The sequence below is a fragment of the Magallana gigas genome, chromosome 1 (assembly GCF_963853765.1).
Source record: "Magallana gigas chromosome 1, xbMagGiga1.1, whole genome shotgun sequence".
In the NCBI taxonomy this organism is placed as follows: domain Eukaryota; kingdom Metazoa; phylum Mollusca; class Bivalvia; order Ostreida; family Ostreidae; genus Magallana; species Magallana gigas.
Genome location: NC_088853.1, coordinates 13,863,376 through 13,935,464, shown reverse-complemented (window position 1 = coordinate 13,935,464; position 72,089 = coordinate 13,863,376). Strand labels below are relative to the sequence as shown.

General features: G+C 30.7%; 1 protein-coding gene, 2 long non-coding RNA genes and 1 other non-coding gene across 4 annotated transcripts; all 4 read right to left on the bottom strand.

Annotated features, from left to right (window-relative positions):
* Positions 1-6,682: 6,682 nt before the first annotated feature.
* LOC105335388 (uncharacterized protein DDB_G0280315-like) lies at positions 6,683-8,799 on the bottom strand. Its single transcript, XM_034465680.2, has 4 exons — positions 8,753-8,799; positions 8,056-8,295; positions 7,130-7,474; positions 6,683-6,795 (listed from the first exon to the last, which is right to left on the bottom strand). Exons 2-3 carry the CDS (start codon positions 8,288-8,290, stop codon positions 7,134-7,136), a joined length of 576 nt encoding a protein of 191 aa, XP_034321571.2. The 5' UTR covers positions 8,291-8,295; positions 8,753-8,799; the 3' UTR covers positions 6,683-6,795; positions 7,130-7,133.
* Positions 8,800-19,214: 10,415 nt separating this feature from the next.
* LOC105323069 (uncharacterized) lies at positions 19,215-20,907 on the bottom strand. Its single transcript, XR_010711357.1, has 3 exons — positions 20,785-20,907; positions 20,396-20,563; positions 19,215-19,351 (listed from the first exon to the last, which is right to left on the bottom strand). It is a non-coding gene; the product is annotated as an uncharacterized protein (transcript).
* A 17,956-nt stretch (positions 20,908-38,863) lies between these two features.
* On the bottom strand, positions 38,864-40,548 carry LOC105323071 (uncharacterized). Its single transcript, XR_004600828.2, has 4 exons — positions 40,485-40,548; positions 39,996-40,311; positions 39,161-39,277; positions 38,864-38,950 (listed from the first exon to the last, which is right to left on the bottom strand). It is a non-coding gene; the product is annotated as an uncharacterized lncRNA (long non-coding RNA).
* A 5,302-nt stretch (positions 40,549-45,850) lies between these two features.
* On the bottom strand, positions 45,851-48,260 carry LOC105323072 (uncharacterized). Its single transcript, XR_899239.4, has 4 exons — positions 48,159-48,260; positions 46,886-46,974; positions 46,300-46,472; positions 45,851-45,938 (listed from the first exon to the last, which is right to left on the bottom strand). It is a non-coding gene; the product is annotated as an uncharacterized lncRNA (long non-coding RNA).
* Positions 48,261-72,089: the final 23,829 nt, after the last annotated feature.

Below are 72,089 nucleotides of genomic sequence, written 5' to 3'. Positions count from 1 at the left end.
ACAACAATGTATTATTTGATAAATGTGGTATATTTTTAGATATTGATCACCCCTATTTAGCAGCTTCTCCTGATTTATTGGTATCATGTTGTGGTGATTGAGTTAGTAGAATTTAAATGTTCTCTCATTCCAAAATGTTCTACATGTTTTTCATTTTGCAAATATAATTTGCCAAGTTGTTTACAAAACACGGAACCACTTGCATTGAAAAAGGGGCATATTATGGTCAAATTCAGGGCCAGATTGAACTTACAAAGCGAAAATGGTGTATACTGTACATATATACATGCAAAAGACCATTTTATATAAAAAAAAAATGTTTTTAAGGGCATTTTTATTCAGAAAAGTCATCTAACCGTTAAATTTTTCAGTTATTCATTTGTTCTACCAGAGATCTGTTCTACGTCTTTACAATACCTGTTGATCCAAGAAAGTATAAATGTTCATACAAGGGAGCCAATGGAAATTGACAACAAGGTACATGTAGAAGGTGAGACATATTTTTGTCCTGAATGCTATATGGTTATTATGAATGAGGTGACCAAGCTTCAAGAGCGTAGCATATATTGTGATGTGTGCAAACTTTGGTATCATTTTCAATGTGTTGGAATAACTGACAAATAAGTCAAATATTTGACATCATTGCATTGTAAAAATGCATTCTATCTTCTTCTTGAGCTTCTTTCAATAAATGATCTGAAGCAAACATTTAGAAACTGTTGTAAAATGGTATATTTATGTACATGTACATTTTTTTGCATATCATATAGATTCTAATTGTTACCATTGATGTTCATACTATTGTATGTCCTATTTTTCATTACATGAACATGCATGACTTGGAAAATAATTAATAGTTTACATTTTATTTTCATTTTATTTCATATAATTTAATTTACATTCTCTTCGAATATTAAATGCATTTCATAACATGATATAACAACATGTCTAAAGGAAATATACAGAAGATTCATAAATACCAGACAATATATGCTTTGGATAGACTACTCGGGCTAAAGCTATTGTAAGTTTTCTCAGTACTTTGGAAGAGGTGGATACATGTTACACACCCAAGTAACTAATTTTACAATATCATCAAGGTGTTGGCACAATGTAAGAGGAATTTCAAAGTTCTATATGCGAAAGTTCTTCATTCGTCTAATAGCCTGCTCTTCATTAACCCTTCTATTAGCAATTTTTTTTGTTTTCCTAACAGCATTCTCTATAAAAATTCATAAACCCTGAGTGAAGTGTGATATTCTTATCACTGGTTCTCCCACCCCAGCATTCTGAAACAAAGTTTACTATACCTGATGGGTTAATGCTCAATAAAAATTTTGCAGTGTGATGATGTTTGTCATCGCTTCAACACTGGTTTTGGTACACTAAATTTTGGGGTCATTCTATAAATACCTCCGTACAGTCAATAATGTGCCTTTTTGGGAGAATTTGGTATTTCTAAAAGAAGAGGTAGGTTATGCCTGACTACATCTTTTTGAGCATTGAAGACTAAACAGTTCAGATTGCAGTGGAATGATAGGATGGACCCTTCCAATACCTAACATTTTTAAGAGATGGTTGTATTGCATTGTAGACTGCATTAAAGGCAGACTTAGTAGGGATTCTTGTATATAATTTTATTTTCCTATCATTAACGAACAAAATCATCATGTAACGCGATTTGAGCTGATGTTGAACAGTAACTGAATTTTTCTTTTTAAGATCATTTAACTCTAAAGTGAGACACCTTATTTGATCCTAATACTTCTCTATCTCTTCTTCCTTGTACAAACATGTATCACAATATTCCAAATAATCATGGTCAATCAAATGACTTTTAACATTGTTTGTCACATTAGAATCACTGTGACAATCATTTCCTTTTCTTAGTAGAAATTTCTAAACATCTGTCCTTCGGTGGTTGCCTCCCAACAACTATGTCCTTGTGTCCCATATGCAGAGTTGGGTAAGTATTTTTAAGGGTAGGTCCAAGATTCACAAAATGATTAGAAAATATTCCAGAATCATTATTTTGAACCCAAAGTTCTCGACTTAGACTTTGGCAGTTTTTGTTTCTAATCATGATACTTCGGGCATATCTTCCTCGGGATTATGTGGGAAATGTTAATAATTCGAAGGGAGGATCACATGTACATCTCCCAGTTCCAAAAATACAGGAATGTATTACGCATAATTGCGATTTCCATATTTTTTTAACTTGTTGTAACCATTGTAGCAAACATTGACGCAACAATGTCTTCCCGGCATATTTGTCAACAAATTTTCACAGACAACAAATTGTTCACACACAAAAAAAAGAACAGAAAACTGAAAACTGTTATAATTGGTTTCTTGCCACCATATATAAGCTCTAATATTCTGCAAATAAATGAGAATCAGTAATAACGGTCTAAATTCTTACCTTGATTAATATATTTTTAAGAACTGGGGTAATCTCTGATATTTTTTGTTAATCATGCCCCCTCCTTTTCACAGAAAAGATAGACTGACATTTATGATTGTAATCATAATTTAAATTGGTATAGTTTTTTTTTATATTATATATATATTAAAAGATACATTGGCAAGTTAATCAAATATAAACTCGTTTCATGTGAAACTCAATTATATTTTGTTATGATCGTAATCCGCATACTTAAAACATACCAATGCAATATTTTCAAACATAAAAGTATGCCGTTGGCATTGATTTATTGAGTATTTCTGATCATACTTCTCAATAAGCCTAGCGTATTTTCCACTGTTTACTACAGCGGGAAACTCGGATGTTAAATTTATCCCCCACTGACCTTTGACACAACGTGACGTCAGTGAGTGCAATAAGACTATTTTGAGCGATGCCCTAGGTCATGCAAACACATGTACATACACATACTTTCACTACATTCACCATACCTTATTTACAAGTCTCTTAAGATTTGATGCAAAATAATGGCGTGGTCGTTCGTAACGATGAGCATTCTGTAAAAATACAACTGGTAACATCTCTATAGTCACGGTGGCTATCAACTGATTTACACACTTTTACAGCATCTAGAATACAGAAAACATTTTCTTTAGCTCCAGTGACTTTATAGCATCCATTTCTAAAGGTTTTTGATATTATTTATTGAAAATGAAATTTGTCACACACTCTTAAAATCATCAATTTTTTATATATTTTTTTTTATTTGATAATAATTTTCAAAGCATTTTTTTATCCTTAGACTGCATACAATCATTTTTTCTATTCAAAATGTGACATGAAATACTGGAAACTTGCACCTTCATGCAGATAGTTGAAAATTTATTCTTCTCATTTCTGGCAGACATCATCACGGGGAGTGTTGAATCGTATGTGGGGCATACACTTCAGCCAGACATCGTAAAAAGAGATCTTCAGAGCCTGTATATGTGATTCAGCTCATGACTGTAGGTATATCTGGTGAATTTCCCTTTTTGTTTCTGATGCTGGAAAATATATTAGTGGAAATCCATCACTCCCTCATGAAGCATCGGAACGGGAAATGTCGAATTCTCTGTGTATTTGTACTAATGAAGTTTGAAGCATTTTCTATTTCTCTAAATTGCAATGTATGTGCTGGATTTTTCCCTTAGAATAGCACCATTCTATTCAATATATTTAAAAAAATATCAAGAAAATCAACACAATAAGCATGCCACTCAATGCATTGGTAGATTAAACGTTGTACCACATGTATTGCGAACAGTGCAATGTTTTCTATGTTATATGCCAAGTCTCAAAATTTAACACGCATCTAATGATAAGTCAATGGTAGTAATTAAAAATAGAAATTAACGCCCATACTTTAACGGTTAAGAGTAAATTTCACAAAACAAATTTATACTTTCCTATTTTTAATGTAAATACAATAGCTAAGCCACCCAAACATTTTAATATTCACTAAACCGTAAAGCCAGGTAAAGGGTACACTGTTATTGTACCTTAATCATAATATTGTTAAAAACATCGGCAATAATTGCTTTATATTATCATACTTTTACACATCAAAACAGACCTACTTAATTAAGTGATTTCAAGCAAGAAAAAGTCCATAACCTGTATTGAGTTTAGTATGTAAAGTTATTGCCAAAGAAAGGAAGCAACCAAAATAAAAAAAACAAAAACAAAAAAAAAACAAAAACAAAAACAAAACAAAACATAAAAAAAAATAAAAAATAAATAAAAAAAATCAGAAAGCCAAAAAGTAAATCAACCATATAAGAAGGAATTAAAATGATACAGTATTTAACAATTGTACAAACAAGCCTTGTGGAGAAACTTTTTTAGATACTCTTTTCCTTAGCGGGTAACTAATTGTAACGGCTTTGATTCGTAAACACAAGATGACGTTAATTTCACTTTTTGAACATTTTATATGTCGTGAAGTTTAAAAGATATATATGTTAGGATATCAAATAAAAATAAATAAATCAGATGTAAGCAGAATGCGATCGTTATCGTTTTTATTCTAGTATGTAAGAAACTTCATCTCTGGTTTTTAGGTGAAATTTTTCTTATTCGTATAATGGGTTATCTATGTTCTATTTATATCTACTATGATTTTTAATCACTATAATAGGAAAACTAATTATAAGGAAAACAAAAACTACGCAAAAACCCACACAAAAATGTTTGCCACAACCCCAGTAATTTCAGTGTATATTATTTTAGGTCAATCATGAAAAAATGTATGTATTGAGAAATTGTAACGATGCACAAATCCTAGATTTAGAGAATTCTGTGAAAGAGTTTAATGCAAATTAACGAGAAAAAAAAGTATGCGACCCTCTTTTCTCGAGTTTTAAGATGAACAACCAACGAAGTGTTTGTATTTATATAAAATAACAACTACTTCTCCAAATAACAAACCATAGAACTTAAATAGCCAGTACTAAAGTCAGATACTTGTCTTCTGGTTGCACCTTTTCGCAGCTGAACGCCTGTATTTGGCCATCCTGAAAAAAAAACAACATCAGTTATTCTAGGTCTTCTTTTATCATCAATGGTAAAAGAAAAATGCTTAGTTAAATTCACTCTTCACACAAATTTCATGACAACCAAAGTCTTACTTCTTTCACCAAGTATTGACCCTTTTGTAAAAAAAAAAAATATTAAAAAACCCCCAGAAACAAAACAAAACAAATATTTTCACCTTCTTTTATAACAAAAAATCCCTGCCTTTTCTACAACCTTCACCGATATTTGACAGCATTGGGCAAATACGATCGTCATGTAGATAAATGTGTCTTGTTTAAAGATGATATATAATGACTTTTTTCTAGATACATATACCTGTCTTCATTTCTTTTATTCAGACTGATGGATTTATTTATTCAACTATTTCTTTAGACTGCCAGATAAAATATAAGATCGTATGACATTTATATAAAAAAAAATCTTTAATTATTTGTTTATCAAGATATTTATTTTACCCTGATATAACCACAAGATAACATATATTCCTACTTTTAATTACCTTTTTAAACATACAATAATGTAACTTCTGCTATTTGGGATTGTAAAATTTAGAAAATTACCCATGATAATGAACTTGCACAAGCTTGCGAGAAAATATGCGAGGTTTGCAACAACTTGTTGTTAAATTGTTTTTATATTCTTGACAAATATTGTCTTATGATTTAAATTTCTGGAAGATTTTCAATATACTTTTCGTTTAATCCAGAAATAAAGGCAATAGCTGTCTATGTTTTTTTTCTTCTTGTTTGCTCTCCTTTTCCCCATTATTTTACGATATACTGCAGCAAAGCAATTTAAAATTAATTGAAGGTAACCGATTTCATGACTTCTTGTTAGAGTAGCAATTATCAATTCATAACGTTGCATGTTTTCCTTTAAAAAAAGTATTAAATTTCGCAGTTCACAGCGCAAAAACCACCTGCTTTGACAATTTTCAGTATTCGTCAACTGACAATTCATCGCTGAATGCAAATGAGATTATTAACGTGAGTGATAAATGTAGGCTAATTTGATCAGGGTTCGTTAAGCTTTTGATAAAGATACAATTAACGAATCGTAAAGTGTTACGATCTTTTGTGTGTGGCTCCTTGTTTCATCATAATAACTCATCTCCCTTTCAATTTACATCTTCAGACGCAGTTATCTCTCTTTGACTGAGTCTCTCTCTCTCTCTCTCTCTCTCTCTCTTTCTCTCTCTCTCTCTCTCTCTCTCTCTCGCTTTCTCTCAGTATGCTTTCAGATACGTCAAATAATTGTGAATGTTTTGCCTTAATATAAATTCTTTTAAAAGTTTGTTAATCAAAAATAACCTTGCTGAAATTTTCATGTTTTCATGCAAATTATAATTTCCGTATCGCGCACACATTTCACATGAAATATTTTTTCGCGCACACATTTCACATGAAATATTATTGGTGGTGTAAAGATGTTGGTACCAAAGACCTTAAATTGATTTTTTTTAAATTTTATATTATACTAAGGGAGAGTAAACGGGAAATAAAACAGAGTAACAACATTAAAATGTGTTTTTGATGCGAGTTCCCGACAAATCTAAGATTTTTTTTATCCGTGTGCGTTTCTCATTTTCGTTGAATTAATACAGTTTCATTCATTTATGACGCGTTAGTGATAGCTCTTGTTTTTTTTTTTGTTTTTGGAAGCAATGTATTAACATTGAAAAACAGGATAACAAATTATATTTCATGCCGTTTTATTAATATAATGCAAGACTATATACTTGTACATCTATTTTTTTTTTGGTTTTTCAACTTTGTATGTTCCACAAGCCATGTCTGTTTCAAAGAAAAAGCACAAAACATGAATTTATAAGCATAGATAGCATACTTGGCAAATTAAATTCAGGTTTGTTATTTTTTCATCGCAGACCAATAAAAGGTAAACGCAATATTAATACAAGTAATATTGATTTTAAAATAAATACACTGTGGTTTTTATTTCCAATTTTGCTGAATAAGAGTATTGAAATGAAAGACTTTGTTTTTTGAGTATTTGACAATTTAATCTTTTAAGAGGCATTCCTTTCTCCAAAAACTCTAATCACAGAGGATTTATGAAAATCAACACCTACTGACAATCACTAAGTTGTAACACCAATTCAATACGCACCTGTTTAAAAGACCGAAGAGGTTTGGGAGCCGAACACTGGGTAGCCACCAGACATGGAGTCATAACGCCTGTTGTAATCATTGTAATCGTTGTAATTGTTGTAATTGTTGTAGCGGCTATTATAGCGGCCGTTGTAACGGTTGTTGTATCGCCCATTGTATCGACTGTTGTAATCGTTATAGTTGTTGTACATGCTGCCGCCTCTGTACATTCTGTCGTTGTCGTACATGCTACCGCGGCTTCCCATGTAGTTATATCTGTTGTTGTCGTAAGGATCGTATCGATTGTTGTAATCAAAGCCCGATCTCGAATATGGATACATACTATCTTGGTATCCTAAGCTTGCTGAAGTAAAAAACAAACTTTTCCTAATTTATATTTTCTTCATAATGTTTGTCTTTTTTTGTAATATCAAACAGAACCATAAAGTGTTAAAAAAATTTATAGGCATCTTGTGACATTCGTATTAATGTACACCACAAAAAGGCGGGTGAAAAGTAACAATAAAGTATTTTATAACTTAAGTTTCCTAGTTCTTTTTTTTGCGGTTTTATAAAAAATAATCTAAATTTGTTAAACATGTTCATAGACACCCTTTTACATTCCTTTCTAAGGTACACCGTGAATTGATTTGTGAAATGTAACGATACATGTTTAGTCTAGTATGATTTAATTTAGTTATCAGTGTTCCATCTAAAGTTAATTGTGATCCCTATTTTTTTTAGATTAAAAAAAAGATTGAGGCAAAACTACGTATATTTCTGTTTTACATACACCCAAGTCCTAGCCGATCATTTAATTCTAGTTTGATTTAATTTTGTTTTTAGCGTTACATATAGAGTTGCTTGTGATCACTACACTTTTTTGATATAACGAAAAAAAAGTTTGAGCGAAGCTACGTATATTTCTAAATTACGTTTACTTACATCCAAGTCCTAGCCGATCATTGTAGTCGTCGTACATACCACCTTGGTTGTTGTAACGTCCAACGGAAGGATAACGGTTCTGGTACCTATTCTTGTAGTAGTTGCTTCCGCCTAGATATTTCCCACTGGTAGAACCACCCAAGTATTTGTTGGAAGAATGGTACTTGTTGTAGGTGTTGGTATCTCCAAGGATAGAAGCAATGCAAACAGCGGCAAACAGAACCAAAGTTCTCATTTTGTCTGTAAGAAAAAAAGGCTATTTTTAAACATCGCGTTGTTTTCATGGCCAAAACCACAGTGTTAAAGTTCAGAATTTAGAAAATATTATATACAGACATAACTACTTGTGATTAATGTCGTCATGAGGAACACTTGGGTTTTTTATTTTGTTAAGAAATCTTTATTCTTAAAATATCATACTAATTTGGACGTATTTTAAGTTATCTTGTTCAATCATTATCAACAGCGAGTACAATCATCTTTGCACTTTTTAGATTCGTTAAAGACAGAAAACCCCGTCATCATTTTAGTAATCTTTCCTTAAATTCAAATAAACAAACTGTTATGCAAAAGCTTGCTTTTTTAAAAGAAAATTTACAGCTGCATCCAAAAGCATATAAATTAATCAGGCAAATCATTGGTTGAATCTTTATTTTTGAATTTCAATGTTTATTTTTTGCAATTCATTTTTTCTTACCTTTTAACGACTGTTAAACGGGATCGGAAAGGTGACAAAAGTTTGTGAGGATATCTTTCTAACAACCCCCTTATATAGCAAACCTTTGACCAATACTTCATCGCAAAGAGGCCTTGTTTTTCTAATCCGTCTTCATCTTTTTTACTTTCACTCACATTTTGCTCTTTCATCGAGTTGCTAATTTGCATAATATTTAATAGATAACGATTTATACGCAATTAAATGATCTAAGATGCGTAAAAGAGTTGTTTTAAAGAAAAAAAAGATAATTAACCTTGAGGAAGCTTAGACCCTATTATAAACCAGTGTTTGCTGGTTTGCTCACAGCTATCTGTTTAAACCAGCATCATCATTGCAAAAACACCGGAACAACTTTTTTAATCTATATAATAATCAACATTAGTAAGATTAATTGTGTTATTGTCAAATTAAAGTTTATTTGTCCGCTTTTTTATCGAGTTTTGAGTACAAAATTACACCATATATGAAGGCATGTAGGAGCTACTCACACTGCATGTATATGTTACGTTGCATAACGCTTAAAAAATGTTACTGTATCAGTTTTACCTAGCGATATTAAAAAGATGTTAAAGTGTTGATTGGGTTTTGTTTGTTACATGTATAACCGTAAATCGTACTAGTCAATGATTTCTTTTTAAGAAAAGAGGAACGAACTTTTTTACGCTGTTACATGTTGCGTTAGCGTGGATTTGTTTTTTTTGTTGATATGACTCACTGTAGTGTATGCAGAACGTGACTAGTCTTATTTTTCTTTAAAACAGGAATCTACACTACATAGGTTTAAAAAATAACGCAAGGTTCAATATAAATTTCATGTTTTTATTCTAGATAAAAAGTTTCTGCAACAAAGTACACATATCTACCCTTTTCTATCATCCATGCAATTTAAATTTAAAAGATTAATATTTATAAAATTTACATTGTTATATAAATGTGGACTTAAATGGCTAATCGTCTAACATATATAATTTTTTCTCTCTCTAAAAAAAATTGTAAAATAAAGAAATAAAAACCTATGTATACCAAATCATCATGAAATTTTGTTTTAATTATAACGGATTATAGACCACTCAATACTGAGGTCATTATGCTAATGTTTTCATGCTTCATTATCCTACTTTACAGCATTAATCAAAGTGTCAACAACAACAAACAAACAAGACATTCTTTAGAAATCGCTGACTGTCTTAGTTCTTTCCAAAGTTATATAAACGGCAAATAGCTGTTTAACTTTGTGAACTGAATGCAAAATGGGAGATAAAACAATATGACCTTGCAGCAACTATTCTAATTCAGGAAATTGTTTAAGGATTTTCTAAAAGACAATAAAAGACACATAATAATAATTGTGCATATAATCCTGGTTTTTATTTTAAAAAAAACCAAAACAATCGTTTATGTGCAGGTCTTACATGGTATCATATTCAATGCATACAATAACAAAGTCTATAAATGCAAAAACAATGTTTCTTCCGTATAAGTCATATTTTTAATATATAATTATTTTCTATTTACCCAACTGCTAGTGATTTTTTTTTTAGATTTGAATTTTATCGTCTTTACAAATAATGTATTGTCATATGTACAGGCAATGGGAACTGTTTACTGCTAAACTTAGCATAACTATTTATTGTTTTTCTTTTGTTATCTCCGAACCAATTTTCAGACACACTGTTAGAGAAAGGATTGTCATTATTGTGCTCAATCTTAGATTCAATAAATGTAAATGATGATAACGTATTTTAGATTGTGTCTTTTTTATATATATAAAATCGTTATTTTTACAGCTTTTATATGGTTTAAACATCGGATTGAACAGGTGGATCGGATAATATGAACATAGTTTGAAAAAAGATCAACTTATTGCCTTAACCGCAACTTGTCTACATGTCTCAGAATTCTTTCCATGAAATTTATAAGCTAATATCATGACAGAACTTCCTCTTCCCGGGTGGGTTTGAACGTCTTACCCAATTCCCCATCTGCTTACATTATTTTCATATCGTTATGATATGATTATGTTTCTTTTAAATAGGACTTTTTGGGCAGATATGGGGTATTTAATATCAATTTATTTTATGTATTTTGTTAAATAATGAAATTTAAAGAAAAAATCGATATCTATGCTTACTCACTTACTCCCTTTTTTTATGGAAAATGATCATGTGTTCAGTAAACGTAAAACAGGACAAGTTAGATACTTTGAGGAAAATTATAATTCTTAGAACCCAATATAATATGTATCATGCGATTGTTTTCTTTGACGTTTGAAAACTACTTAGGCATATTAATTTGCAATATTTTTTCATATCTTTATCCTTTAAAATGGGATGAAATTATACTATTAATCGAATTTTGTGGACTCGTAGTTCTCTAATCTACTCGATCAGTGTTGATTTTTTTGTTTTAAATTCTTTCTGTTTTTTAATGTAGGTTTATTTTATGTTTTTTATATTTATATGTATTTTTTAGAACACAAGTTTGTTGTTTTAAAAAAAGTTAGGCAGTAACTCCGTTTTCTAGATTCTATCAAAGATTCTAATTGGCACGCTTAGTAAAATGTTAATCTTATATGTTAACTCTTTTAAGTAATGAATTCTTTGTGACAAACACGTTTGTAACTGACGTTATTAATCATTTTCACTCCATCATGAAGGCAATACCGAAACAGGCTAATTGGGGTCATAAAAACGGTTCTTAAACTGATAACCTGTTTGACACTTATTTGTTTTTTAATCAGGCTAACATTAAAATAGCATTTCACATAATACACCTGATTAGGTAAAATATGCAAAAACCATTGGTGCTACTTTGCTTTCATCAGTATAAGTTGAATACCGATTTTCTTACATTTCTTTTTAAGTTTATCCATGAAAGTAAATGTTTATTGAAGTGCAATTGAAGTGCAATTTCAACTAACATTTTTTATTGATAGAGTCATTGGCCACAAATTTACGTATCCTTGAAACTGTGTTTTGCACTTTAAACACGAAAACTAATATCCTTAAATATTAATGAAACCACAGTATTAATAAAAAAAAGCCAAGTCTTCAAATAGTGTAGCATGTTTAAAGATGTCCAATAAATCGTTCATTAAAAAAAGTATGTTGAAATAACATCTTATCATCGGACTACACTAGATAGAAACATATGACTAATGATTATACTATCCATAAAATGAGATCAAAGTAATAAAGCAATAACACATTTTATTTATTGTTTACATACTTATTTTCAATTGTTATTTATGTTTTTAAAAATAAAACAATATTGGCTTATATTTAAGCAATTCGAAAGGCTAAATTTAACAATAAGTATGAAAAATGTCATTCAATCTGAGACCGAGTGTAAAGTAGTTTTTGATTACAAGGTCGTTGCATCGACCATAGGTATTACATTGTACAATAAGATGACCTTAATTGAAGCTTTGAAAGAGAGAAAGTATGAGATGCAATACGTTTACAAGTACATTTGGAAAATTATGAGTTTTGACATTTTGTTTATGTCAATGGTAAAAATACTGCTTCTAATTACAAATCATCGTTTCAGTAGTAGTAATTGTTATAACTTCTGAAATATGATCCTCGATAGTACTATCTCGTATAACCTTATATAAAGCTTCTGTAATATGGACCTGTTAAAGAGTTGTATCCACTCATGCATAAAACAAGATCAGTTTTAACTATGTAGTATTTATAATGATGAGTCGTTAAAAGACACGCTTACGACACTATTATTTTAAAGAATAGATAAGAATACCAAGACCATACTTTCATGTTTTCAGTTTCAACATACAATTTAAATAAAGTTAAACATTGGTATAACGTGATCCTAGTGACCAGTTTATGATTTTTGCTCTATCTGCATTTGTAAATTCGTCCAGAATTTGTTTCATAAATACAGATAATTAGCTCTGTTCATTTACCTGCATTTAATTTTTTTGGAAGTTATACAGATATAGATAACAGTATGCTTTACATCTCTCGAATTTGTATACGTTATATTTGATTCAAAACCAATTTATAGCTATACATTATTTTTGGTTCATCTTTATTTTATAAATAATATTTTCAAGTATATATTTGCATCTCATATAATAGCGGTCGTCATGTTGTTCATGTTTCAAAAGTGGCGAGGATAATAAGTGCCACTACAATAGTTTTTCAGGAAGCACAACACAACAAACAAAATAATCGACTCTTTTGATAATATCAGTCGTTAGGGTGCTAATTAATATAAGAATCATAATTTAAAGACCTCAACATCAACAACTGTCATTCAGAAAGTTTCAGCTATAATTTGATATATTTCTATAAGTTTTGAATGAATTTGAGAACATTTAAGATATGTCTGAACCTATATATAACACTGTAATAGATTTACATAGCTTTATGTCTTGATAGCTAAACATGATTTAAATGGATAATATATACAGGGAAATGTTTGCCCCATCTATTTTTTGTCTCATTTGCTCTCAATGTCAGCGAGAGCAAGTTGAAGTTTTAGTGAATTCCTTTGTCTAAAACTAACTAACTTTATTTAAACTATGTATGAGCATAGTCAAGAATAAAAAAAAAACTATTTGCAAGTGTGGAAGTACGACAATTACACGGCCAAGAAGATAACTCTGTATGGAGAATATACAATCGATATTTAACAGTTCTTACCAAGATGCTTAAATTATCTGGTACTTTGGTTTGATAAACAAGGAAAGCAGTTAACATAGTTTGATGAAACAGTTTTCTTAATACACTTTAAAACATACTAATTAATCAAGGGAATATCTTATTTAATTCATTTTTTAACTTCTTATCGTTAACTAACATCGTAATTTGAATGACATTTAATTGATATAAATGTGTTCCTTTTTGTTACGTGGTTTTATGCGCATACTTCTTTTTAATGAAGTTCCATCAAATAAACGAACTCAATTTCAATAATTGGTTTAATTTGTTGTATTTATTATCCTTACCGTTTTAAGATCAGAAAATATGGAGTTTAAATTCTCACTGTATTTATTCATTAATTCCTACTAATAAAAACTCTACGATTATTTTTTTTGACCACAGTTGCTATATTTAAGGTCTTCCGTTGGAAACGGAAGACCTTCTTGTTATTGCTTTGTTTCTTTTTCACTATTATTTTTATTCTTTTTTTTTTCTGTCACGTTTTCTCAAAAATGCTTCAGCCAATTTTCGTGAAATTTTCAGATCTTATTTATGACAAAATTTGTAAGAAAAGTACACGGACTTTTTTTGGTCGTCACTTCCGGTACCAAGATATTAAAGATTTTACGTTTTTGCTTTTTCACGATTTTTCTCAAAAAGTATTTACGATAGAACCTTCAAATTTTCAGAGAAGGTAGAGAGTGAACAGCCGCAGTGCCCTTCGCATATCCGAACGTCCGCCGTCACTTCCGGTCGTCACCGGAAGGAAATGAAAAACCTTAATTTTTCAAATTTTTAGATTTGAATTTTATTTATGTTTTTATTCGTTAGAGACGTTTAAAACACTTCAGAATATGAAATTCGTGTTAAAATCGATCCAGGCATTCCCGAGATTTTGAGTTCAAAAGTTCTGAAGCGAGAGTCCGCGTAGCTCAGTCGTTAGAGTGTTGGACTTGTGCCCAGGCGACCCGGGTTCCATCCCCGAGTGCCGATTACTTTTTCTTCCCTAATTTTGTTTTCTTTAACGATTTTACCTTTAAGATGATTTCCGTTTTATTTTTATCATAAATAAAAATAATAACAGCTTTTTTAGTACAAATATAGAGCTCGTTTTTGTCAGCAGTTCGCATCGCCGCCATCAAAGACATGCCGCCGAAGCGCCCCTGCAGTACGACCGTATTAGAGTTCACTGGGTCGCTTTGCCGGCATCAAAGAAATGCCGCCATCTCAATGCTGTATGCACACAACTTTAGCAATGCACCAACGTTATTCTACATGGCTTTAAAAGGAGGACTTATTAGTATTGCTTCACATATATAGATACACGCTTGCATGTATGCATGCCTTTATTGACATACGTTGCTGATATACTGATTCCCTAAACACTAAAAAAAACTAGAAAATCTCTCTCTCTCTCTCTCTCTCTCTCTCTCTCTCTCTCTCTCTCTCTCAAGTACATAAGAACTAAGTACAGGTAACATGCAGTAAATTGGATAGAGGCTAAATGTACATTGGCGTCCAAAAATTATACCTGTATTTATTTCAGGTTACGGGATAATGTCTATGGATTCAAATAATTTGAAATTCATTGTTTAATGATTGTCTTCTTACTGATTGGAAGTCAACGCTAAAAAGTCATTTTTATTAAAGATGGTGTACTTTTTCCTTTTTTGTACATGTCTATATACTGATTCAATATTCTACGTTTAATATAGAAGTCACCGACCGACCCCCCCCCCCCTCCAAATTCATAAAATCATTTAGTTTTTAGGGCCTGATTTTACTTGATCTTTGATCTTCGACCTTTAATTTCAACTAATTACCATTCTAGATTACTGTACTAATTACCAGACCAATCCGTTCATTATTAACAGAGTTATGAGTCTTTTTGCATTTGAGTTTTAGTTGTTGTGTTTGACATGTACTGTAAAAAAAATTCTAACTCCCGAGCCCCTCACTCAATCCTAATGAAATTTTATGTAAATGTACCTCGGACCCCATTCTTATTGTCTGCCAAATATGCAGCGGATTGAACAATTAAGAAGAAATACCTGAGATCAAACGGCGAGTATAGCCTGTACGGGGACTTAAAATTTACAGAGTACAAGGGATGTAAGCAGCCGCGTAATATTTATGTTGTATGTATATTTCTTGTTTTCCGTTTAGTCTGTATCTACGATAGTGTGTGAACTCTTTATGAATGTTAGAACTGTGGAAATTACTGTCTTCAAATTTTTACGTGTTACTGATTTCGTTATTTCTACATTTATAAAGATTTTATTAATCCTGCTAAATTAAAACAGTCAAACATAAAAGTAAACGACACGAAAAAAAATCATCAACACTGAAATACATGGGTAAAATGCATCAGTCATTGTTTTAGGACTACCCCAAATTGTTGTTGACCGAATCCGAGATCCACACCTCAAAATTCTAGTTTCGATTTATTTATGACGAAAATCAAGCTCCGGTCTTTTCACCCCCCCCCCCCCAAGACACAAACACGCATCAATATTTCAAATGACCTCACACTGTTACCAAACCTAAATAGTCAGACATCTTACACTTTGTTTTCCATCTCATACAAAAACTCAGCTCTTCTCCCGGGCGGAAACGCCCCAAATTCAAACACAAATTCGGGAATTATTTTGCGTCAGCCATGTTTTGAGACACCTGCAAAGGTTGTGTGTTCTAATCTCGCCGGAGCCAAGATTTGTTCTTTCTCTCTATTTCTTTCTCTCCTTTTTATTGAATTTTCTAACTAAAATAATCAACATAAAAGGGTTGTTGGACTGTAGTACAAGTTGAAAAACACTCTTCAATTAAGATTTAGAAAAAAACAGTCTTTTATTATTAGGGTCTTCCGTCTTCAGCGGAAGACCCTTCTATTCTTATTGTTATTAGGGTCTTCCGTTTACAAAGGAAGACCCTCTTTTTTTTCTTCGGTTTCTTTTTATTACAGGTTATTAGAGCTGTTATTAAGTCAAAAGACCTCTTATTTAATATGAAATAAAATGGGACTGGTCCTTAAAATTAAGGATCCTACAGGGTGGATAATCCTTCATCCATCGCTCTTTTAGATCACATCTGCATTTCCTGATATGTTTCGTTGATGAAGATAAAAGGCAAGGTCATTTCCTCTTCTAAAAATCGGACGGAAGACCTCCTCGTTGCTCGCAACGAGATCGTGTCTAGTTATATTAATGTTTTGTTAGGAAATGTTTGTCCTGGTAAACAGCTTGTTCAAGTAAATTAAATTTAAAAAAATTACCTTTAAAATACTATTGATAATGTTTTGATGTAAAAAAGAAGCAAACCATTTTATCTCCACAAATGACAAGTGCAAAAGTAAAAAGATATGTATTACACAAAAAGCTATAAAGATAAACACAGAACTTTTTTTACTTTAATAACTCGTACTAAAATTAAAATTTAAGTAAGTTTTCTGTTATTTTAAATACTCGCTAATTTGGTTTAATCTCAAAAAGTAAAACAAAAGAAGTTATTTTTTCAATACTTAATGGTATCATATTCTGTATTTACTTTATATTTAACAAACACAAAAAAGAGATAATTTTTTATTGTTTTCAAAGATAAGAATTTTCATTTTTGCGAATTCATTTTCTACGTTTGAATTGGGTTTATCTTTCACGAGTTCTCGTTCCTTGTCTACTCTCACTCATTCTTAAAAAGGTCTTAACAAACAAAAAGTTTACATGTATCATGAACATGAAAAAAAGTTTTTAAAAATATGATATGAAACAGAAATGTGACTGAAATATGATTTTTTCCCCCTGATAGCTCTGCCATTCAGATACATTTCTGTACTATGCAGTTGCCTGTAACATTCAGTTGATTGAATGACAAAACTTGATCCTGTGTCACAAATTTGACTTATTCAAAAAGTAAAATGGTAATGTTCGAATTCGCTACGATAGGTCATTAATAAAAAGGACAGTGACATGTAAATTAAATTTCTTTATGATACAACTGTGAAAAATACATGTTACTAGAAGCTATGAATTTATTGAAGAACAAAAGTAAGCGGTTTTATCTGTGAAAACGATTTCATAAGAAGATTGTTTTCATTGAATGGACGAGTTGCATAAATTGTACATCTTTTTATGACGATATTGTTCATAATCTGAATTCCTGTCAATTGCTAAAAAATGCAACACCGAACAAAATAGCAATTGAAATAGTTAGAACTTCAAATAACTGCAACCTCGGTTAATACATGTTTTGCATGCCTCTCGCAATTTGATAACATATACTTTATAAACAATAGCCGAAGGTAATTTGGTTTTGTTCAATTGTTTCTTATTTGCATAAACAATTGATTTTTATCAGTATTCGGAGAAAACGATAAAAACGACAAAAATGTTGTCAATGCAATGAATGAAAATCAAAGTGAATAGAAATAGTCGATTTGATAAGTTAAAGACTATCGGAATTAATTAATCTTACAATGGTCAATTTATTGTCAGAGTGATTATTGTAATTGCCAATCCGGGAAAGATAATTATTTTGTAATAACCAGTGATCACTCGAACGTAGCAGCGCTTATTTTTGCAACCGTTTCTCGTTGTGCTTTGGACAGTTATTGCTGTGTTTTCTTATAAGTACAAACTTTATATATATTGACATGTTGTGTATTTGTTTTTGACCTTAACAGTTTCTGATGAAAGATTGTGTAGAGACAAAATTTAGAAAATAATAGTACCTTTCGTTATTCCTAAATAATATTAATTCCCAGTAGGCCTTTCCAAGTAATGTGAAATAGTTATTCCATTTAGAGAAGAGGGGTAGACATTATCAAACAAATTCAAGACAGTTGCAATGTGTAAACTCCTCCCCTTAGTTTATATGAATGGTAACAGAAATGTAATAAATGGGTGTCTTTATGACATTATTTTGCATTTTCGTCCCAATTTAAAATTATTCAGCTAACTGTTTTTGACTGAACGGCAGTATTTTTATAAGGAATAAGGAATCATTCTTTGAGTATTATAAGGTGATAATTTTGGTCGGTTCATGATCAAATCCAATAAAGCCCGAAGGGCTTTATGATATATTTGATCATGCCCCGATCGAAATTATCACCTCAAAATATTCACAGAATGATTCCTTATTACTTATATTTATATACCTTTAAGCCATCGTACGATTAAATATTTTTAAATATAAATAAGCAAACCCCGCTGGCGCCTCAGTTTGGCGTCATTTGTATTATGAGTTATATAGTGCAAAATCGATACTTTGTGTTATCACAGGCAAAGACACTGGAAAATGTAAATATAGTGCGATATTTTACATTACATTATGTACATCGCATTTTAATAAGACTTTTTATTTACATTTCTCATTTCAAGAATAGATATTTTTTTAAATACTGCATTTAAATTCCCGTAATGCTTCCTTGTTCTTTGATAAAGCATTTCACCATTTGCAGGTTTTGATAAATAAATTTCTTTATTCAAACAATAACAAACATTCATTTAGATGAACCATGTTTGCTTCTACAAAGAAAAATGAAATATTTTTTTCAGATAATGAATAAATGGTAGACATAAAAATAAATATTAATCCTAAAATTTAAATGCTAGGAGAAATTCGATAAATTGGTAAGATTTACTTTATATTTTTTAATGAGTTGAAACAAAGTCAAAACAATAAAAATTACAAAAATGTTGTTCGAATAAAATTTATAGCACTTTAAAAATTATGAAATGTCTAAAACTGCTGAAACACATGTATGCAAACAATGACTATACCTTGTTCACGTTTCACATGTAATTGTTATAGTAATTGTTATAGCCTCCGCTAAGGTATGATCCGGGATATCGTCCCATGTTATTGTATCCAAAGTTTCTGTAGTAAGGACTTCTGTAGGAGTTGTATCCCCTCATGCCTAAGACAGAATCAACTTCAATAAAGTACCAACGCAGGTTTAAACGTCAATTGATGTCTCTTTTAAATTTAAACAATAAAAATTGCATGTCATAGAAAGTGAGTATTTACACATGATTGCCGATTTGATTTATTCCTCAGAGTGAAATACATTCATTTTGTAGCATCTCGTTCAACAAAAAAAAATAGTTATACAAATTTAGTTTGTTTTACCCAGAACTATAAACATACGCTGAGATGTTAAGAAACCGTTTAGTACTTCAATTTTGTGGTGTGAGTAGCATACCGTATATCAGGTTTCTTCCGCGTCATGTTTTTTTTCCCGCGGTAAGAGGAGAAAAGTATCGAAATTGTCGCGCTTTGTAATGAAAAATTCGAACAATAAAAACTATTTTCACGATTTATAATAATTATAAACAAAAAAATACCGATATTTATTTTCAGAGACGCAAACAGTCATAAATAAATAGATCATGTACAATTACATATACCAGTAGCTCAGGTATAATTAGACATCGGTCTACGCAAGGAAGGCGACCGTTTTATTTAGCTTGTCAATGGATTATTAAACGAACAACGAGGCTTATACAAATCTTTTATCTTGGGCTTGTCCTCCGATCCCGCAATTTGTACCTCTAACTATACTTACTGAACATATTACACCGTACTTTTACTTCCCTGTTTACTTTATCAGGATACAGAGATTTCTATTACGATAACAAACTTTGTCTCAAATTTACGCTGATTCATTTCCCATGATCCGGAAATCGTCGTAAACAGAGCGGAAATTGGATACACGCGGAAAAAACCTGATATACGGTATTTTTAAAAACTATCTTAAAAAAAACGTTCGTAAAAAAGATAATGATACTAATATTGGTCACACAGAATAAAATATTTGTTTTCCAAATTTTAAAGCAAGAAAAAAGTCTAAAAAAGACGTTGATCTGGTATATTTAATATGCTTCTCTAACAGCCCAACGTAGATAGTCTCTCCTAATGCTTTAAATGTATTTCTGAAGTTTTTTACTTTTGAAAGACTAACCTCCCATGTAGTAGTCATCGTCATAATAGTTGTTGTACATGTTTCCATAGTGACGAGGGTATCTGCTGTAGCTATTGTAATTGTTGTAACCGCCAATATAGCCCTGGACAGAGGCAACGGCAAGGCACAAAGCGAGAGCAAGGATGATTGCCTTCATCTTTAGGATTCCTGTCAACAAGAACAACACACAATGTAAAACCATTTTGAAGCAATATTAACTTCAAAGTATGCGTAAAATGTATATTTACTTTCCTTTTAAACAAAACGTTTTAAGAATTAAGGTAAGACCTGTTTTATTCAATCAATATTAGTGGTTAGTAATGTTGTTAGAAAAAATAGAAGCATAGGTCACCATGGTTAAAATGGTGCAGTGCATTTTTAATTCTTACCTTTGCTGCAAGATGTGGTACGATGGTCAAATTAAGGATGAACAATGTGAATGCTTGATGTTGATTCTTAGCTTTATTTATATTGTTAAACCTTTGATGGATGGCATTCACCTTGAACTATTCATCTTATTTCCTTTTAATCTTTGAACCAATTCACGATTTTAATGGCGTTTAAAATAGTATTGATTATATCCAATGCTTTATATCGCTGCTCAACGCAAAAAAATAGTCTTTCACAATTCTTTCTTTAAACAAAATCCAAAAACAAACGTATTTAGATTACTTCTACTCTTCTTTAGTATTGTGAAATGATTAAGTTGTTCTTTGTACACGTGTTACATCACGCACGTGATTTAAACTAATAAAACTTGATTAATAACGATTAATATTGTCAAGCCTCATTTCTTTGATGAACTGTACTTATCAATTTTGTAGATGTGTGTGCTAGCTTATATTCTTTTATATTTGTGAATATATGTACTAAGAAACTTGGTGATACTATTGTAAAGACGTAGAATCATAGACCGAAATGATTTATTTTTGATTGTAAGTATGTTAATATTTGTTATGGAAATAGCAACTTCGTAATTAACTTCATTTAAGAACGTTTCAGTTAACGAGCAGTAACATATGCGATCACACCAAAAAAAACCCCGAATGTTCGACCGTATCTTTTTAGATTTAAGTTTATATAGGATCACACTTCTACATGTTCGTTCATATTGTGTAAAAATAATAGTAAAAATCATGTGCTTTCACTTTGTTAACCAAACTTCAAGCCACTAAATATATTTTAAAACAAAGTTATCGTTATCAAGCATCACAGTGAAAATTGTATTGTGAATTGCGTTATTCAGTAGGCACCTTACATTTACTAATTTTTAACTTTATAACAATTTTTTTATCGACTCATTAAACATCAAAATGCATTATTCACACATTAAATACGCTATGAAAAAAATGAAGATTTAATTTTTATCTATGAAAAATTCCGTTCAGTTGTCTGATTACCTGGATCAATTTTGAATATTGCCAAAGTAAAATTGAAGAGTGTTTCAAAATAAAGCAATATTATATATAAAAAAAAGTAGGTGTCCAAGTAGCGTAGTGGACAATGCATTCGCTTGTCACCGCTGCGACACAAGTTTGATCCCCGTAATTGACAATGGGTTTATGTGATAGGGTATGGCGGTCGCCCTCTAGGAAATGTGGGTTCTCTCCAGGTACTCCGGCTTCTTCCCACACCAGTGACCCCCTCGCGCTAACATCCGTGCCAATGAGAGTAACCAATATAAGTTTAGAACTTGCTTATCAATCGTTATGAAATAAATAAATTTAAAAAATAAAAAAAAACTCGCCAATAAATCAGCTATTCCTGCTTATCTTTAATTCTATTTTAAAACATGGTTAAAATAAATAAGTAAGCTTTAATCAAAGGATTAGGTACAACGCCGTATGTGTGCACATTTGATTCATATCTAAATGTTAATCCTCTTAGGTTATTTTATTTCTAATTTAAATTTTACGAGGAATGACAATTCATATGACAAGTTAGATACATCTATTTGAAACGATTATCCTTTCGGATGGAAGTAACATATCTATACTCGGTTTAGACAAGAGTATTTTCTATGTAATAAATTGATATCGTATTAAAAGGGAAAACAATTAAAATAAAATCCCACTTAACATAGGTACGATAATGCTAACTCTAAAGGACTTGGCAGTGATATCAGTATCATTCATCGATGATTTATGAAAACTTGATGATAAAAGACGGCGGTGCGTTGTGTTAACATTCATTATGATTAACCTCTACTGCCAAATCGTCGCCCCTGAGCTCAGCGCTGGGTTTTAAATGTACTGAAACACAACGAGTAAAATAAGCTAAAACTTATCTTTTTGAAATAGTGTTAAAATATTAATTAAATATCCATTATAATTGTTTTATACGATAACTAAATTTGTAACCGTTACTATCATTTCGACCGGTAACAATTTAACTATTAAAAATTCTCTATTTTTTGTTTGTTTTTTTGTTTGTTTGTTAGTTTTTTTTTAACACGATAATTAGAAGATTATTACAGTCACTACCAAAGTATACGTGGCCAAAGTTTATGCTACGAACAAGTCCAATCTTACATTTGCCAAGCTTTCATAAAGACAATCTGGATTATAGGATAGTGCCAACGGAATGTTATCAGTTATTGCTGTATATACATGCTTTTATGTCAAAAGATGCGTGTTAAAAAATTACATTAATTGTTAATTTATCAATTGACTTTGTGGTAAACGTGTTGTTTTGCTTTGATCCATTTCCTGTCTTCAAATCGTTCGTTATATTTCAAAAAAATGTATGGAGAGTAGCTTTCCTATCATTAATGAAATGGTACTTTATTGAATTACTTCCTTTCTTAGAAATAAAACAGTTTGGTGTACATCTAGTGGCCATTCATACTTGTGCAAGTCATTCTTAAACGGAATCAGTCTTATGAAATGAAGATGAAATCAATACTGTGCACCAAACGTAGTTTTATTATTTACCAGACGCCTTAGACGTGTGTATTTTTTTATATTTTCAACAGGATCAATCAAAAGAAAATATTGCACATTAATACATTTTGTTGTCTTTGGGGGTTTTTCTTTACTTAATTCTAATTCACCGTGTGATGTTGAAATACATTTTCAATTAACGTAAAAAGGTACAGTACCGATCAGACCCAACCTAACAGAAAGTAAATCCCAACTAAACCCTGTGTTTACTTTTGGGGTTTACTTGGGGTTTACTCTGGGTTTACTTTTAGAAAATTTGGGTCCACTCGGGGTTTACTTGGGGTTTACTTTGGGTTTACTTGGAAATTGCTATTGAGGTCAAATTTATGCATTGAAGTGTGAGGCAGACATGTCTTCTATTTTACCATTTAACTGCCTGTAATTCCTGTCTCTTGTATATTCCTAATACACAGTTGGTGTCTGCTTTCAGGGGTATACCTTTTGACCGGGTTTACTCTCTGTGTCCACGCTGGGTTTACTCAGGGTTTACTCTGGGTCCACTCTAGCAAACCAAAAGTAAACCCCGAGTAAACCCAGAAAGTAAACCCAGGGTTAAGTTGGGGATTACTTTCTGTTAGGTTGGGTCGGATCGGTACTGTAAGTTATAAATTGATATTTTTTTATAATGAACAGAGTCATGGTGGTGTAACACTAAAGTAATTCGTCTGTATGTTCTCCTCAAATCCACAGAGCCCAAAGGATGAACTACAATTAAGCCAGCTGATTGGAAAATGAGAATTCTTGAAGGGTGGCTGAATAACACAGCCATAGTCGGACTTTGTCGAAATAACATAAATATTTTATTGATTTGTTAAAAAAGTTATCTATACTTAAGAATATAATGTTTTTGTACGTCAGAAACATTCCATCATAATCATCACTTTAAAAATATCATGGTATCTTCTAAATTCTTTATAGAGAACGTGAAATAAATAATTAATAAGAAAAATTAGATAAAAAGACAGGTAAACTCAACGATTATGACATTTTTTATGCGTTTTTGAAATCAAGTGATCAATAATTTACATTTAAATTGATGACTCATTGTTTGATTACATTGTGTCATGTAAAGTAAACAAGTAAAACACATTCAATCAAATTCAGAAAAATGATAAATTTATTGACTCATATGAAATATTCATTTTTCGGAAGCAGGTTTGTTTCTGAAAAGAAAAGAAAAAACTTGACATAACACAAATATAAGATGTATTGAATTACAGAGGAAAACGTGGACATGATTTAAAACTTGAAAATTATTTTTATCCATTAATACAATTTTTGAAAAACAGGGTTTTGCACTTCACATATACCCAGTGGGTTTTTTTCTGATGTTAAAACTTGTAAAAAAAAATCTACTACACCTGTTTTAACCTCAGTAGTCATATCTCCCACCAAGGTATGATCCTGGATAGACTCCTCCCATATGCATATTATTGTATCCAAAGCTTCTGTGGTAAGGACTTCTGTAGGAGTTATATCCACCCATGCCTAAATCAGATTCAACTTCAATAATGTTCCGACAATGCTTAATGTGTAAATTTATGTCAAAGTGTCTTTAAACGATACTATGGTAAATAATTGCAGCCACAAAACGTGTTAATAAAAGTAATTATCTTCACATGATTGTTAATTTATTTTATTCTTCACAGTTAAAATGCATTCATTTTGTAGAGCCTCATCAAACAAAAGATCATTATAATAAGTTTATTGTTTGTTTTTTCTAGAAACTATAAAAATAAGCTGAGGTTTAATGAAACCTTGAATAACTTTATTTCTATGTACTTCGAGTATTTTGTAGAACGCATTTTTTGGCTAAACATTTACTGAAAAAAAGGTGATGAAATCAATTCTGGTTACAATAAATACGCCATTTTCTCCACATAGGCCGATAATCTGTGGATGCAATATGCTTCTTTAACAGCCCCAAATAGATAATCTTTCTAAATGCAAAAACGATTTTTTTTGAGTCGTTAACTTTCCCAAATAGTTATGTTTACTTTGAAAGACTAACCTCCCATGTAGTAGTCATCGTCATAATAGTTGTTGTACATGTTTCCATAGGGACGGGTGTAGTATCTGTTGTGATAGTAACCGCCTATATAACCCTGGACAGAAGCAACGGCAAGGCACAGAGCGATAGCAAGGATGATTGCCTTCATCTTTAGATTGTCTATCAACGAGAGCAGCACACAGTGTTATGATTAGCAGCATCATAGAGTCAGGACTACATTATGAATACTAAAATCCAATATTTCGACATATATATAGCATCGAATACCTATAAAAAAGCATATATGCATAGCGTTTTTTAATGGTTCATTTAATTGCCATCATTTTTCCTATTCGTTTTTTGTTTTTTTTTTGTTTTTTTTTAAAGAATTATAGAACAGTTACAGTTCTTCATTGCAAAATATTACTAGTGCTTACCTTTACGTTGAAGCGGGGGTACGTCGGTCAGATAGGCGTTGGTAGCTGTGTATAGTGGTCGCTCAAACAATGCTTTATTTATAGTGTAACACGTATCTTTTGATTGATGGTGTTAGCCGCGGTCTATTTTTTTTCTTTTAATCTTTGACTCAGTTCACGATTTTACTGACACTTAAACAATATTGATTTTAAGTAATGCTTTAAATCGTTGTTCGGCGCAGTACGGTTTGGTCTTTTACAATACTTTCTCTGGGAAATAGATGTCAAATAATTCATCAAATTGTTTTTTTATTTAAGAATTTGATTTGTATACGTAATTATTTGTATTGTTTTACACGTGAATGTATGAAATAACACAAATTTTATGATATTTTCACGTAAGCTTATCTAGTACATTTACGTAGTTTGTAGATGTCTGTTAGTGGTAAAATAATTTTGTTTCAATGTATAAGACTATACTTCTAAATCGGTATTTTAAAGACACAAGAAGAAATCACTATCAGTGCAATTTTTTCTTTTTGAACTGACCTGTGATAAGTCTGTAAATTAGTTGTTTGTGGACATTTGCTTGGAAGAATTATATCTTACAGTAGCAATAGATGCAGAAGTATCATTACAGGTACATTTTTTTTTTCATTCTTTAAAGTGTAATTTTGCTGAAGTTGCTAAACAGTGGTGTTATAGATTTGATAATAAAAGTGATTTCATTAGAAATTGATTCAAAGCAGAACGACGAAAATGTTTTATTGCGTCCCCACAGAAACTTTATGTTTTTTCTACCTAATAATGATGAATAAATGAAATCAATTGTTAAAAAAAAGTAACATAAACTATTCTTAAAATAGTACTTATAGGAGGAAACAAATATAATTGATCAATTCAAGTTACATACAATTAAATACAGAATAAGCTACTTGTGTTAGATTAACATACAAGTTTTAAGAATTTTTTTTAACCATTTAGGATAAATATCTTACCAAATTAAACAGGTTTAAGTTGTATAGTTGTAATGTATATACATTTGTAAACAGAATATTCGTAATCATGTGTACAATTTATTGTTAAAGCATTTACATCGGTTTACCCATGTCAGCTACGAACCACTTGAGTGGCAAAAAGCATAAACAGTTATATATAAGTTTTAAAAGACTTTTTTCTTTACTGGTTCTTAATTAAAAATATATTAAAAGAATATAATCAGAAAGTATATTACTAGCTTTTTCTCGCATACATATTTATGTGGATTTTTCATGTTCTTTTATTTTAACTCATATCATATCATTTTTAACAGATTGATTTAAATATATAAGCCTTAAGGTGTATGATGTATCAGAATATAATATATGAAAGAAAAAATACGGTCAGTTGTCGTTTTTCTTAGCTTTTCTCTTTAAAATTGAAAAAATATATGTTAATAAATAATATTATTTGTTTAAAAAATCATATCTAGGCAGGTAGCATCGTTTTCTTTTTTTTATGGTGAAGGTCCAAACTCGTTCAAGAAAAACCATTCACATGCTGATCATGATAAATGGCAACTTCTCAAAATCAAGAAATCCTAATCTGTATTTGTTGTGTGTGTTTGTGGGGGTTGGGGGGTAGGGATGGGGATGGGGTGGGGTGGGGGATGTATTGGTTACATTTAACTTCGTATCATATATTGGTTATCTTTAACTTTGTATCTTATCGTTTTCTTCCTTTCATTACAAAGTGTAGGAGGGGGGTAAATAAATGCTTATATACTCTCCTATATGTAAATTATAAAATAAAAAGATTGTTGCGAGTTAAAATGAGGTCCCCTGATCCCCTCATGGGGCTTCGGACCTGCTATTAAATAGAAAACCCACGCAGTTCGTGGAGGGAGGCACCTTGTTGTCATTTATAACAAAGTCGATATAAGATTAGGATTAATCGTAATGAAGGTCAATAAATTTGTTTTAGTAAAATAGAGTATTGGTAGTCATTTACAGCAAGTATACCAATCGTTTACGTTTTATTTTAAAAAATGTTACATAACCTGTACATTCCCTATATTATGCGAGTACTTATTTCCACAATCCCGCTGTTTTGTATCAGGTCGCGAGAATATAAAATTGCGAACGCTAAACATTAAACAACATTTTTTTTATACTTCCCAACTATCAGAAAATAATGGCGATATTTAAAAATAAGCGAGGGGTGCTTCTCGCACTTTTACTTCGCGAATATAAAATCCTCGCGTTAAATAATGAATTTACAGTACATGGGGATAAGGATCACCACGCTATAAGTATATTAATCAAAATGTACTCCAAATAAATATGAAGATAATACGAAAAACTTAATTAGTCATTTATATTTATTGCTCTTTTTGTGGGTTTTAATTTGCCTGCAAACAACTAAGCATACTTATCATTTTTTAATGTAAGGATCTACATGTAAGGTAAAACCAATATTGAAAATTCCTTTATGTGACGTAATGTTGTACTTTGGCTATTTTTAGATTATGTAGTCTAATCATCATAATTATTTTCATTGTGTTGTTGGATCTGTAAAAATGTCTAATCAGGATGAGGGGAAAATATTTAATTGAATAAATGCAAAAAAAACAAACGATTTAAAGGAACTCAGACACGATTTGAGATCAAGATTTTAATTTTTTTTTTTTTCATTTTTTATGTTTGGAATGGTCAATATGGATTTATCTAATTTTTTGTAATAGTTTGAAAGTAAAATATTGAATCATAAGCAAGATGTAACGTTTGTTTCGGAAACAAAGCTTCAGCCTTTTATTCTTTACAAAAGTATTTTATCAGTACAAGTTTCAATCAAGCGTTGCTTTCTTCTGTTTACATTATCGATGAACATATTAAATCAGTTTACCTTGTTTGCCACGAGTCATTTTGAGAAAGATATTGTAATTCAATACTTTTCATTATTTGTAAACAACCATAAGACTCAAGCTTTGTTTTTATAACAATCATTTCTTAGCTGTGTATCTCTCTCATAATTAGACTTTTAACATTCAAATTTTGGTCAATCATTAAAGATGCGCAAGTAAACCATTTTATACATTAAAAATAAAAATCCAATTTGTCTAAAAAAAAGAAAGAAAAGAGTTGGCGCACAATGACAATGAATATAAACGTCAAAAAGAGATTCATGGAGGTAAAATGAAACTTGTATAAGATGTAGTCAAACTGGTTAGCTGAATGAAATACATTATCATATGACTTTCTATGTACAGAAAAAATCTTTGATTTCTGAGATTTGTCTTTTTGTTTTTTTACACTGAACGCTTAGAAAAGATGAAAATTTCTTAGATATTTTAAAAAAGTCAACAATGTAATCTTGAATGAAAACCAAACCATTCATATGACAAACTGAAAAAAACCGAGTTGTGATGAAAGGTGGTTAGATAAATCCTTCCCCGACCAACGAAGATCAATTTCCAGATTTCATTGTGCTATGAGGATGAAAGTCACTAACATCTTCTGAATTGGACACAGGTCCATCGCATGTTGATATCAAGCGTGGGTGAACTACGACAATGTAGATAACGGGGGGCTGGATAACAAAATGTTTCTGGAATAATTTATTATCAAACAGTTTATAATTTATGACCGAATACTGCAAACGGCGGTTTACTTCTCCTACTAAAATGACTAAAACTAAATCACAGATTTTTTGAAATGTGTTAAAGCTTTAACATTAAAGTTATTGCCAATAAAAAGAATTGCGTTCATTTCAAACATCAACACATTGCGTTATAAACAAACAATATCAACACTGGCAGAAATGTGTTATTTTTCACCAAATCAAAGAAAAAACCCCACAGATATATGTGTATAATGTTCCTTCATAAAATGTTATAATTCCCGCAAGAGTGAATTACACATTCGATTTCATCATCCGAACAACTTCTTATTCAAAACATTTTTTAAACGTATATACATGATTGGCTTTTGGTAAAGTATATTTTTTTTTCTTAAAATATCACAGATTTGTAAATTTAGGATTTTCATCAGAACAATGAATTTCATTGACTTCAGTTTCCGTAATGTATTTTTCTCTTTTTTGATTTGTTTAATTTCTAAACTGCCTGCAGTTGCTGGAACTAAACAGCATATAGTTCCTACAGAGAGTGCATGTCTTTAATAATTAGGGCACTGAAGAACTGGATCACATGGGCACAGATTTTAACAGCTTTAATCTGTAATGACTCCAGAAAAGTTGTATTTCCATATAAGACAATGTGTTCCTGAGATGTATGACTTTGGATTCATAACAGCAGATCATTCAGATTGTCATAATTTACCATGATGAGATCAATCCATTTCATCATTCATATACTTAGGAGTATGTAATATCGAAAGCTTTTGTTGGAAAACTCCATCCGTCGGATACCTAATATTTTCGAACGAGGCGTGGGAAAAACAATCGACAATATATATTGGTGTATATGATTTCAACTTTCTTTTTATTGCTTCTGATCCCCTAGCTCTGGAAACCTGTTTGTCTGACCTTATGGATTATGGATATGATTTTTAAGATATGAATACCGCATTATAGTTCATGTTCTGCTGTGTAAATTTAACCAGTCTTATTCACATTTTGACACATTCTTATTAAATAATGATATGATTTTGTCATTATCTATGTGCTCGACATCCCACTTTCACGCATTGTTTACGTCTTGTGTATATAAAAACCGGAGCCGATCGTAAAACAACATATTTAATTTTTTCAATGGAGGCTGCATGCATGTACAAACGACAACAACATATTTTGAAAAGTGCTTTTTTGGCATTTTGATGTTGTTAGTTTTGTATCTACAAATTTACACTATTTATGTTTTAGGTATCTTTTAAACAAACGAAATGTAAAGCTAGTCTTGATAATGAAAAAAAATAGTAAAATGTGATCAGCATACAACATGTTGTAATCATTATATCATCACGGATAGTTATCCCTCTTTTGCTATGATGTTCATTTTTAATGAATACATAGATGTTATCGTTTAATTAAACATGCCCTATATGACAAATAAATACAACACATCCAGCGAATGTCAGTAAAATGAATGTATTTATTTGAATCATAACACATATTCATTCTGCTGAACCAAAAATCTGAAAAGAGAAATAATGAAAATATTTATTTATGAATTAACAAATAAGCATCATGAAAAATCTCGAAACATACATCAATGGAAAGAAAAAAAGGCATAATTTGATTTATACCTCAAAAGTTGATACTCTTTTATTAAATAAGAAAATAATTTGAGGAAGAAAAAAAGCATTTTGCGTCACATATTCCAATTGTTTGAACTGCAAAAAAAATTGGAAAAAAATCGAATTCACCTGTTTCAAATTTCAGTAGTTGTATCGCCTATTGAGGTATGATCCGGGATATCCTCCCATATTATTGTATCCGAAGTTTCTGTAGTAAGGACTTCTGTAGGAGTTGTATCCCCTCATGCCTAAAAATGAATCAAGTACAATGATGCACGTAAGGTATCCGATCCATAATACCGGTAACCCCAGATTCAATAATTCTGTATGCTTAACAGATATCTATGGACATGACACCAAGTTTACTTGGACATTATTTTCATGTTTAAGCATCAAACGGTAAAAACGGCATGTGGTCTATTAAATGGCCTTTTTCTTTTCTTGAAGATTTGCTTCCCCTTGGTTTTAATCTATAAATATCAATTCTAAAAATATGGTTTCGATAGAAACATTTTTTCAATAGTTTTTTGTGCATTTTTAATGAAGAAATACACATTTCCAGCAAAGCAATTTCCTGATATTCTTAGTTTTTAATTTTTTAATAGGCTGTCCTCATTGACCTCCATGCAACACTCATTACTGCTTAGTTAATAATTTTTTTTTTAATTCTTGGAAAATCTTTTTCTACCGTAAATGCTATAAATCCATATAAGATTTATAAATACCATCTCTTTTGTTAAAAAAAAACCATATCCAATCCTACACATTTGTCATCATACACATGCTAATTTTAAAATTTATCATACACATGCTGATTTTAAACTTTTTCCTAACAATAAAAATTAATATAATTTACTATACTACAAGGCAATGTAAGTAAATGATGCAACATGTAGGAATACATGTTATCTATAGTTTTCATTTGATCATGCACCTAAGTTTCCTTTATGCTAACCGATATATGTACACTTATATCTAAAAAAAATACCTAAAAAAAAAATCAAAATGATAGCAAAAAGCAAAGCAAAATAATACTTTTGCATTTTGTATATGACTGTTTGAAATTTAGCTACTTTGACTTAAACGGGTGTTAATTTTTGCCTATGCAGTTAACTGTATATTTATTTTCATTGATTTGAAAGACTAACCTCCCATGTAGTAGTCATCGTCATAATAGTTGTCGTACATGTTTCCATAGTAACGGGGGTTGTATCTGTTGTGATAGTAACTGCCCATATAGCCCTGCACAGAGGCAACGGCAAGGCACAGAGCGATAGCAAGGACGATTGCCTTCATCTTTGGGATACCTTTCAACAATAGTGCCACATAATGTCAAGGCATTTTAACAAAATTCTGATGTTCACAAGCTATGTTAAATGATGTATTATTATAAAATACATTTTAATTTGATTAGGTTTTTCGGGATATAAAATATGATATGATTTGTTTTTATAACCTTTTTGATAAAATCTTTTCTGAAGTTGTTTTGATCAGAAGCAGAGATAAGGCATTACATATGAATTTATTTTTAATTCTTACCTTTTCTTCGAGGTTTGGGTACGGTTGTCAGAGAGGAGAGATAGCGTTGTATGGTGGTCGATAAAACATTGCTTATTTATACTGTAAAACGTCTCTGTTGATGGAAGATGTTAATCTTGACCTGTTTGTCTTTTTCTTTTAATCTTTGAATCAGCTAATGATTGTACTGACGTTAAAGATAACTGATTGTTCTACTGCTTAATATTGCTGTGCAACGCAAAAAGGTCCTGCAAAGTACTTTTATAAGAAAAAAACGTAGTTGCATTACGGAAACAGAAAACGTAATTGCATTAATCATGTTTGGTTTTGTAACAAAATTGATTTTAAAGTTAATTAACGTACATATGTACTATTGAAAACGTGGGTTAAACTAATAAATCTATTTAATGAAGAATAATACTTTGTCTTTCTTCGGTTGATGAACTTTATTTTTTTAAATTAGTAGATTTTAGTGTCAGTTAACGTTTTTAGATTTAATGTAGAAATCTGTTAGGGGAAAAAAGTGATTGTTACCCTATTTAGACGCAACTTTCAACACATGCACAAGGAATCTGTTTCCATAGAGACTTTTGTTTTTTATGTGTGGTAAGTCTGTTAAATATACATTTTCTCTTCATCAAATTGAGCCTTGTACAAAACGTCTCAGCAAACCAATGATACGTCTATGTATTCAGGCAAAAAAAAACACCTTTAAAGCTTTGTTGCTGATGCATAGTGGTTTTCTGTTGGATCATTTGGTTTTTATTCCTTTCTATTTTTACTTTATTCATGGTCTCTAAATAGTTAATTTCATAAAATGTCATTAAAGTTACATTAAAGTTGCTTTAAAAAAGTTGCATTATGAAATGGAAACACTGTATGATTGCAGGCAGCATTAAGCAAACTATAATCAACCTCATGGGCCAACATTTAAAGTGCCCTTTAAACCCCAAATAACAGAAATAACACCCAAACCAAATCTTTGTTTACGTTCGAGGTTTTTTACTGATTTACTCCGGGTTCATTAGAGCAGACCCAAAGTCAACCCTGGGTAAACTCAAAGTAACCCCAAAATGAACCCAGAATGGACACAGAAAGTAAATCCCGATGTGAAAGACGTCTGAAAGCAGACGCTACATATGTATTTGCAATATAAAAGGGGTGGGGATTACAGATGGTAAGAAAAAAGGATCTACTTCAAACTACGATGTTTGAAGAGGACCCCCAAAAGTCAATCCTTAGCAAATCAAAAGTACACGCCGAAAGGAGGGATTTTTTTAAAAAAGCAAACTATTTATTTATCACAAAAAGAAAATACATGTAGCTGTGCGTCTGGACAAATGATACATCTGCTTTTTACATGTTGTTTATACATGTGTTATTTTCTGGTTTATTCTTAGGTTGAAGAAATAATGCATTTTCAATCAGATATAAAATACTGTGGAAAAGGTTTCTGTACAATCGTAGTGGTTTGTCAGTTTAATCAGTTTTTTAGTATATTGTGTCTAACGAAATATTTATCATAAGATTCGGAATCAAAGTAAAGTGGTTTTGATGGTTTTACCTTAAATTAAACGACAACGTGACTTCATTAAAGAGTCACGATAAAAGCGTAGGGCTCTGTGTATAAATGTGTCATTTTTTCATTCAGTTTGTGAATATGAGTATTTATAGGTTTTTTTTAATGAAACATATCAAAACATCTTAATATTGAATAATTGAGAAGTCGGTATTGCGTACATCATTTCCCAGCGTCATTTGAAGTCGTTTTAAACAGAAGACTACTGAAATTTACTATTGCAAGAACATGTTTTTGAAAACTCCGGATGAAAACGACGTCGACTGACTGGACTAAACAGCGCTCCATCATAATGTTTATGTCGACTTGATGAAAAAAAAAACGGTAGAGGCGAAACAAATCATGGAAGAAACACAAAAAAATCACATTAGTTCAAGATCACTTGACATAAGGGATTTTCTTATGCGGTATCTTAGTAACACCTTAGAGTCGATAAGGTGTTACTACGATATAAAAACGTTGCTGTAACTCAACGTTAAGCTGAGCCGTGTAACATGTTTACACAATGTCTATATGATGGTAACTCCAATGTAGGAATGCGTATTCACAGGATGAATCTCTGCCATTCAGTCAACTGAAAGGTGACTGAAAGGTAACTGAAAGGTAACTGAAATGTGACTGAATGGTAGTTATGTGCGATTCAGTCACATTCCCAGACCATTCAGTTAAAGGCCGAGGATTTTAACCGGGTGGTTTACCTTAGGTAAGTTCGGTTGAGGGTGGAGCTTATATTGATAAAGGTGTGAAGCCCCAATGGAAACACACTCGCTTGTGTATACATGTCTATATACACAGGGTGTTAAAATGCTCTCAACATAGTTTTTCCGATGATCTAGAAAAATATCGTATTTATTTATTTAAAGGAAAAGAAATTGTCGATCGTTTGTACTACTTTTCCGATCAGCTGCTAAAGTGCACGATTTTACCTGCTGCGCATGTTCCAGGGTTGTTTATACTTGTTTCTTTTCCGGTTTTGGCTCGTGAAATCTTCAAAGAAAAATGATAACTTAAGCTATAAATCGTAGACGCAATATTTGATTTAATTTACTTCTGTTTTCTCAATTATTCACAAAAATCTTTATTAATAAAATAAAGTTATCACAGATGATCGACGCCATGTTTTTTTTGACAGACTGCAAGTGATCAACACGTTTGGTGTTGTACATAAACCAAGTACGAGTAAATTTTAATTCATATATTTCAAATGCGGAAAATTTTATTTAATTTAATCGCTGTCAAAAGTTTCTTTTGATTATAAAGACAGGGTGTTTTATCGTCACAGTATCCATTAGAAGACAAAAGTCAATTGCACGATCGTCGCGAGCGCTAGACATGGTATACACAGGACGAGTAAACAAATGTCAATCATTTTCTAACATCCAATCTGGGGCGTCAATTCAGTTGATTGACAGAAGCACACTGATCAGGTACAACTGAAGGCAGTGCTTATTTTCTGTCGACTGTCGACTGAATGGCAGAGATTTATCCTGTGATTTTTATACATACATTGTATCATAGTATATAAGATAGAAAATGATGTAACTAATCATGTGTTAAGAAAAAAACCCACAGTGCATACTTTTAGGAAATCTCAAAGACAGGTACACAGAAGTTTGTGATATTAGTGTTACCAACAATTTTGTTCGTTGTTTAGGTATCTTTATTGGTCATTACAAAGAACAATGTTATAATTTTAATTGGTAAAAAATCTATGAAGGTATGGAGAAATTATTCGAACCATGGAAGAAATGAAAGTTAACGATTTTTGGAAAAACATGTGTTGTTAACTCCTTAGCCGTATCAAAATTAATATATGTTGGTTCAATCTTACCTATTCCAGAAAACGATTTAATGAAAAAAATGAAAAAAAGTATTTTTAACTTCATATGGAATAAACGTGATAGAATAAAGAGAGAAACAGTAATAGGAAAACAAGGAAATGGTGGTTTAGGTTTAGTAGATATAGAGCTAAAACTAAAGGCTATTAAGGCATCATGGGTTAAACGATTGATTGATGAATCCAATGTCATTAATAACATTGTAAACAGCTACTTGAATGTAATAAAAATAGATTTGAATTATCTGCTCATACTGTCTGAAACAGAAACCGAAAATTTTACACTAATATCTAAATTGCCCATTTTTTATAAAGAAATATTTATTTACTTTAATGAATGTAAAAAGACAATAGATGTATCTTATTTATCAGACAACAATTTTGCACGGCAGCCATTGTGGAATAATAATTTGTTTCAATACAAGGGCAAAACATTATGTTTTCAGAATTGGATAGCGAGTAATATTTTGTATGTAAAAAATGTATTTAATGAAAATGGTGTGTTTAAATCATTACAGGAATTTTCAGATATTCTGTCAAATAGATCCAATTGGTTGTGTGAATATAATATAATTCGAAATGTAATTAAAAAAAAGAGTATTTTGTTCGATATGAAACGCTGTGTTTTTACCAGAATAGACTTTATAAATACATTTAATTTTCATAACAGTGTTCATTGTATCTTAGAGAAAATTGTAATTTTTACTACGAAAATATGTTGTCAAGAAAGTTTAAACCTCCTTGCCATCAATCTTATTTAAGCAGAAATTATTGTGTAAATAAAGCGTATTGGCCAAGCATCTATGCAAATAAGATAAAGAACATGTATGACAAGCGTTTAGATGAATTCAATTACAACCTGCTTAACAATATCTTATGTACCAATTCTTTTTTGCAAAAATGTAAAATAAGACAAAATGCAATATGTGACTATTGTGACATCTCAAATGAAGATATTAAACATCTCATTTTTGATTGTGAAAATGTCAAACAAGTTTGGCATAATTTGAACAATGTTTTAAATTTTACTGTTAAATGAAAACATGTTGTAATTGGTTTTTATGTTGAAACTAACCCAAAAGTATTGTTTTATAATACAATTATATCTTATATAGCTTTTAAGATATACAAATTAAAATGGGATGTAGAATAAAAAAACGAGTGTCAAGATGCTTTAAAATTAAAACAATTTGTTAAAAATTCTTTATTTAAGGATATGGATATCATGCTAGATTTTTCAAACATGACTTTGTTTAAAAATATGGTAAAGCGTTTGACAAACCTGTTATAAAGAACGTTTGTTCTTTTATTCTCATTATTATAATAATGATGCAAACTTTCCTAATACCCGGGATATCTGGCTTTTGTAAATTGGTAATTGTTGTTGTAAGGAAATAAAGCATACTTATGAAAAAAAAATCATGTGTTACAATTGTAGTATTTTTCTAATCTGCTTCGAAGTGCAGAATTTTTTCCCCTTTAATTTCTTAAAGTAAAATCACGAAAGCAACACACATTTCATGGTTATTATTATTATCATTATTTTTATTTCTATTGCTAATAGAGAAACAAAACAAACATATAATGTTCAGCCAAACGAATGTATACATTTAACTTCAAAATAATGAAATTCATTAGCAAGAGAGAGAGAGAGAGAGAGAGAGAGAGAGAGAGAGAGAGAGAGAGCTTAAATTGTTAAAATTGTTATACTTACATCGAATCATTATGAAATGTGAATGAACTTGAACATTTTGTCAAAGGGTGTAAATAAGTGAAAATAAAATTCCATTATCGTATTTTTAAAGAATACGAGAGAGATTAAGTCGAACAATATCTTCATCCAGATAGCAAGTTTACGTTGGTCCAACGTTGGCTTTTTGTTGTAAGGTTGGCTACATATCGCTGTTGGTAGAACGACGTTAGAGCACCATTGGACCAACATTGTAATTATCACTGGCATCGTTCCAATATTAGACTAACGTAGTTCATCCAAAGTTGGTACATAAACATTGAACCAACGTTGGGCCAATATCAAATTGACTTCGGTAGGCGCGAATACAGTGTACCGATCTCGGGCCGACGGACTAAAATTTGTTGAGAATTTTTATATAAACGATTATTTCATAGATGAACAAAGTATATAATTTTGAAATTGGCGTTTCTTTAGAAAACTATTGACTAAAAGTCTTATATTTTAAAAATCTTTCTATTAATTTAGATCAATTATATATTGAATGTATCATAAATATGTAATGGTTACTATGAATATATATGTATTCAAATTAATTTCAGATTTATAATATTTGTTGTTTATTTTTTTTAATCGACATGACTAAATTATGTGTGTCCATCATGAAGCATTTTACTTGTCTACACTTAGAAAGAAATGCAGTGTCGATGCATAGTAACTTTTTTGTACATTAACCGACAAAAAGTGCTTTATAGACACACACGCGCTTGAAAATCTAAATCCTGCAGCATGTAAAAATATCATGAGCCAGCAGTTTTTCTTTGAAATCTGACGTCTTTAGAACTATATAATTATAAGGGCGAACTCTCTTATGTATGAATATATCATACCACATACATCTAATATATTTAAATTCAAATTAGTTTCTCAGAGTGCCAGTTCCATTGTTACCAGTAAAATAAAAATCAGAACCACATGACACTAAATCAAAGTAAAAAACAACTCAGTTTGTTTACATAATTATGCAATTTCTGAATGCGTTTAAAATAACCTGTTAACGGATTTTTGATGCCTATAATGCATTAAACTTTCAGTTTGATGGAATGTTGCATATTTCTTTTTATATTTTATTTGTCGTAATCAAAAAGTAAAACGTGCATTTTGAGTCACTGTGTTACTTTAAACCTTTTTTGAGCTCACAAACCTTTTGATTGTATTGTGCAGCATCCGAAAATTTAAAGCAGCAAAATACAACGCATTGATTTCTGTTTAAAATTATTTATTTTCATGATAAAGCATAAACATGAATTCGATATGTTACGTATATTTCAGGTTGCATGTGCTTTTTTCTGCAATAAAACATAAATCATGTTTAGAGTTATAAAGTAAATTATAAAGACAGACAGAGAGAAAAAATAGGTTGATGAATGGATAGATAGATAGATAGATAGATAGATAGATAAATAGATAGATAGATAGATAGATAGATAGATAGATAGATAGATAGATAGATAGATAGATAGATAGATATTCAAAATCATTTTTAAAAAAACCCTTACCTATAATAACTTGAGCTTAATAAGAATTGCGTTGATAACCCTGATAACGGGGATATAAACTGTTGTGTCTGCTGTAACTTTGGTATGGTGAGCGATATCCACCAAGGCCCATATAACCTTATACAGGGAAAAAAAGAAAACTTTGAACATTAAATTGCAGTAAGACAAATGCAAAAATATCTTAAAAAGTCTTAAAAATTAGTTAGCATCTAAAACCTTATACAAGAAAAAAAATTAAAATTAAATTGGAGGAAAAATATATTCCAGGAATATATTTTTTTAATTTTAGAACCATTATGATGTCATAATTAATTTGATAAATCTTTTCCCCAGTTTTATACAAATTTAATGGAATTTTATAGAAAATGAAACAGTTTCGTGACATTTCTTAATCAACTCATGGGAAAAGTAGCCCCCATGCCTATATTTAATTCGACATCATTTTAAAGGGGGGGGGGGGGGTCAGGAGCTTGTTTGATGCCAATTTTCTAAAAGAATGTATGCATTCTTAATATATATTTTATTAGTTTTATATATACAAAACTCCGAGATTTGTTACTTATTTCCTTCTTATTACATACAAAACAAGATTTAAGCTCCGCTACACCCTATCAAACATTGCTTTTAATATAAAGCATCAATAAAAACCTTATATCTGGAATTTTAGAAACCGGTAGGCCCATTTCATATACTAGATTTGACCTAAATGAAGATTACTTCTTTTCATACTGATTTTATTATTAATTAGTACATATTACAGAAACATAGTTGTTAATTTTTATGTACTAAAGTACTTAAAACAACATCTTATTTTGAGATTTTACTGTGAACTAACCGCTGTTCATTCCTGAAAGACTGTTCATCCCTATGTAGCCATTGTCCATTCCATTGTAACCGCTGCCTATTCCATTATAACCATTATTCATTCCATAGTAACCATTATTCATTCCATAGTAACCATTATTCATTCCATAGTAACCATTATTCATTCCATAGTAACCACTATTCATTCCATTGTAACCATTATTCATTCCGTGGTAGCGATAAGGGTTACTATACATTTGTCCCTGACCCATTGAATAGGACTGCCCTGACGCGATTGCCAAGCAACAAGCAGCAACAACTATTGCCGGGGTCTTCATATTCGTCAACTTTAAAATGAATCAATGAATGATAAGACAACAAAATCGAACTAAATTATTAAAAATCAATTTTAGTTATAATCTCTCTCTCTCTCTCTCACTCTCTCTCTCTCTCTCTCTTTTAAAAATGGGACATTAAGTATTTTTCTATAATTAAAAAGTGAAAAAAAGAAAATACTTACAGAGTACACAACGTAGTACTAACAATTTGTTCAACAAGTTGTGGTTGATTCGCCCAAACAGTCTAATGGAAATTATTTGATTTATTCCCCTTTATATAGGAATCGAATGTGATTTGTCAGTAGAGTACTGACTATGAAACAGTTTATCTCAATTACTTAACCTTTGTCCGGATTTTGACTTTTAATTATAATGAAGCAACTGATATTGGAAGGTTTTAACCTTTTTAATTCATTATATTGCGCACACTTCTTTTGTTTGTTTCTATTATTTGTGGGTTTGTTCAATACATCTGTTTTCAAAATAAATGAATACAATATTTAACAAAAGCATAATTATTTTTTGTTTCCATTCATATTAAAATGTATAAAAGTTGCTAGGGTGCATGCAATTATCTATTATAGCATAAATTGCCCAATAGTGTTAAAAGTAATTTTTATAAATATATAGATTTTTATGAATAGTCAGGCATTATTGTTTATCAAGGTCGGTTTTTCTGCATTAGTAAAAACACGTTTATGGCTAGTGTTTTAAAATATCGGCGAAGGTTTCAAGGAAGGTAGGGACGGTGAGTCAATAATAAAATGTGAAGGTTATTTCGTCGTATTCAAATTTATTGGTGTCGTTGACTGGTTAACAAAGGCATACTTGGCGTGTCATGAATATGTGTGAAGGACGAATATAACTGCGCAATTCTATACCATTGGTGATCAGTGGAGAATAGACAATAATGTTTAGCCCATTGATGGCCCAATATAGACGTTTGCCAGCGAACAAGTGTAATCAAAATACGCGTATCTGACATGTTTATATCATTGATGATCGCAGCAGTAGAGAACAATTCCGGATGTTCAATCCAATGAAAGCCCAATTAAAACGGAATAAATAGTGAGTTTTTTTTATCCTAGTGTTTAGAATTCAGAAAAGCAGTATTTATACAAACAATAAATATGTTGTTTAGCTAAAAACTACAAAATGGACTTCTTTGATAAAACGGGAGTCGCATACGGGTATTTCATATTTTAAAATGCGCTGAAAGCTTATTTCTTTTTCAAGTATTTGTTCATTATTACATTCCCCTAAAATATGCATTCCCATTCTTATATAACCGAATATTTTGTTTGAGTAATTCTTCAAAAATATCTGAGTTTAAAACACATCTTTATAAGACGTGCATATGCTTACCTTGTATTTACTCTAGACATTTAATTTTTCTCCCATTTTTACTTGAGATAAAACAGAAATTTAGTTTGTAGCAAAGTTTTTTGCTTTTGTATTATTGAACTCCAAAGAGTATGTGTCATCATATTAACTAAGAAATTCTGGATATGTACTTCAATCAGCACTACTGATCGGGTTAGATATATAAAAATAAAGACCAAATACGCCTTAAAAACAGCGATGTACTTTTAAACAAAATTAAAAGATAAAAAAGTTGGCATATTTTGAATGAATTTTCGTTCCACATTCAATATGTCAGATTAAAGTTATCATCCGAAAAAAACTATGTAAATAAAAGAATATATATGGAAAGGATTAACACGAAATCTATTTTTTTGTAGTGTCACCGTTACTCTTAGGTCTTAAAAACAACGTTTGGCTTGTTTAAATGGTCATAGGAAATAATCGTTTTTGCCCACCAGCAGGTTAATATTATTATATAAGGAGATCTGTTTGCAAATGTAATATATGTGTTGTATCAATAACCCAAAAAAATGTGATCTATATAGGTGATAAGTTCATCAACGATTTTCAGCGGATGTTTTACTGAAAAGTTACAATTAGGTTTCCCAATGACGTTAAAAAATATCTAAATTTGTTCCCGCGATGCATTAGTTTATTTGTTTAATAAGTTATATATTATATCATGAAAGTTGCTTATTATATGTTTGTTATGTTTAAGGCTTTTTGATTCGATAATTTCAATTTCTTAAATTTATATTCACCTGCCCATGACCTTCCAGATGTATAAAAAAAAATTAACACATAAAATGTAAATGATACATTATCATTATTCCTTAAAACTTAAACATACCCATTGATATTGGAAAGTATGGTTTGTGTTTGAGATTGATTTACTTCTTTATTATTCGAAACTCCAAAAGTACAAATTTAGTAGAACTCAAACTGTGTATTACCACATGTGTTTCTGGATACCTAGTGTTTTGATTGTATTTACATTGTCTCTGATGATCTGAACATTATAATTCAAAGCTTTTCAAAAGTTATTTAACATTTTTTTGATCGATATTAAAAGGTAACAGTGAATTTTTTAAACTTAAAGACATATGAACATGTAGAGAATAAACTAATTTTTATCCTGTTTTTAACTTGCAGATGCAACATTTCGAGATGTGATCAAATTACTTTTACGATGATATATGGAAGAGGCGCGTGTGTGACAATTTTTCAACATGGGTTAATTAGAAAAAAAGAACAAATTAAAGTACGCTAATTAAATAAGATAGATATTATGCCCAACGTCATCTTTTTTTGAATAGTGGTGATATTGGTTCACAGAACAATCTTACGGTTCTGAGGAAAATCAGATCACACTCTGTAATTTTTTAAGCATCAAGAAAGGACATATACTGGACATTTAATTATATGGTTTATTTACTTAATCGCTTATCCACATTTTCATATGTAATATGGGCTTAAAATGGCGCATTAAAATGAACATCATCATTTTACTGTAATTATTTCTTTTCTTTGTACAGATATATATGTGATGTTTTGACATAATGTACATTTTGATTTAACTACCCACATTTTAGAAATTTGACATCGTTAAACTTATTTATTTCAACGACAAAGCAATCGTTTGGAAAAGCATAATGCTCCTGTAAATTCCAATGATAAACCGTGGTTTAACTCCAAATGTAAGAAAGCAAAGAAGGATTGCATTTAGCGAAGCGTATGTACGGCAATCAATATACAGAAAACATGGCCACCTTAAAGTTTACAAGTAAACACTATAAAACAGTTTTGGACGAACCCTTAATAAAAAATACAGAAAAGACCTATCAAATAAATTGCAGAATCTACGTACGTCGAATACTTGAAAATATTGAATCACTTTTAATAATTCAAATAAGACAAAAACATGTTTTGCAGATATTGATGCATTGTATGATTTTTTTAAGGTATTGATTGAAAAAAAAGCTCTGAATAATGAGATTTTATTAATGATCAATTTAATACTGTGAATGAATTACTTAATAGCCCTATCACCAGAGAAGAGATTGTCAATTTAATTAATAGTTTAAAAAAAAACCAACAAGGCCCCTGGCTAGGATTAGGAACGAACATATTAAAACTACAATTGTTAATTTTTTTTCTCACTGTATGAAAACTTGTTTATTTTTTTTTATACTAGTATTGTCCCTAAGGAATGGTTAATATGCATTATTTTACCAATATATAAGAAGAAGGGTGATCCATTTAATTCAGAAAATTATAAACCAATCACTTTATTAAGTTCCTTATGGAAAGTATTTACTAATATTTTACGGTGATGCATTAAATATTTTGCAGATGATATTTCACTTTTTAAAGAAAGTCAGACGGAATTAAGGAAAGGGTTTTCCACACTCTTTTGTTTCTGTACTTTTTAACTCATACACTGATCAACAGTAAAAAGAAATTATTCTATGCAGTTATAGATTTTGAACAAACTTTTGATACATTATGGAGAAATGTGCTCTGGCACAAACTTCTTAAAAGTCGATTAATGGTAAATGTTTTACATGCAAAAAAAAAAGATGAACAAAGATATAAAATAAAAAAAAATATGTATTTATGGTTTTTCATCTGAATTTTTTACCTGTAATGGCTGTGTACGAGAAGGAGAAAAATTATCTCCATTATTGTTTTCCTTGTATATTAATGATGTAGAAGATTATTTGTTAAATAAAAACGTAGCTTTTCTGTTCACAATTACTGAATTTTAAATTTAAAAATGTTTATCCTGTTTTATGCAGACGACACTGTTATTTTAGCTGAGTCTGCAAATGATTTAAAGTTTGCCCTTATATAATTGTATTGATACTGTGATATGTGGAAACTTACTGTGAATATCAGTAAAACAAAAACAAAAATTGTTGTATTTTTTTTTTATGTCTTTTCCAAAATGAGTTTACCTATTAATAAGTTAAGGAATTTAATTATCTTGGTGTTATTTTCTCAAGAACAGATTCATTTTTTGAAAAAAAAAAAGAAAAAGAAGAAAAAAACAATAAAACAACCCAAAAAAAAGGCTATGTGAGCAAGCACAGAAATCCATGTAGGGGGCTAAACAGAAGATAAGAACTTTTAATTTACATATTGATTGTCAATTCGATTAATTTGAAAAGGTTTTTGGTACCAGTTCTATTGTATGCATGTGAAGTTTGGGGTTATAAAAATATTGAGATTATTGAACGTCTTCGTTTAAAAGTTTTGAAACAAATCCTTAATCTGGAAAGTTGTACACCTAGTTTCATGGTATATGGTAAAATTGGACGATTTCCTCTGTATATAACTATTTTTACTAGAATGATTTAATTACTAAGTCAATTTTAGATACATATGACTGTTCTTCTCCTAACACTAACAATTTTTATTAAATCATGTCTTTAATTAATTATACTACATGACGATAATTGTATTTTTTTATTTCCAAAAATAATCATACTGTTTGTTCACCCCACTGACTTTCTTGAACATTTAAACTTTATTGTATATATGTAAATATGTTTGATCTTCTTTATGTACCTCTTTTACCATTATATGGTGTTGAGTGAAATATAAACTAAACTGAACTTGCTCTGATTATTAAAGTGAAATTACATAAAACCCTTCTACCAATATTTTATTACAATTAGTTTAATGTTGTCTAATTGATACAATTATGGAATTATTGTTCTTTTCTCATGTAGAATTTTACAGAGTCTTCATTTTAATTATACACGTATGTTGAGATGTTTATCTCTCAATTTCTACTGCATTTGTGTTGGACATATAAGGCCTAGGTTAATTTTGCTAAATTTACAGAATATATATATAATTAATCAATGCTAGTTATGATTGATAAAGTCAGTAAAACCGAGTTTGTCATAATTTGTCAGTATCAAGAGAGTGTAAATTTACTTAAGGAAAAACGAATCATTCTTTGAGTATTATGAGGTGATCATTTTGGTCAGGGTGTGATCAAATCTGTCATAAAGCCTTTTGGGCTTTATTTGATTTGATCACGCTCAAACCAAAATGATCCTCTTATAATACTCAAAGAAAGATTTCTTATTCCTTAATTACTTTCAGGTCGGTTGAAAGCTACCTAAGGATTTTTTGTGTATAGCATAATTCAAAACAATAAGAAGAAATAAAGAACAATTTGAATTAACGTTTATTCGATGAATTGAAAAAAAACGTTATTTGAAGCGTATCCGTCTCTTCTGTTCATTGTGTTTGGATATCTGAAAAAAACCCCGACAAAAACCAGTGTAACCTGATAATCAATGCACGTAATGTAGAAAAAAATCCATTAGAGTATTATGTAATGGAATCGAGTAACCGAAAATAAATTTGTTAGTATTTCTTAAATAGTTCATAATATATGACATAATTAAGGCATGTATGTAAATAGTTAACATTCTATAGACATGTTCATGGGTCAATGTTTACCAAATCATAAGAAGCATTACATTGAAGCAAGAAGAACACAACCCACCCCCTTCTATAATAGTAATTATCTTATGTCAAAGTTCGTCTCCACTAGATTAATTTTCATTATAGAAAAATTGTCAACGAAGATGCATTGAACTGTGAATGAAATACCACGTGATACGGCTCTCAATATCCCCCTCTGCGGAAACGACTCCCAAAGTTGTAGTAGCTATTGTAGTTGTTGCCATATGGGTAGCCGCCATAATGGTAGTTGCCGTAACTTGGATATCCGTTGTAATATTGGGAGTGGTAGTAATTTTGAGGATACCCATAGTTGTATGATCCTATTTACATATATCATAAACAAATCATTAAAAAAAAATACACAAACAAAAAAGAATCAAGCGCCCCATACCCCAGCCCGCCCCCCCCCCCCCAAAAAAAAAGCAAAACAAAAAACAGAACATTACACAAAAAATAGATACAAATATAAAACAGAAAAAAAACCAAAGATATAAACAAGATATCTAAATTAAGTTAGATTGTACGAGTTATCTGCTGCGTTGCTAATGATTAAAGTTTTATAAACGAAAGCATAATGGTGGGAAAATACATATGCATCGATGTGTTTAAACAAATATGCAACAAATCAACATCAATTACATTTGGGTAAATTGATAAACATTACTCTATGGTTTATAGCTCTTCTCTTTTAAGGGTTGTCATTATTTTTAATTTGAATTAGTATGAGAGTTACCGTAGTGACTACCAGGATATCCACCATAGTATGGTATACCAAAGACAGCGGTCAGACAAAGGGCGGCAAGGATAACCAGTACCTTCATGCTGAGAAAAAAATGACATTTATACAGAACCTGAAAAATCGTTATATGCGTGATGTACTGTAAATGTAATGTGTGAAGTACTCTTTTGAGCTTATCAGTAATGGACAAGTGTCTAATTAAAGAGACTTTATATCCGTCCAATTCTTATTTTCGTGTTTCTTTGATTTACATACATTTAACGATCTCCCATCCGCTGCTTTGTCCGATAACTCTAAATAATATTGTTTTTTTTATTTGTACCATAAATCGCATTCATACATAGACAAATTGTTTACTGTATAAATATATCAAACCTTAATATATCCTCGAGTTTGCATTGAAGGTCAACAGGCCATACTTCAAACGATTTTAGAATCAACAGGCTTTCGACACATTGGTTGCAAATTAATATACCGTAATTGTAGTATTTAAGTTCCCGATTTTTAAAAAGATTTATTATATTGTATATATGGAAGAAGGCGAAAAAAATAGCTCTCTTTTTTCTTACTTATTGTGCCATTTATTTACATATAACGTATATTGTACTTATGAAGTATAAACGCTAGAATGTTAATATTTTTATATTTACAGCTACTGAGTATGATTCCCTCTATTACTTAAAAAAACCTCATAGTTAAATCATAGCTATATGGAAACAGACATACTGAAATCCACCCCCCCCCCCCTCGATTGCTCGAACACTACAGCGAATTTTGAAAAATCGTCGACTGAAACTGACAGAAAACTGGCAGAACTGAACGTTTGTGAAATTGTTAAACCTACAGGACCCCCCAAAAAATCACGGACCCCAGGAAATAATCATAATGACGTTAGACTAAAATTCCAATAAGAGCCATTATGGCGGTTTCTTTGGGCTAACGAACTGATGTATAAAACATAAATTTAGTGAATTTTACTTAATTTTTTTACAATAAATTTATTAATTTTTTAAACGATTGATGTAAAATTAAAACCTGTATAATAAAATCTTTTTCTAATGATTCATGCGGGTGAAGGTAATGATAATTGCAGAAGAAAACCCACATATCCTGCTAACGCCTCTGAAGTATTTTTTCTGCAAACTTGCCACCTTCATATCCAGTATGAGTCTTTAACGAAAGCATTTGATTGCATATATATACATTTTAATTTAAAAGATAATAAAATGTATGCAAAACTAAAAAAGTAATAAAAAGCATTACTTACCTTACTCAAAACTCTGAATCAGCCTAAAAGGTATTCAAAAACGATTAAAGAAGAATTGTGTCAAACCAGTGAAGTATCTCCTATATATAGGGCCATACACTGCTTTATCATTGATGAAAAAGGGACCTTGTGAATTGTGATTGATTTAACTTACACCTGATCAAAAACCCTAATTTGTTATCATCAATCATTGGTAGCTTCTTGATGTTTGGTCATTAGTAACTTAACTTTATCAGGAGTACGTAAGTATTTTACATAAGTAGAAAAACGGTAATAAAAATCATGAGGTCCATGGGCCATATCGCTCACCTTCAAAGAATTGGCTGTTACTCTCAACAAAGCATCTAAATCATTTTATAGTTTATTTGTGTCAACAATTAAGAATTAACGTCCTCCGAAACATTAGAGTAATGCAGTTCTTTACGAGATTTTTTAAAAATATGTTTACACCTACATACCTTTTCGGATTTTTAGCCGCTACTTATGCATATCATAAGTTTGGAAAGGGTAACAACTTATACAAAATGTCACACCATATGTCTAAATTAAGCTAAATTTATCCTTGCGGCTCTTTATTATTCCAAAGGCCGTAGTTTAAAAAAAGAAAAGAATTACATGACCTTTGGGACCAACTCTCCTAGCAATTATCTATGTGTTAACTACTTGGCTATCTAAACAAGACAAAAATACTGGCTATCAATGACACACGGAACCTAGCGCTGGTCGCTCACTACACGATCGTTTGAGATACAGATGAAATACAGTTAAACGACAGTTTGAAAGATTCGTAGCGATAACTTTGCATTTATATACATATAAATAGCACACACATTGCAATAACTCTCAAATTAAATATCGCCTTTTTTTCATTTCGACGAAATCGCCCTGTCACGTGACTTTCTAGACCAATCAAATATAATAGAATAATCATATTAGGGTATACTATTAAATGCTGCTGCACCTCTGTTTCTTCTAGGCGGCATGTTCTCTCCCTTTCAACCATGTCTACTGAAGAGCGTCGGAAATTGGACGTATATTTACTACCTCTGATTCGCATGAGCATTCGTACCATGGAACGCAAGATCGCACGTCCAATCGCATTGGCGCACATTTAATCGTCCGATCACCTGGTCTTTCGCGCGATCCTATCGCATTATCTTTCAACAGTCGCTTTCATTGTACAACAGTCGCATATACATGCAAATTGTTTTGTAAGATTGAATGCGTTTACATCGCACAACGTTAGCTTAAATCGTGCGAATTTCGTACGAACACTTTTTCAAATGCGGTTATTTCGGCAACAGCTTACGATTCATATCTTTTTTTTCGGTCGCACGAATATTCAGTCTCTTCTGCTCGCACGCCATTTGTGAAAGGGGCTTTTTATAGGGTATATATTCTAGTGGCAAAGAATGGCATATTACTGATAAGTCGTGCAATAATAGTAAAACGTTGCAAGATAACATTAGACATGTTGAGCAACAGACTCATGGTTGCACAAAGTGCGCATTAACAATCGCGATTCATCTTACCACCTTTAAAAATCGTGCATCGCTATTATGAGTACACAAAACGTTGTAACACGTTCGTACTAATGTTCATGCGTTGCTCTGCGTCTGAATAGTGTGTATGTCCACTTTTTTTAGGAGACTTGATTCGAGCACTAAAACGCATGCAACGAATGCCAGAGCTCGTGCAACATATGAAAGAGCTCGTGCAACGTATGAAAGAGCTCGTGCAACGTATGAGAGAGCTCGATCAAATCTAAAAAAAAATCCGGTCGCAAAGTGTTGTACAGTGCTCGTGCACCAATTGTGAATGGGGCTTAACATATATTTGCCCATAGTGAAGGATATAGATATACAAATATCACCAGGAATTTCACAATATTGGAGCTCCATCTTCAATCTGGACGTTGTTACTATAATAAGATCGCAACAAAGTGATTGTGTTATTGATCATAAAAGGCTATGTATAATTACAATGTATTTTCTTTAACCTTTCCATTTTGTGTTTCATTAGTTATCCAAATCCCTATACTAGGTTTAAACATATTTCTGTACCAAACCTCTGATTACAACAGGAATATTAACTGTTAACTCTTTTGAAAAAGAAATATAGTTTTGAACTAAAGAAATACAAAACATTACCTTTATATTGACATTTTTGAAATTAGATATTCCCGTCTGAATTCACTTAATAATTTTTTAAATCCCTGACCATTTTTGATTGAAATAAGACAAAAAGTGAATGTTGATGATACTAAAATTATACCAAAAGTATTCAACTAAGTATATTGACCTTATTCTGCTTGCATAAAATGATTTTCTTTGATCAAAAAATTGAGATATGATGTCTTTTATCTTTACTATTTATATCATAATACTGCCAAAAAATTTTCAGAGAAAAACAAAAAAAGTTAAAATCCTAATTTTGTTTTAGCTTAATTCCATATTAAAGTTAAAGTATCAAATGCTATTTCCATTATAGATTATTTCATTAGTACATTTTGCTTGGCGTACAAAATTTACTCATAGACTTGAACTTATATATATAACAATATAACAATCTGAATTTGAGAACGCAAACCCTGGGTAAACAAAGTCCTTATTTTCTTATCATTTTTTTCTCAATTACTAGAAAACACAATACATCGTCTATTAGGAATTGAGAGCAACATTTTAAAGCTGCATAAAGTAAAATTACAATATGGACATGTGTCAAAAAAAAAATAAAAATCAAACGTTATTATTCCAAAATGTTTTCTGTCAAATATTAATGCACACATTTGGGGATTTCTTGAGATAAATGTTCCTATCTGTAGAGTGCAAAAATTTAAAATAAAATAAAATAAGCGGACATTACTTTGTTGAAAAGTTGTTGAGGGTTTGTAATCAGCTGCAATCAGACTGTGAATGACATTTGGCTTTGATACTTTCATTTTCGAATAACATTGCTTGTTAAAGGGAAATGGTCACAGTTTTAGTCACATCCTTTTTTGGATATTTTGTTTACATTGTTTAAAAACGATGTTATGTATTATATAACAATGAAATTTGAGAGGCAGTCGGAAAGTCAAAAGCAAGATACAAGACTCAAAATCCCTTGTCATGTAAACAAGGCTCGTGTCCTGTTTATAATTATGCATAACATGAATTAACCAGTAAAAAATCTTTTTCAAACTGAATTCTTAGTTTTGTTATTCATTTAAGCATATAAAAACAGTTCCTTTCCAACGTTTAACACATTCATTTTAGGTATAAAACTGGAATTTTAATGCCGACACAAGTTTTGTTTACATAGCAAAGAATTGTAAACTCTGTTTCTCTATGATATTTTTTTAATCCTTTGAAAACGATGATAACACTGAAAATTCATTATTATAAACAGTGTCCGACCTTCTGCCATAATTGCTTCCTCACCACTTCCCGTACTTTGCAATAAGGCTGCACTCTTAATCAAAAAGTTATAGCAGTTGAAACGTCTTCATACCAACTTCATCTTAGCTTTACTCACATTGGTAAAAGCAAAACTTATCACATAATTTAGTATACTAGCTTTCTTCTATAATAATTCAACAAATATTAAACTTTCAGTGTTTTAGCGTATTTTCAAAGCGTTGTTTATTTTTTCTGTTACAGTGTTAACGTGTTAATGACCCCTGGATGTCATGGTTAAAAAAATGCGTAGATCTACCATAATATCAGAAGGCGAATTTTAAAATTTGAATACATTCCCTTTAAAAAAGAAAGTCTTTACCAAGATGCTGCATTGTGCACAATTTTTCTGAAATTAACCTAGCATTTCTGAAAAAAGATGGAGATGTGAAATGTTTACGGCAATGACGCCGACAAATTTTGATAAAATAGCTCACATCAGCCTTTTGCTCAGGTGAGCTACAAGAGTTACTTATATTAGCAAAACATTTGTAATTCATGAAGGTCTTTTAAGAGATTTATATCAACAATGAAGCATTCAAAATTGATGGAGGAATGTTAATGAATGTTAATTTACGAGCCTAATTGTATCTTCATCAAATTCTATATATAATGTTTCTGTGACACTTTGTTCTTTAATTTGAATTTTATTTGAATACTGAACCTGCGTGTGGATTTTTTGCCAAAGTTTTACTTTCTTTAGGTAGTTAGGGTGGATTGAGGGTTATCAAATTATTGCATAACTATGATTTTAATATTCTCGTAAAAAATGAAATAAAAAGATATATTATCGTGATCATTTAATATACACAAAAAGATAATTAGACCGGTAGATCCTAGACACCCCCTCCCAACTCAATTACTTGGTTTCTTGAAAAAAACATATATATGCGATTGAAACTAATAAAAATAACTAATGTACAGGATTTCAAAACGGAACGTTTCCTCCAATGGTTAGCATCGTTTAAACTGATTTTTTACTTCGAATCATAATCTATACTAAGTTTTACAGATTTCGATAGATGAGGTCTTAGAATTGATCATATAAGAAAAAAGTTGAGAACATGCAAGTTTAAAGTTGATTTTGTTTCTCACTCTTTTTATTTCTGTGATGATCATATTATATGGGTGTTATACATTAAAAATGTGTTTTTGTTAGTGACAATTTGTCCCGGTTCAACAATCGTCACAATAATTTTTTTTAACTGGCATGTTTAATATTGGTCATTTTGAAAAAAATCTTGAAGAGTTTGCTCATTGACTATAAAAACCTAAAACTCATAAAAAGCTGCAGAGAAATTTTTTTTTAAAGATAATCTAAAAAGCGGAATATACACAAAACATATTACAAAGTCAATTTTTAATAAGATGAAATAAACAAAAAAGAAGAGAACGACTGCTTGATTGTTCAAGTGTGACAAGTATCTCTCGTCGTATATAAAAACACCCAACCTTGATATCTAATAGCAAAGGGCGTGATTTGACAGGGTTGCTTATCACACAAAAGTTCCGCTTTAGATAAAACATAAATTATAAAAATCGATATGTGTACGATTTCTTTTTAAAACATACAGATTAAAACATTAACAAAACGAATGCCTGTTCATATTAGTATCATTAAAAAAATAATAATATTACAATATGTGTAAGAATTGGGAATTATTCTTGTTTCTGGCATTTTATTTAACATTTTTGATGTAAATCATAGTTGTATGCTCACTGAAACAGAGATAAAACAAAAACACTCTTTGTGGATTCATCAATAAAACTTCTTAAACAGCGCGGTTTACATACATCACACTGCAATTCATTTAAACCATTCAAATTAACACTGACAGTTTGTAGTATTTAGCAATTGTAATTAAAGTGTGTGTTGTACTTTACAAATTTAGCATTTGTTTCGTAAGACCAAAAAATTGCCTAATAGCTTATAAGTACACTGATTAAAAATTGATTTAAAAGATTAAGTCTTCTGAGAGCAAAAATATTTTTTTTTAAAAATCAAACTTAGGATATATTTGTACAATAATCATAACAATCATAAAAAAAACACAAAAAAACAACCAACCAAACAAACAAACAAAATAGCCAACTTAAGTATCTCAATTATGATTGACGAGGATTACTCCTCTCTTTTTAAGTGACTAATTTATGCCACCTCTGGGCTAAAAATTCTAATTCCTGTGTTAATTTTTTTTGTAGATTTAAATTTTACAATGCAACAAAAAAAAAGGTTTGAATATAATGATTGAGAGAAAATTATATATTTACAGAGTTAAGTAAGGGATTACATTTTTTTTTTTGGGAGGGGGGGGGAGAGATTTAAAAAAAAAAAGAACAATTTTCATAACTCAATAGTTTTAGAGTAATAATTTTCAGTGCAGACTAAACTTTCAGATAGTTTGTGTATTGCGATATATTTATATTTACGAGTACATTTCGAGTGCGTGTGAGTTAGCCCATCTTTCAAATTCCATGCAGTCAAAAGTGCAAAGTTATATTTTTTTTTCTGAATTGTGCTTTTTCAACAAATTCTCTGAGGTCCCATATTAATTAATGTTATTTTTCGAGATAACCCCTTAGGAAATTGGGTTTGATAAATAAATTATTTGCTTGAACTTGAAATTATTCATAAAGCAGTAAAACAATGGCCAACGAGTATTGATTTTACATCATTGTGAAAACCTATTTAAAACATAGTGGAAACCACCTCTACGGGGATGCATTTTTTTTCATATTAAAGCATTGTTAAACACAAAAGCATTCTCTCTCTCTCTCTCTCTCTCTCTCTCTCTCTCTCTCTCTCTCTCTCTCTCTCTCTCTCTCTCTCTCTCTCTCTCTCTGTAGACCGAGTTGAGACAGCAAGGCTTTTGAAAAATGTACATATTTGAAAAATAAGAAACCGATGAAAATGAGCAGAGATTAATACCTGCCTGGATTTCTTCTCTCTTATTCACTAAATTATATATTAGAGAGAGTGCCAAGTTCTGCACTGTGATGTAAACGCTATGCATGCAATTTGGGAGCTTCACTTGTGTTTGATTTGGATGTGAAATCATAAAAATCGAAATTCTTTGGAACAAGGTAACAAATTTACATTGTACTTGTGTCTTGCACAATGAGATCGTTCGTAAGGGAAATGGATTACATAATCATTAACTCGTGTGTGAATAAAATCGTGTAGTTTATGAGTTATCTTGCTTTCTTTACACAAAATTTTCTTTAACTTATGATAGAACTAATTAATGATAACAGTATTCTTTGTAGAGACAAAACAATTCAATTGGTGTGGATCCTATCCTATCGTTAAGCACGTAACAATGAAACAGTGCCTGGGTAATTTGCATGCTGCTTTTGAAAAAAAACACAAGCATTGAAATAAAAAATAAAACAATAGTTTTTCTTAATTCTAATCGTAAAAATAATTTTTTATCTTGCGTGTTTATTTTGTAGAATCGTTCTTTTGTGTGTTTTATCGTTATCGTTCGTGTCTCGTGCAAATTCACTGATTTAATGATCGTTCGTGTATCGTGCGTAATCGTTTGTGTAGAAGAATCGTACGTGTCATTTGTCAACAATAACGTTGTAACCACTGTTACACATTACCATCTTAATCAAACTACAATTTGGCAAAATTCAAATAAAATTCACCACTTCGCAGATATCAAATTTCATTTATAAACACGCGCAATATAAACATTTGGACACAGTTATTGGTTTATCTATAAAGGGAATCGCTTTCGAACAGTAAAATATAAGCGTCATAGTGTGTGAAGATTTTTTTAAATAATTTTATAAGGTATCTTCAGATGTACATCAGTCTAAACATATTCTCAATTTACTTCTTAATTATTCAGAACAAAAATCGTAAAAGGTATTTTACATTCAAAGACCGGCTATGGAAAGTTAGATATTGTATAAAGAATAACGACAAAGAACTTTGATTGATTCTTTATTTCAAACATTCACAATGCCATGATGAAAATATGAATTTATTTCAGAAAAGCACAGAGTTTGATGGAATCTGAGAAAAGAAAAAGATCGTGAATAACAATTTAAAAAACAAAATGTTCTTATAGCATTTAAGCTATTTCAGAAAAGCACCGAGTTTGATGGAATCTGAGAAAAGAAAAAGATCGTGAATAACAGTTTAACAAACCAAAATGTTCTTATAGCATTTAAGCTTTGAAAAGTTTAACAATCATAAATTTTCTTTATTGCGATAAGAAAAGTTTTCAAAGTGATCAGTATCGTCTAAAATGGTACAAGCAATCGATATCATTTAAACATAATTTTTCAGTACACCAAATGACACCAAATGACTTGTGAATAAGTAAGGCAATCTTTCAGTAATGATGAATAGTTGAAAAACAGAAGCAATCACAAAATTTTTAGTTCCTCGTGTGAAACATGTACTAAATCTTGTTCAACCTTTCTCCTGCCATCTGATTTGGTTTTCTGCCTCGCTAGGCACTAAATATCATGGTATTCGGAATAAAAAAAAGTTTACCAGAATGTACGTAGAGATAATCAATTAAGTCGAAAAATGGTTACACAATTGAAACATTTAACGTACCTTAAATAGGGGCTAGGTTACCACAATCGTTCATAAATGTAGTTGTGATCGAAATAGTTCTTTTGGAAAAGCGGATGTCAATAAAAGGTGTTAAAAATAGGAACTAAAGGCAAAAGAAAAAGCACGTTAATGAAAATCTAAACAAACGAAATACCTACTTTAAAAATATTTAAAAGACATGTTTTAACATTTTAACATAACTTCATCGTTATAAAGGCTGATCACAACTCGTAAAAGATCCGTCATGTTTCTCTGTCATCGCGTCTATACCTTCTATTCCTATAAAAGACACATTCCTCTCCAAAGTGCTTTGCAGTGCATAGAGGCCCGATCTCTGTGGAAATACACCTTATATTGCTGTACATGTATCACTCGATCCCGATGAAATCATCAGACATGGTGTATGAACATTGTCCAAGCCAGGAGAGAGATTACACCAAATATACATTGCTTTCTAAGTGTCCTTACATTTGCAGTTTATTATTAAAGATAAAGATAATGATAATAAACATCTGCTTTCTAAGTATCCTTACATTTGCAGTTAATGCTAAAAGATAAAGATAACGATAAAAAAAATCATATCAAATATGTTCATTTCGCTATTGATTGTGACAAACTTTTTATCAAGTTTCATTAATGCTCGAGCTGAAAAACATATATGGTACAGATTTATTTACCAAGCAATAAAAATCTGACAACGAAGTTACAGTGAGTTACGACGTCATGACGTCAGCAAATAAACATCAAAGTGGAAATATCGGAAGAATACCTTTTAGGGCCAAACAATTGCTTAAACAGAAACTGTACGATGGCAAGAAATAGAGATCTTCAGTTTACTGTCTTTTACACTGGTCGTTTAAGAATAATTACGACAAATGGGCTAAACATGAAGTACCTTTTACTTACTAAGTAATGTCAACAGTACATTGCATTTTACAGCACTATTTCGTCAAAATCATAACATGCAATTGTTTTTAATCATCCAATGTATTTAATTCAAATTGGTCAACATAAAGAAATAAAACCGTGTTTTCTTAGATCTTAACAGTAAAATTCATAGGGAGTTTTAACTGACAATCTGAGTGCGCAATACTGATTAATAAGAATTTTAATGTGAGTTTAAAACCGTTTTTGCATTGTTTTAACAAGGCTTGATAATCTTAGTCAGTTTCAGACACTATTGATTTCCTTACAAAACAAAGCTCTATATCAATATATCGGAATATATTTACTCCTATATAAGTTTTAAAGCTACAATGTCTCAAAATTTGTCTTTACCAAACAGGAGTTTATAACTTAAGAACTTCATTTCCAAAATTTAAGGTAGACACGATGGTTGATTTTTTTACAAACCACCCTCTTTATACAGTTTTGATCAGCCTAATTTTGGTTTGATAGTTCAATTAAATAATATTATGAAATATTACGTAGCTCAACATAAACAAACCTAATCTACTATATCCATACTAAAGCTCATAATCAGGTAGACAATTTCTTTTCTTTTTAGTATTTTGAATATCTCAATTATTATTATGGTTTTGACGTAATTAATGTGTAGTAAAGTTTATGTAATGTTATTATAGTATAATATAAATAAATGCAAATGTAAAAGAGTTGAACTCATATAAAAGAAATAAGTTTTATATATAGTTTAAACAGAATAAATCTGAGGTAGTATTGTTACAGAAAACACATTGTATAGACAAATATAAAGAAAATCATGATTCTAGATTCTGGAATGGTAACTGTATAAATGCATTTTCGGACTATCCATATAATAGAGGAGTGTTTTTACTCTTTCGTAAAGAACGTTATGTAGATATTCCCAATGTACATTTATCTGATGATGTTAGAAAACTCTCAGTTAATGTAAAAATTGACGACACTTTCATCTCGTTTATAAATGTTAATGCACAAAATACGCAATAAGAATTATAAATAGACTTTGGTTTTTTACTACTACGCATTAGATTAAGGGGAGTAAAGTGTTTTGGTGTGTTGATTTTAATTGAAGTTTTTAAAAGGAAAAAAAAATCACAGAAACGTCTTTCGGAAATCTTACGTAAATTAGATCTTGTTGATCTTTGGAAGCATTATAATTATATACTGATAAAATGGTTTAACGCGGTGCAATGCAGATAATTGCCCTAAGAGCAGAATAGATAACGTATTTGTTAGTAGCAAAATTTAAGATTCAACGAAAAATATGATTATAAGAAGCATTCTAGGTGCAATCCCCCCCCCCCCCCAAAAAAAAAACAAAAAAAAAAACAAACCAACAACAACAAAAACAACAACAAAAATAAAAAAAAACCCAGCCAAAAAACAAAAACACGAGAATGAGCCATCATAAATAAAAGCCATCAAAGCATGTGTTGATTTTAACAAATCAGAACGAGGTGCGGGATATTGAAAACTAATCATTTCTCTCCTTAAACACGATCAATATAATAAGAGGAATTTTTAATTGATTTAATGACTTAGATAAATCATTAAATTCAATCTTAAGATTGACTTCAAGATCACTTTTACTCATTCTGGAAAAGAAAAATCATATTAACAGTACATTATATGAAATAAATAATAACAACTTGAAATTTTCCTCAAACTCTGACATCTGGAGCAAAATGTGTAATTTTTGTAAGAGTCTATACAAAAGTAGAGGTTAATCTAGGAACATAACATATCAAACTATTTACATGATAGTAATTGTCCAACACTAGATGAAAATATAAAAACAAAACTTAGATACATTATTACCAATAGATGAATTTAAGAAGCGGTCTCCAACATGAAAAATAACAAGCCTCCTGGTTTAGATGGAATATCTCGTAGGTTCTATAAATGCTTTTGGAGTCATATTAGCAGGGTTTTTTTTATTATGTATTATTATCTGAATTTGATAATCAGTAAATGTCTTTTTTCACAATGCATATCTCTTATTATCCTCTAATTCAAGAAAAAAGGAAAAACCGATTTTAAAATGTTTAAAAAAGCTACATTGCAGTTTACACAAACATTAATAATTATCAAGTGCTAAAAATTTAAAGACGTGACATACATTGTCTCATTTAGTTCTACAAGGTGTGCATTGAAACTCTGTCATCTAAAATCATGTTTAGGCAAGTACATTGAAGATACATTGAACCGTATGCATTAACTCCGCTCGTTTTACAATGATAAATCATGGTGGTTTTTTTTCAAATACCGATCTAAATATTTAAATTATTTTGGCTTAAGCTAGTTATCGTATACGATTAGAAACTTATTAATATGTCAATACTTGTATGGTAATTATTTTTGCATTGAATGATTGACTCATTGAGTTTCATGAAAAGAAAAGTAGGCATGTTTCTTCTCTTTACAACCTTACATTAATTGCATTTATGCATTGAAAACATTCATAATAATGTTAATTAGATTTGTGTAAATAAGCTAGTCTAGTCAACCAGCGCATTTTCATTTTTGGATCTCGGACGAAAGAAATTGATGACGTCGGGCTAACGTTGTGATGAAAATATAGGTTTTTGTGAAATCTTTTAAATCTTTAAAGTTGTTAAGCAAAAAAATGGCCGCGAACACATATTGATTATTTTTTATGAACTGATTCAAAATTATCTCTTCTGTTATTGTGTTGAGTATTGTGTTTTGTATTTAAACTGAAACTACAAATTGATTTTGTAATAACTTTCAATTTTTATTGCATTTTTGCGTAAATTTATCTGTAAATATAAAATCATTAAATGAGATTTCGTGTACCTACTAGACCACATAAATTTCAAAATCATTCCCAATGTTCGTTGGTCAATAAATTTCTAAAATTAGTACTTCTTGTAAAACTTTATCATACGTATTTTTTTTCTAAATACAGATAAAATGTTGTTTAACTTTATCAATGGTGGACAACTTAGTGAACGCTGAAGGAAAAAGTAAGTTTAAAACTTAATATTGAAACAATGTCAAAGGTGTTTTATTCATCGGACAATAAACACACACAAAAATGAAAAGAATACGCATATGTGAGAATTTGTTTATGTTTCTTGTATATATTTTTTTGCATTCAAAGAGGTTTACTTTCAGAATTAGTTAGACATGTTTAGCACTTGATAAGAGCTTGTGTCATTACAAATGTAAATCAAAATATATTTTCTGATATCAATTATGAAAAAAAAAGTTTCATTGTGTTTGAATTATTTCTTAAGATGTGTATCGCGATGCCATAACATAACCAATGAATGTATACTGTCATTAAGCAAGGACAGTAAAGAAAAAGTAAAAAAAAAACCAAACAAACGAAATAGTTTGAATGTTTTTCTACTGAGCTCTTTTTCCAAAAAGAATTTCTAGTGGTCTTAATATAATGATTGTCATCCAGCCCTCATCATACATGTATCAAATTAAAAAATGTTACCGCAAAAGCGAGATAACTTCATTTTGTTTTGCTTTAAAAAGTTTTATATTTGAAAAGAAACTGCGAGTATTTTTCTTAGAGTTTGAATTAATTCACATAATGATTGTGCTTTAAGCTTTTGGGTTTTTCTAAAGCCATTAATCATTACGAATTTAAAAATGTTAAAATGTGTATTAGACAAACTTTGTAAAACCGAAATTAATTATTTATTTTCATGCAGCAAAAAAAATGAACTGTACATTTTGTTATCTTTGACAAACTGGCTGCATATATTCATCCTCATTAAAATAACTTTAAATAAATGTAACGTACGATTGGCGCTTAAATTATTTCTTAAGATTGTGTAAAGTATTCACTCCTCCATCGCCCTTGAATCATTAATCATTAAATATTTATTAGTTTGTCAAAATATAGGCGCTTCCGACTGGTCGAAAAATTGTTTGAAACCTGCCATCGTGTTTTTCTCAACCATCGCGTTCGTTGCCTCTTTTCATTACGTAATAACTATGCAGTTGCATATTCCACTTGTCCACCACGCTATAAAAAGTTAATTACGAATGTCACTGCACAGCAAAAAGATTTTACAAGCTATCTTGTGTGTTAATCCTTCTGTTTAAGTTCAGATGTTATAGATTCCAACTTTCATTTCATGATTTATCCATAAAATTTAGCTTGCCACTCAACATTAGCTGTCGGCGTATCCATTTTGAATGCTGTCGGATTTTTGAGGAGTATTCCTATGCACCGCTCTAATAACATTATTTTAATTTTTGTGAATGACTATTTACGTTTTATGATTCGATTTATTCTATTGTTTTAATTAAAAATGAACTTTAAAGAGTTTGGTTCTGGAATACAATTCATGTCAATCATCCGGTAACTATAGTAACTATGTAGATATCAATGGAGACTTAAAATCTGTATCCATTCTTCCCGTGACCAATGGCACATAACATTTTTTTTTTATACGGGGAACTTAAAAGAATCGACAATTTTTTCCCGAAATTGTTGCTAAATTTGGCATTAAAATGATTATATGAAGAAATTAAAAACATTTTAAAATTTGAACTATTATAAAATAAGTATGATTTGAATACAGTAAAAGTTTAAACAAATGTAAAGAATATGAAAGGAATATTTAAGTAAAAAAAAAAAAAAACGTAGTTCCTTGGTCGCTTACAAATGCCAGACTGATTACATTATGAACACAAGAACATCTGTAAAAAGTGGAACAAAATGTTGGAATAATCAAATTATACGTAACAGAAATAACATATTTTTTTCATTGTCATTATTAATAAACAAAATGTTCAAATTTGTTGTTAAATTAAATAAAGAAAGCTATAGGAACACTACTCTAAGTCTATTGACATAAAAAAATATGTTCAATAAAAAACGTCCGTCACAAAAATAAAGTCCCTTACAAAACTCTTACTATATAACTTTCATTTTATTTTTTAATTTAATATAGTTCTTTTTGCATTGCAAAAGATAATTATACGAGTATGATTAAGAAATAATGCACACTTTTGAGACTAGACCCAAAATTAATGCAAAAAAGAAAAAAAGAAAAACGAAACTCTCTGATCATTTTTGTTTTCTGCCTGATCGGAATCAAAGACACATTTGAATACTTTAACAATTTTTTTTTCTATCTATCTTAAACATTTTTTTTCTTTTACGGAATTACATTCTCAAACATTGTCTCACGAACAATATTGAATTTAAGCGTGTAGTAAAAATATCTGTAAACAACGATATTTCCTCGCTTAACTACAAAATATGGTGTCATTCGTTATTAGGAAAATGTTGATTATTTGCAGGCCTTATTTTTACGTGTATCGGTAAAAAATATGATTGATTTATCGACATTTATTAATCATAATATACTGTTTTATTTGGCAGTTTTTTTTACACTTTGTTATTGACATGGGCATTCGATTCGATTCATTCGATTATTCACGTTACATATATATTTATCTAGATTATTTTATTGAATAGTTTTATATGAACAGTCGATATTTTTACTTTTGTTTGTTTGTTTGTTTGGATATATTCTTCTTCTTCTTCTTCTTCTTCTTCTTCTTCTTCTTCTTCTTCTTCTTCTTCTTGTGTGTTTTTATTTGTATAGGGGGAGGGATGAAGATGATATTTTCCTTTATAAAGAGAAGGAATGTATAGATAGGTGTATGACTGGGTTGTGGTTTGTATTAATAATATTTGCCATCTCTTGTTGTATCCTCTATAATCCCCTCTTCTGAAAGTGACAGGAATGTGAATAATGCTGCATTTGGTCAGTAATTTTGGGGCTATTGAATTGTCCATTCTAATGATTTTTCCTGAAAATAAACCCCAGACCTATGTTTGCTTAATGATTAACGAGGCCGAGTACAGATCGAGTACGCACGCTTTCGCACAGCGTTTTATTTTTATTGTGACGTCACCTTTATGCTTGGTTGACGCCATGGCGTGATAGTTTCAACTGCAGATATTCAGCGAAATTTGTTGAAAATAGATCGTTTGATGCGTAAAATTGATATTATATTGTGGAATAAACATATATGTCTCGAAGTATAAGCTATATTTGGGCTCGGGTCGAAAACATGAAGAGGGTTCAGCAAGCCTAGCCTTCTGTCACGTTTTCTTTACCCGCCTAAATATAGCTTTATTCATATATTTCAAGATAGTAACCATGTATTTCATATTAATGACTCTTAATATGTGATGTTATATATTCATATATATTTCTTAAATATGTCTGAATTTTTTGATAATGCTATAAAGATCTGTCAAATAAAGAATAGCTATTATCCGACAAATCTGGGAAATTGGGTATACAAAAAAAACCCAACTTTGATAAGATCCCTGGAACAAACTAGGAGGTAAAAGGGTTTTCTTATTTGACCATTTGATGCCTCTTAGCAATAAATTTAGTATGTAGAACAGAAAAAGAAATCCCTAGGGGAGAAGTTAAAAAAAAAAAAAAAAAAAAAATGTGCAAAATTGATATATTTCAAGCAAAATCCCATAGAGTCCTAAGTTATAAATTAACAAACTTTGAGATGACCCTTCAACAAACGGTGTGCTAAATGTCTTAATTTTTTTCTGAAAATAATAATTATATCAGTGGAAATTCATGTAAAATAACTCACTCAAAAATCTAGGGCAGAACAAATTAGACCCGGCCTCGTTAAGTAAATCAAGCGTTATCAGTAGCTTAAAATAATGCTAAAGTTATCTTCATAAGGTGGAAAACCAGTTAATATCTGATTTTTAAGGGATAGAAAATGCAATGTCGACGATATGCATGTAAACATGTATGCTACGATGTCATTGTTGTATTTACATAAAATTGCATATGACATTTTAAATGATATTGATTTAAGTGATTACTAATGATCATAAAGTAAATGAAAGATAAATGAGAGAGTATTAAAGAAAGACAAGATTTACCTACATAATTTGCACAAAAAAAAGTTTACAATATAAAGAATTAAATACATACATCTGTACCCAGAACAAAAATCGTTTTAAAAACACTTGTCCTATAAATCAATATCAAACAAAAAAGTTTTAAGATATTGTTTTACCCAAGTGAGCTATTCTTATCAAATTTTGTCCGTTGTCCGTCTGTCTGTCCGTCTGTCCGTCCGTCTGTAAACTTTTTACATTTTGAACTTCTTTTCTAAAACTGCTTGACCAATCCACCAAATTTGGCAAAAAGCATCCGTATGGGAAGGCGAATTTTAATTGCAGAAATGAAAGACCGATCTGTAATCAAAGCGGAGGAAGCCTCGAAAATGTAGAAAAAGAGGGTTGCATTTTTAAAAATCTTAATCTTAAGAACTACTGAGTCAAATTCAACGTAATGTTGCATAATAAATCGTTTTGGAAAGGAAAATATCAATTGCAGAAATCATTGTCTAATTCTGTTTCAAATCTGAGTTATTGCGAAAATAATAATAAAGAAAATGCGTGTTGTTTTAATCAGATTATAAGTTCGGGTTCGGTATTCCATACTTCTAAATCAAACAGTGTAAAAGTAGATTTTTTGTTTAAAGCAGCATTATATGATAAACGGGTCTATCTGACAAATGTTGTGCAAAGGGAATCGTTGAGACATGCAAGATACATCCGTGCCGATTTTGTGAAGTAAATTGAAGTTAAATATTTTAATGCATTGTCAGTTTTCACATGCTGATGTTATGTAAGCTTGTTTTGATTTTTGTTCATTTTGATATCATTTATGCTTTGTAACCTGGAGAACTATCGCCTGTGTTTTGTAATTTTTTCGTATGAAATCAAACACAGACTTCAGTAAATCAGACTGTTGACAGTTTATCTGCGCAAAACAAGCAAAATCTGATGTATTAACAAAGTACGAATATACAATTCATTCTATCGGTAATTTTGTGTGGTCTTTTGGGTAATGGTTCATTAAAGCAATGTGTTTTGTGTCTCAAGTTTATTCAGTTTAAACAGAGTTTAATATCGCTAACGAAAATATGTACTTGATATATATGTGATTCATTTTGAAAAATAAATTGTGCTCTTTGTTCCGGTGCATGTTTCTTCTGTTGAATTGTTCACAATTTCTATTTACTAACCATATTTGAGTGTCAAACTTCAAATTACAAGCAAGATGCAGAGCTTTGCAAACAGATATGAGGCCATTTTTTTGTTTAAATTTTAAATGCTGAATTGGAACTACCAAGCTGATAAAAATCTAGCAAAACTGTGATCATCATGAAACCTGCAAACAGATATGAGGCCATTTTTTTTGTTTAAATTTTAAATGCTGAATTGGAAATACCAAGCTGATAAAAATCTAGCAAAACTGTGAGCTCTGTATAATGCTAATAATTCTACGATTGACACTGACATTTTGGTTGATCATTAGAAATGTCTAGTTAAACGTTTAATACAAACAATTTATAAGATGATATGCTGTAACTATACTTTCTGGGGCCTCATTTATATGGATTCCACATTAATTTTGATAGTTTTTCAGACACAAGTAAATAAAAACGACACCGTTAAAACAGTTTCCATAGTTTTGACAGATTTTGCAGCGTAAAAGCATCCTGGTTTGTAGCCATTTGTTGTTTTTGAATAACGATGACTATAATGGGTGGGTCTTAGTAAAATACAGTGATCTGCCTGTCAGTACATTGACTATAACAACTCTGTTACATGCATATGCCAAATGACAACATTTTTCATTCGCGTGTATTCATCAATCGAGTGAGTAAGTTTAAAAGGTCACGGGAGTTAACACCAGGTAAACAACAGTCGTTTATAATGGGAAAGACTAAATTAAGTTTTGAATGTGCTTTATTAATTTGAAGAATTGTGCGCATTGAGACACAATTTTATTCTTCACACCTATAGGAATTTTAAAATATATTTCCTATCCAATATAGTTTATTCCAACCACTCGTGTTGTATAAAAGAGCGTTATATTTGATATTTTAGGTGTATAAAAAAACCATCCCATCCTTGATATGGATATATGATATTGAAATTCTTATTCTCATATTTAGGATTTTTTTATTTAGTTTCAATAAAAAAATGTCAATCGTATACTTTACTTTTGTCAAAGATATAATTGATTAATTTTCTTAATTATTAAATGAAAAAGAAAGCACGCAAAAAGAGAAACAAACACAAACAAGTAATGACATTTATGAGATAGTTCAAAAGATGTGATAGAATACTTGATACTCTGGATAAAAGAGGTTTTGACCCATTTAGCTGTTTTTATGTTGTGCAAATCAATCACAGTTTCTTTACAGACGCAAAACCCCAAGACCAACCCCGAGAAAATAAAAAAAATAGAGGTTGTATTGGTGGTAGTGAATGCGACAAAATAGATTGAAAAAAAAAACCAACGCAAGAGCCCTGAAGAAAAGAGATAGTAATGGAAGATCGTATGCGTTGCAGTAAGCAAAACATGACCTATTTATATTCCATTGATGTGCAGTAAAAAAGAAAGTGTTAGCTCTCTTGATGATTACAGAATGCAGCAATTTAAATTTCGTGAAACACCTAAATCAATCATCCAATTACATTTGAAATCTTTGACATTTATCAGTATTCATAAAAGGTGATGCTCTTTAACGATTTTGTACTCGATAATGATTGACCTTTAACATGGTTTAGTAGCATGTAAATTCATTTAGATAAGGATTATACACTCCATCAACAGAATTCGGTCATGAGAAAACCTGGATGTGCATTTTTACGTTTGGATTTTGTCAGCAAAACTTTATATCGTAAAATTTTGAAGTAAAACAAACTCAAATTGCTATATACCTATATAGTTGATGTTTCTTTTGATTCACATTATTTCTTTCAAAAAAAAAAAATAATTTTATATTTTTCGAGAGTGGCCGTTTCTAAATATAATTTATAAAATCAATATTTGTTTGTCAAAAGATCGTCAAATCAATGTACGCACATTTTATGTAAATATTTATTATGCATATCTTAAGCGGGAACATTGTTCATGCACATTCTATAATCAAGGTAATTTGTTACCTGTTGATCTTTTAATTTTCATTGACATGACGACATTCGACATTTTGTAATTTATTGAGATGTCACCATCTTTGAAACCATAAATTTGTATACAAAACCAACGAAAAAACCATTTAAGATAAATTGATGAGAGTAAAAAAAAGTCGCACAGACGTGATGAATAGCGTATTTGTAAATTCATTCGGGCCGTATATAAAAATCAGTTGTCGGTGTTATGTGACCTTATTCCCTTTGACGTGACTTTGAAGGGATCAAAAAGGTAAGACAAGTTTTAATATAATCCAACTGAAAACTCCTTTTATTCAAAAAGTATCTTGCCTTATATTAAATTTGCAATTGAAAAACTGCAAGAAAAAAACCACATACTTATGTATTGGAAAACTAAAAATAAACAACTCTTATTTTGTTTTTGCTTTTAACATAGAAAAATGTTTAATTAGTTTTTTAATGAATTCCCAATTGCATTTATGTTATTAAATCTTCTTTAAGGATAAAGCAAAGATAAAAAAAATAGTTTGCTTCATGCCGCTATATTAGAATATATTTAAGGATGTCAGGCAATTATAATTCTTTGAATGGACTTCTTAAAAAATGTAGTTTTAAAATCACCGAGAAGGCTACTAACATTTTTGACGAATTAAAACCTTGATTTTAAAGCCAAACCCTAATCTCTTCAGCCTGTTATTTCAGCTTTTGTCAGAATAATCAAATATTTGTAATGTGTATAAAATCGCCATTTTGATGAGTGCATGTACTCCTTCTGATAAGTTTGTGGCATTGACTTTTCGTTCCGTTTCACCACAAAAGACACTTATTTTCTTTCAAAAAGTTATTACCTACATATACATGTATGTTAGTTTAACAAGAACATTTAATGATTCTTAAAAATTAAAGTAAAAACCATTAAATGCAACATATTGATCAAATACGTTTACAATTCATATGCATGAATTTATTTTAGAAAATACAAAACATATACTTGAACAAAAAGGGCTATGTAAAAAGAAGCAATTTCAACACCCCCCCCCCCCCCCTTCCCAAGTAGAGAAGTAAAGTAACGAGAAAGCTTAAAAGAATAACAATATCTAATATACTTATTTTTTCTTTCTTTATAGGGAGTGAAGATGTCGGTTACACCATGGTATATTCTGTTTTCTATGTGTTTAGGCCCTGTCGTTTTCGGTCAAAACCTTTACAATGACTATTTCGGGCGGGGCAATAGAATAGGCAACACAGTCGATATAATTGGAAGTGGAAGAAGACTGATCACAGGTTACAATCCCTTCTCGACCGGTCGTTTAGGAAGTCTTGACGATTCTAGGGAAGTCCTAGGGTCGACCTTAAACCCAAGATCTTCTTTCCTTAGACGACCGGTTGTGACGTCGCCATATTCATTGAGCAGACTGGGTACTAGATCAAGAGTTTTGAATGATTCTGGAGAACGGGGCAGCAACTGGTCAAATATATTCAGTCGACTTAACAGGAGAAGGTACTTACGTAGAGGAGGGGATAGCTCTGAAGAAAAGATAGGAGGGCGATTCAACCGTTACAACAGGAGGCGAATGGGAGGAGATAGTTCAGAGGAAAGGGGGCGTGGTATTTTAAATAGATTCTATAGAAGACGACGGGGCGGAGATAGTTCTGAAGAAAGAGGACGAGGTCTCTTCAGTCGAATTTATAGAAGAGGACGATTTGGTGGAAACAGCTCAGAAGAGAGAGGACGCGGTCGTCTGTACAGCCGATTTAATAGGAGGAGATGGAATGACAGTTCAGAAGAACGGAGAGGTGGCTTCCGTGGTCTCTACAGCAGATACAACAGAAGGTGGGGTGATGATTCAGGGGAGCGTCGAGGGCGATGGGGCAGGTTTTGGAGAAGAGGGTCTGACGAAAACTCCGGAGAGCGGTTTTTCAGGAGAGGAAGGCGATTTAGCACACGCAGCCCCTACAGGGATCTTAACGACTCTGATGAACGGGGTCTGTTCAGCAGAGGAAGAAGGAATTACAGATCTGTCATTTCTCGATTAAGGTCTCCATATTCTTATTCCAGGAATAACTATAACTGGCGCAATAGGTTGTCTTTGTTCAACAATAACTGGAGGGGATAAACGTTTGTACTATTTCATTTCCGATTATATGTTACGCTGTTTATCAAAATATGTCATTGGCATTATAAATGTATTTAAACGCTATTGTATTAAAGCATTTGTAAATATCAGCTTATCTTTCTTTTTGAATCAAGTATTTTTTTTTAAGCTTAAATGTTGTTGAAGTTTGAAGGAAACAGATACGTTAACACAAAATAATATTTTCACCACCAACAAATCTTCTTTTGAAAATAATAATATAAATTTAAAAAAAAACTATCGATGATAGTAAATCCTTAACGGTTTTGGTAGCACAAGTTTATTTAACACGAGTAACTATTTGACGCTGACTTCTAAGTAAAATAGACAACAGGTGTCAATTAATTTCAAAGCATTGACATTTTTAAAAATTGTAGAAATTTGTATTGGTAATATCGGGTTTACAAAGGATATATTTGTATTGATGAAATCGACACCTTTTTATTGTCTTTTAATGTTTCATAAATTAAAAACAAATTAAGTAAAAATTGGCTTACGTATAAAAAATCGCATTTTTTAATATGTGTACATGTGTATTCAACATTGCATTTTACTTTTTTTTGAAAGACGCTTGAGCTTAATCGTCAATAATTGAAATTTCACATGATAAAAAGAAATAAAAGTCTAAATGAAAATAAATAAATAGATAAATAAATAAATAAATAAATAATTTATTCGAATATATTGGTTTTCACCAAAAATCATAAACACAGGATAACTTGCATTTAGAGATATCGTTTCACAAACGTTTGACATATCTCCTTTTAAAATGTGCCGAAAAGGGAAAAAAGTTACTTATAAGGCCGGACTTATTGACTAAATCATGAAGGTTTGATAAGCATTTAACTTTATCGTTAATCAAAAAAGTTCCTGCTCTAAATTACTTTTTAACCAAAGTTTCACTGATTTGTCATTTATCACTTATTGTACAATCTAAATAGGTCATGCCGTATATTATCAGGTATTAAATTGTAATGTTGCAATTAAAAAATAATGCTGCGGGTTTCTTTTCTTTCTTTTTAGTTTAAAGTAACACCTCTTACATTCAAAAATGAATATTTACATTCTACTGTTTTTCCATTAAATTCTGTGATCTTCAAATACCTCTAAATGCAACAAGTAGTCAAAGGTCAAATTGATGAGTTTTCTTATGACGTCACAAACGTTGAACGCTGTAAACTGCAACGTCACAAGCGAAAATCAAAGTTCACGCTTGTGGCTGTTACTGTGGCTTTTCCATTAATATTAACTTACCCTTAGGAAATTTTAAGGTATTTGCAGACAAGGCAAGAAGTTAAAAAATGTAAATATAAGCATTAAATCATGATTTTTTGACGTATACACTCTCTAACGCGCGTTACTCAATTTGTATGCACACACCGCTGCAGGTATGAGAGTGTATACTTCAAAAAATCATGACTCAGTGCTATATTGTAACTGTATTTAAAATACTAAGCTAGTTAAGGTAGCTTTTCATTGCTATTTATTCTTAGGGTTTTTTACCTCTCTTTTTTTGTACAAAAGTGCAATGAGTTTCTAACAAACAGTAGGATAGATTTTTTTCATATAAAACGCATATGTATTATATTTTGGACGTTTCTCAGATGTAAGAAGATATTTATGTGTAATATGTGTTATATTTAAGTGTCAGGGTATACCTCCTGATAGATGCATTTTAGAGTCTCTTTTAAATGCAGTATTTGTTTGAAAAAAATTAAAAATATAAATGAAAATCCACCATAAATAAGTAAATAAAGATTGTTTGCATAAATTGTAACAGCATCTAATGTTCCGCAGGACGGTTAAATTAACTAAGTACAGTGCAAAAAGACAATTAATTGTAAGAACAATGAATATCCAAAATAATACTAGGTGCTTTCCATTCCTTGATTTTACAGATGAGTTGTATATTTGATGTTGGAATGCAGCTATACATTGTAGCTATCTTTGCCAAGATATCGCAAACATATATAAAAATATTTCTTATTAGCCTTAACAAAAACTTTTTTTTTAAAATTTAACACTAACCCATGCATAGCATGTCTAAGCTGAAATGGTGTATATGCAGTGATAACAGATGCAAAACTATACCTAATGAACTTTATGAAAATCGTGGTTCAAGATGCAAATGGCAGTGTACACTTTTAACCATTTTCAATATCGTGCCATCATTTTATCGAACAAAAAAAAAATCTTACGTGATTTTAAAATCCAAAGCATTTCAATTTTAGGGGCTTTATAAAAATCATGTTAAAAGAAAAAAATAAAGTGTATTCTTCTAGAATTCGAACTGGTCGTTCTTTTCTTCTTTCGTTCCTGTTATTGTTCGTAGCTATGCCACATAATGATATTTATTTACTAATATGGAGTCATAATGGAAAATGGGTGTTAAATTTTTAGCGTAATAAATAAAAAAAGATAGGCCAATCTTATTGTGCACGTTTCCGATTAATCTATTGGCGCAAATTAGCAGAGAAATTGTGAGTGTGGTTAGCCTTTTGCCTTTGTGTACACATCTTTGTGTACACATTAAAAATAGGAAAGGCCGGTTGTTACATAAAGATATTTGCACACTGTATAACACATACGGGTGAAGTAAACTATCCGTCCGCGGCTTTTCATTTTGATTATTTTTAACTTATAATTAGCTGACTTATTTTATAGGCATAAAATTATTTGAAATACTTGTCATTTCGATATTATTGCACTGCATTTTTATTTTATTTTGAACTTGCCTATTACGTCATTAATAAAAATGATATGAAAGCCGATAAAATAAAATTTTTATTCATTTTGTTCAGTTGAGTTTCAATTACATATTACATCTTAAGATTATAAAACTTT

Bases quoted from the DNA above. Each gene is read 5' to 3' on its own strand.
- LOC105335388 (XM_034465680.2), bottom strand. From the start codon at position 8,290: ATGAGAACTTTGGTTCTGTTTGCCGCTGTTTGCATTGCTTCTATCCTT. The intron at 7,475-8,055 runs GTAAGTAAACGT...TTTTTACTTCAG, and splicing joins TGATCGGCTAGGACTTGGAT to CAAGCTTAGGATACCAAGAT.